General features: G+C 39.0%; 1 protein-coding gene across 1 annotated transcript; it reads right to left on the reverse strand.

Annotated features, from left to right (window-relative positions):
- Positions 1-18,978: 18,978 nt before the first annotated feature.
- On the reverse strand, positions 18,979-20,974 carry FSHB (follicle stimulating hormone subunit beta). The gene is made up of 2 exons (XM_024558701.2): positions 20,816-20,974; positions 18,979-19,209 (listed from the first exon to the last, which is right to left on the reverse strand). The coding sequence occupies exons 1-2, from the start codon at positions 20,972-20,974 to the stop codon at positions 18,979-18,981; spliced, it is 390 nt and encodes a 129-aa protein (XP_024414469.1).
- Between the last annotated feature and the right edge of the window lie 51,115 nt (positions 20,975-72,089).

The following is a 72,089-nucleotide window of genomic DNA, read 5'->3' on the forward strand; positions in this document are numbered from 1 at the left end:
AAGAGAAGAAAGTGATGGGGTAAAGGAGAAAGAGGTCCCTATGCTCTAGGATTGTTAATAAAGAAAGTAGGATGATATGACTAATGGGAGATTTTAAGAAGTGTTTTTCTTTTTTATGTAACAAATATGTAGTGCTCTATAACTCTAGGGATAGTGCTGCTTCATTTGTGTTTATTAATCATGTACTGTCTATTAGGCCCTAGGCTGGGCACAAATAGTTATGTATCTGGTAAATAAAAAAGGTGTGATTTCTGCCTTGGTTCATATGCAGTCTAGTTGGGAAGACAGAGAACAAACATGTTAAGACAGTGATAAGTCCGACAAAGAAAAAGTAGGAGGATTTGGTTATAGGGAATATGAGCAGGTGAATGTATACTTGCATTAATTAGATATAAAAATAGAAGTCATCAGCATACAGATGTCATTTAAAGCTTTAGATATCTAGAAATCAACAAGGGAACGACGTTGCTGAGATAAGAAAAGAGATTATTGGACTACCCCCTGAGGGACTCACTTTTTCGGGGGGGAGGCGTTCTAAATGAGGCTAAATCTAGTCCTACCTTCTAAGATTGCCTGAAAGTTCAGTATCAGGCATTTTATTTCACAGACTCCTTTCCAACTGCTTGGTTTTTATAAGAACCCTGGGGACTTACAAGGTCCTCAAAGGCCAACACAACAGTCTATTCAAGGTTAATCACTCTAGTGTGTGGTTCATTTCCACTGTATCAAATTTAACCAGAGGGACCCTCACTTAGACTTCTAGGAGTGGAACACTTCTTACCTAATTATAGCCTTCTATAGCCCTTTCACTGCAGGCAGTTTAGGCAGGATCAGCCCTGACACCCACGGCAGATTTGCAGTCCTAGAGAATCAGCAACCAAGAGCCTGCCAGGTCACACTCCATAAAGCTCTATTCTTTGCTCTTTTCCAAAGCTTCTTTAATTCTCTAAATGGACCTAGACTTTTGAAGCATAAAGACCTCTTTTAAGGGCTGTCTTCGAGGTAGTGGATTTCTGCCTGGCAACTCCTTCTTCTGGCTCTGAAACCCAATATGATTATTTTCCCTAAGAGCCTATGCAGAGTCCAGGCCTTAGAAATCAAGGCCTGACCATACTTTCTTCCTTATGAGTATAAATATAGAGTGTCCAGAAACAAAACAAATAATTATTTCAACAGATTATTCTGCCACTTTAAACAGCAGAATATACTTAAATTTAAGATAAAAATACACAGTTCACTACTGGTTAGGATGGAAACTGGTGTAGTATTTCTGGAAATTAAACTAAGTGTAAGTATGAACCAGCAATCACATTTCTGGGTATCACACAGAAATTTTCCTACATGTGCATCTATAAGGATATTCACCACTGTTGGAATTCAGAGGCAACCTTGGTGGTCATCACTAAGGGAATGGATACGTAAAAATGTGGAATTTCCTATTTATGTAATCGTGTCATCTGTAACTGACAGTATATTTCTTTTTTTTTTTTTTTTTGCAGTTGTTTTCTTACCTAATTGCACTGGCTAGAACAATTATTTATCATCATGTTGCATAGAAAATGACTCAGAGAAACTGATCTTAGTGGCAGCATGCTTTTTTTCTCCATTCGGAATTATGTAGCAGTAGGGTCTTTTGGTAAAAGTTTTATATCAGGTTGTATTTCTCTCTATTCCTAGTTTTCTGGGAGTCTTTATTATGCACAGATATTAGGTTTTTGTTCAATTCACTTAATGCATTAAGATAGTTGTATGATTGTTCTCTTTTATTATGTTAATATGGTGAATTATATTGATTGTTTAAAAATGTTAAACCGATTTTGCATGCCTGGGATAAACCTCAGTTTAGCTACAATATTTTTTTCTACATTGATGTGTTCCATTTATTAATGTTTTGTTAACTTTTGCATCTATATTCTTAAGGGTTATTGGTCAGCACTGTTCTTGTAATGTGTTTTGGTATCAGGGTTATTTGGCGTCATGAAATGACTTGGGAAGTGTTCTCTCTTCTATTTCCTAGGATAGTTTGTGTAAGATTGATGTTATATAATCCTAAATGTCTGATGGAATTCTCTATCTGGGTGAAACAGAAAATCAGACCACCACTTTCTTTGTAGGAACATTTCTAATTACAATGTAAATTGCCTTAATAGATATCAGTCTGTTCAGATTTCATTTTCTATCTGTTTTGGTTTTGGAATTTGTGGCAACGAATTTATTCACTTTATCTCAGTGTGGTTGAATTACTTTTGATACTAAAAAATAGTGCTTATTTCTCTGGGAGGAAAAACCAAGACATGCCTGCAGTAATTAAGTTGGAAGGCTATTAGAGGAAGCAAAGGAAAATAGACTGAAGTGTGTGGCCTTTCTGGGGTTTCTGTTGAATGTCTCAAGTTTTCATAGGACTGTCTGGCCACAATTCAAACATTTTCAGTAGCTCTTCAGCCTATAGCACCCAGATATTTGCTTTTTTCATTGTAGTTGCTCTTTGACCAGTCATATGGTATCTTAGAATTTAGCTCAGACTTTGAGAGTTGGGTGTAAATTTCTGGCATTCTTTTCCTGGTTAGCTCTGTTCCCTTCTCTCTGGTACTCTGCCTCAAAAATTGCAGCTGCTCAGCCTCCCAAACTCTGACTGCTGTTTCCTTGGCTCTGTAGATAAGCCTTCTCCGCATGGCTTATACCTCCCCACTTTGCAGTCTGGACAGTTCCTTCGGGAAGAAAAGGAGGGGTAACTTTAAGTGATCACAGTTCTGCACTGGTGTTATGTAAAGTCTGAAAACAGTTCTTAGATTAATTTTGTCCAGTTTTCTGTTTGTTTATGGTGAGATGTTCATTCTGTACCAGTTAGTCTGTCAGGACCAAAAGAGGATGGTCATTCTCTACCAGAAGTCTATACTAATCCTCTCCTAGGTCTGAATTAATTAGATTTTTATATTAATTCCTGAACCAATCACTAGCAAGGGATGTGTAATTAGCATCTTTGACACAAGCTAATGAGAGTTCACTATTAAGGTTGGCAAACTTTCTTAAGGCCACATTTAAAAAAGAATGCATATCAAAGGCATAAGAGAAAACTATTGGGTATAAGTTGAATGTTTCATATCTTGATGATAATGCTGGTTACACAATTTTATCCTTTCAAAACTCATCAGATTGTAAACTTAAAATTGGTGAATTTTATGGTAGTGAAATTATCTCAATAAAATCAATTAAAATGATTATTGACATAAATATGTTATCTGCCAATTTTCAAATGGAATGCATAGAGGTGCATTCTGACATTCAACTTAAAGAAAAATTTGATCATGACTGGACTTTTATAGGTCCTATCTTCTCAGGCAAATATCCCTTGCTTCACAATCACACCGTATTCATGTCATCGCTACTTGATAGCATCTACATTTGCAAGCAACTATTTTTAAGAATGAAGTACATTAAGAGTAAAATTAGAACAAAAATATCTGATGGCACCTTGGGAACTCACTGGGAATTGCAACTACTTCTATCAAACCAGATATTGATGCACTAGTTTTTGAAATACAATGTCAACCACCCCACCAGTTTTATGTTGCCCTCTTTTCTTTTACTTTTATAATAAAAACACATAAAAACAATTGATGACATTTTATTACTTAGATATGTACATTTTCTACTTTAGTGATCACAAACTTGGGACCTGCTCCACGATTTTAAAAGATTATTGAAAGGGCCGCTGCATAATTAGGGTTATTATATGAGGACTTTTTTGCTTATCTGTGGTGGCAGATATCACAAAAATTATGCACGGACCTTTTTATTGCTCATCAGATTTTGTTAGTGTTTGTGTATTTAATGCGTGGCCCAAGACAACTCTTCTTCTTCCATTGTGGCCCAGAGATGCCAAAAAGTTGGACACTCCTGGTTTAAGATTTCCCAAATCAATCGCATTTACTTAATAGTTTGTTCAGATAAAAATACAAATAAGATCTCTATACTGCAGTTCTCTGGGTGTATCATTTATCTGTTGCTACAGTGACACTTTTATAACAAAACCCACAATAATTTGGAGGTAGAACAAGCAAACAAGCAGATAAACAACAAAAAAATTATTGCTAATGTACCTGGGGTCAGCTTGGCAGCCCTGTTGATTTTGTTTAGGCTCATTTGCATATCTGACTTTGGCTGGCTATATGTACTGGCTCACCTGGAGTAACTTGGATGATTTGGTCTTAATCCATATGTCTGTCATCGTCCAGTAGGCTGCCCAGGCACGTTCTCATGGTGATGCAAAGGAGCGTGAGGGCAAGCAGTAGTATCTTGAGGTTTAGACTTAGAATCAGCACATCATTGCTTCTGTTTCATTCTTTTGGCCAAAGTAAGTCATAATGCCAAGTCACAGGGTCATATTGGGAAGTACTGCAAAGTTCCGTTGCACAGGGTGGGATGAAGAATGGGCAATTTTTGTAATCTACTGTAGTGGATATATCTTTTAAGTCTCTTTTAATCTATTGGTTTTTCCTTTGTTTTTATTTATTTTTGTCCTTACAATTTACTTGTTGAAAAATACTATTTTGTTTTGTTTTTGCTCTGAAGACTGTCATTTTTTCCTGATTTTTTTTCTTGTAATCTTACTTGTCATGTTTCTATGCCTTCATATTTCCTATGGATTATAGTTAAATCTAATGGGCTGACCAGATTTTTTTTAACCAAAAATATGTTATGGAGTATGCTGTATATTCCTAATGGGAGGCACATTTCTATTTAGTTATTTCTTTTTGTGATGTGAGAGGTCATCATTGATTTTTGCCTAATTCCATTATTTCATTATGAGTAGCAGAATGGTGATACTTTCATTTTTAAGCTGGAATATTTCTATAAAGAAAAACTTTTTCCCTCATTAATAATTAGATTTCTCTGAGATACAATTGAAATAGGAAAGGCTCATTCCTTCTTAGTTCAAGATTCTACCTAAATACCAATTATCAAAGAGGCCTTTCCTTATAATGCTTTTATTATTTCTTTATCCTTCTTTTTTTCTTTCTTGGGCTCTTCATGTTTTATTAGTTGCATATTTATTTATTTTTATCTATCTCTTCTGGTTAGAATGTAAGATCCATGAGGTCAAGACTTAGTCTGTTTAGTCTGGTCACGATGGCAGCATTGGTAAACACAGCTCGCCTCCTCGCACAACCACATCAAAATTACAACTAAAATATAGAACGACCATCAATCAGAACTGTCAGAAATTGAGTTGAATGGAAGTCCAACAACTACAGAATTAAAGAAACTACATCTATCCATACTGGTAGGAGGGACAGAAACACGGAACAGTCTCGTCCTACACCCAATAGGTGGATAAAAGTTTGGGACGGATATCTTGGGAATGAAGAGTCCTAATCCAACACCAGGCCCCACAGCCCAGGGTTCCAATACCAGGAAGATAAGCTCCCATAATTCCTGGTCGCAAAAACCAGAGTTGGTGGAAGAAACTTCTGGAGTCCCAAGCAGATCCTCTTAAAGAACCCACTCATGGACTCACCTACTCCGACTCATTCCCTCTGAGCTGTAGCACCAGAGTAGCAGCTTGAAAGGCACCAGTGGCATACAGGGAGAAAGTGAAGTGTCTTGCATCAGGTGAGAGCTGGGACACAGCTGTCTCCCAGACAGAAAGGCAAGTAGAAGCCAATGTTCCCTTTCTGAACCCTCCCCCTAACAGAGCCACAGAGCTGGCAGGTGGGTGCCATATCTGAGACTCCATCAACCTGGCTAACACTGTTTGACCCACTCTGGAAATCTCCTGTACTCTGTCCCACCCAACTTACTGGCACATCCATATGAATAGCTGGTTTTAGTTCATGCTTCACAACTTCCTAAATCATCTCAAATAAGCAATAGCTGGCCTCAGTGAGCCCCTAGCCCCTCTACGTCTTGCTAAGTGGCCACAGGCCCAGCACTGGAGCAGTGAGCCTAGATTCACAGCTGGACTTCACCTGGGAAACTTCAAGCCCAGCACAAGTAGCAGCCATCTCAGAGCTTTGTAGCTCAGGCAGAGTGGCCCCAGGCAGAACACAAGTAGGGACTGACCTTGGCCTGCACCACTGGGAAACCCCAGAGCTTGTGCACCCAGTGGACAGCTACAGCCCATGTTGGAGCACCACCACCCTGCCCTTGAACAGCTGATGCTCCACAGAGGGCGGAGGTAGGTGGCCAGTGGTCACAGCCAGTCCTTGTAGCTGACTGTCCTGGGTAAATCCCTCCCATTGACCTGCCAATAGCAATCAAGGCTCAACTACAAGAGAGGGGTGTACTTAGTCCACATGAAGGGTGCACCTTGAGGACTCAGCTTAGATGATAATACTTAGAAACAAATATAGGGAGACTGCCGAAATGAGGAGACAAAGAAACATGGCCCAAATGAAAAAGAACTAAACAAAATGGAGATAAACAATCTATCAGTTGCAGAGTTCAAAACACTGGTTATAAGGATGCTCAAGGAACTTAGTGAGGATCTCAACAGCATGAAAAAGATCCAGTCAAAAATGAAGGATACACTAATTGAAATAAAGAACAATTTACAGGGAAACATTAGTACAATGGATAAAGCTGAGATTCAAATCAATGATTTGGGACATAATGAAGCAAAAAACAACCAATCAGAACAACAAGAAAAAAAGAATCTGAAAAAAACGAGGATAATATAAGCAGCCTCTGGGACAACTTCAAATGTTACAACATTCGCATCACAGCAATGTTAGAAGGAGAAGAGATAGAGCGAGAAATTGGAAATCTGCCCTGGCTGGTGTGGCTCAGTGGACTCAGTGCCAGCCTGTGAAGTAAAATGTCACCAGTTCAATTCCCAGTCAGGGCACATGCCTGGGTTGTGGGCCAGATACCGCCAGTTGGCGGCATGTAAGAGGCAACTGATTGATGTATCTCTCACACATTAATGATTCTCTCCTTCTCCTTCTCCCTCCCTTAACCTCTCTCTAAAAAAAAAAAAAAAAGAATAAAATCTTAAAAAAAAAGAAATTGGAAATCTATTTGAAAAAATAATGAAAGAAAATTTCCCTAATTTGGTGAAGGAAATAGACATGCAAGTCCAGGAAACACAGAGAGTCCCAAACAAGATGGTGGCAAAGAGGTCCATTCCAAGACACATCACAACTAAAATGCCAAAGGTTAAAGATAAAGAGAAAATCTTAAAAGCAGCAAGAGAAAAGGAGTTAGTTACCTACAAGGGTGTTTCTAGAAGACTGTCAGCTGATTGCTAAATAGAAACTTTGCAGGCTAGAAGGGATTGGCAAGAAATATTCAAAGTCATGAAAAGCAGAGACCTAAAGCCAAGATTGCTCTGCCCAGCAAAGATAGCATTTAGAATCAAAGGGCAGATAAAGAAATTCTCATAAGAAAAAACTAAAGGAGTTCATCATTACCAAACCATTATTATATAACATGTTAAAGGGACTTATTTAAGAAAAAGAAGATGAAAACCATGAACAACAAAATGGCAACAAATACGTATCTATCAACAAGTGAATCTAAAAAACAAGCTAAGCAAACAAGAAGAACAGAGACAGGATCATGGATACGGAGAGTGTTTTGGTGGTTGCCAGATGGGAGGGGGATGTGGGGGAATGGGTGAGGAGGTGAGGGGATTAAGAAGTACAAATAGATATTTACAATATAGCTATGGGGATGTTGTATATGGTGTAATAAATGGTCTAGTTTTGCAACAGGATAGGTCAGGCCAGAGATTGATGGAAAACAAGGGACCCCAATTTGGGCAAGGGACCCCAGATCTGGTAGAGCTAGCACCACCCCCTCAGAAGGGAGGGAGTTATGTAAGTGCTGGTTAGGAAATGCCCAGGATGGTGGATTAAAATGGCAACCAAGCAGCCTGACCAGTATCTTCCTGAAGGGTGGAACTGAGGAAGGAGGCTGCTCCTGGAGCAAACGGTAAACCAAGACTACTTGATTGTCCGAATGTGCCAGCATTTGAGTCACTTGGCATATAGCTGGGGGAAGCTCATATAGCCCTGCTTGAGCTAAGAGGGCCAGATTCCCCACCCCAGACAAACAGATGCTTGTGCACCTGTGCACAGCTGGGAAACTTTGCCCTTACTAAAAAATGGCAGACGAAAGAGGGTCAAAGATGCGGGGGAGCTGACGAGAATGGCAGACTGACGCACCTTGAGAAAAAGCCTGATGCTCCCTCACGCAGGCATTTCCAAGCGCAATTCAAAACCAGAGGTGCCGGGAAGCACAAAGCTTTTTTTCCCCTTCTGGTTAGCCTGTCTGCCAAAGGAGCCCAGGATTCTGAGACCTGGCAGATTCTTGGAGACTGATGGTTTGGAAACATCCCCGGTGCCCCTGCTGCACAGAGGGCTGTTCTGTGGGAGACCTGCGCGGCCAAGCACACACACACTGGTAAGCTGATCCAGAGAAAAGGCAGCTCCAGGGAGAGAAACTGGTGCTGTGAGAAGGACTCAGGCAGGTTCACACAGACTCATGAGAGATGCTTGGAGCTGAACTGTGACCAGGAATTCTGAGCGGCAGACTTTTGCGTTTCTTGAAGGACGGTACTTTTAAGTGGCATATTCTGAAACTGATCTGGCTTGGTGGAGGGTGGCAAGGTTATTTGTTTCTGGGCATTTTAAAGGGAGTGGGACTTAATGTTAGAAATCTGCCATTATTCTAAAGCTTATGGTCTTTAAGTAAACAACTTCTATCCTTTTTCGCCAAATTCTTGTCTCTAGAGTTATGCTTCTTGGAGGCAAGCAGTGGAACCCCATTGCTGTTCTGGAACAGCTTTGACTGATTCTGTAACAGTTTGTTTTTGCACATATCTGCCCAGTTTTCCCAGCATCATCTATTGAAAAGATGGTCTTTACCCCATTGTGTATTCTTGCTCCCTTTGTCATAGATTAATTGACATGTAGGTGTCGGTTTATTTCTAGGCTCTCTATTCTTTCCCCTTGATATATGTGTCTATTTTTATGCCAATACCATGCTGTTTGATTACTATAGTATTGTAGTATACTTTGATATCATTATAGCATTATTTATAATGGCCATGAAATGGAAGCAACCCAAGTGTCCATCAATGAACAAATGAATGGATAAAGAAGATGTGGTACGTACATACAATGGAATATTACTCAGACAAAAAAGAATGAAATCTTACCATTTGTGACAGTGGGGATGGACCTAGATGGTATTATGTTAAATGAAATAAATGAGACAGAGGAAGACAAATACCCTAAGATTTCACTTATATGCGGAATCTAAAAAATACAGTAAATGAACAAACAAAGCAAAAACAAACTCATAGATAGAATAAATCGGTGGTCCTGAGATGGGAGGGGAGTTGGGGGATGGGTGAAAAAGGTGAAAGGGATTACAAAGTACAAATTACCATTATAAAAATAGTCATGGGGGTGTAAAGTACAGCATAGGAATATGGTCAATAATTTTGTAATAACTACATATGGTGTCAGATAAGTACCAGATTTATCAGGGTGATTACTTGGTAAGGTATATAAATGTCTACTCACTGTGTTGCACACCTGAAACTAATATAATATTGTGTATCAACTGCAACTGCAAAATCAAATTTTTTTAAATTCCCCAGTTTAAAAAAGAAACCTTTGCTTATTCTCACCTGTGTTTCTTTATACATAGTTATAGAAACTATGTGTGTATTTCAACTGGGTACTAGGCCATTTAGGATATAACTGATTTGTATGCTCAGAATGACAGATTGTTGAAATAGCAACAGCAAAATAGCAAAATCCTCAAGGTGAAGTTCTAGAGGCATGGATGTTTTTGTGTAGGTTGTCAAAATTCTTGTGCTTCTTATTTCTACTGTAATAAAACTAACCGATAAATGTGAATAATTAGTGATCCACTAAAAATATTTAAGAACAGTCTCTGATTTATAGACTAGGCATTTTCCTGCCTTCTCCCCCAACTCTCAAAGGTCACTTGGTGTAATCATGTATCATTTTTAATTTTGTATGTTTTTTATTTGACATTTTCCCAATTTTCTTTGGGCTCTTCTATGTTGGTACTAAACTTAGAACAATCTCCTTGGGAATCTGATGCCCTTTCAGTTTACTTCTTAAATGTTCTTAAATATTGACAACCATCAGTTAAACTCCTACAGTCTGTCTTTCTCCATGGATTTTATACTAGATTTGATTTCTTTTCTTATTTGTACTTTCCATGGTAGAGGTAGTCTCAGCTGGCATGTTGCCCTAAATACTTATGCTGTACCCCAATCCTTCCTTTAAAAATATAATTTGATATTTTAGCAGCTGGCTGCTCAGCCCAGAGAGATTTCAGAATCAATGAACATTTCAGAGGAAAAAATAGTTATATTTTTTGTGCATTTATTATGTGCTAAGAGTTTCTAGGTGCTTCGTTCCATCAGATGTGTTTTGTTCACCAATCCATGTTCAGTATCTAGCATGTTGCCTGGGACAGAATGCCCACCGAATGTTATTTTTGAAAGCTTTAATAAACATCTATGCTGTAAGACTAGAAGGAAATAGTTGATGAATAGTGGCCTATTCTCCCTGACTTGGTGAGTGTATTTGTGAAGTAGTCCTGTTGGTATACCTGTAAAAGAAAGCCTGGATTACTTTAAGCTGTTTAATAGATGAGGCCCATCTATTCTCAGTGATTTTGGGAATCCCTGGGAGAATTTTTATTTTTGAACTATTATTTTGGCTAGTGGATAAGCATTGGGCAATACACAGAGAACTACGCTTACTCTAGAAGTAATGTATCTGGAATATAATACCTTTGTCAAATGTTGTTATTCTAACTTCTTTAACGCTGCAAAGCATTGTTTGTTCAAAGATAGTGTTTGGGTTAAATTGTAGACCCACCCCCATGGATAACAGTTCCACAGAAGGAAAATTTCATATCTTAAAATTTTAATTTACATTTTAAGGGACAAACTCAGTCTAGTTTTCATTTGGCATTTAATGATGTCTGTGTCATCCACAACATTTCTTTCCATTAGTAGAATTAATCAAAGGTTGATTACATCTCCTCCACAAGACCATTTTGTTTTTCAGTTGTCCCATCTTCCATGGCTTCATGTGCCTGTGACACAGCTCATGATTAATCACTCACTTTAAATATGAACAACAGAACTGCTGCCTTTCTCAACCCTGAAAAGCCTGAGGAAGGCTACCATCACTTCCAGCATAGAGGAAGAGGTACCTCACAATAGCCTCAGGGTGTCCTGCAGCTGAGAGGTAATTTTTCACAGAAATGATTTTAAAATTTAGACCAGTTGTATGCCTTCTCTTTTAAATTGCTGAGCGGCTTAATGTCTTTTTAATGTGAGAAGCCATTTGCATTGTCCTGAAGTGTTACAGCCTTTAAAATAATCACACGATTGTACTAGGCTCCATTTGCTCCCAGATTTTATGTACTGTAGTAGCAGTGAAGGAAAAATCTTACTCATTTCTCAGGCACTCTCGGCTGTTTTTGTTGCTACTAATGCAAAGGTTTGGTTTTTAATTTGTTGTTGGTTTCTGCAAAGCACAAATCATATTATTGGTTTTAAATGATGATAGATGCTATTATTGTAGCTTTACAAGAGAAAACAAAACAAGATTGTAGTGTGAAAATTCAATTTTAAATTGCTTGATTAATTTATTTTAGTGGCATATAGCAAAGAGTATTCTTTATTATGCTGGAATAAGCCAATTTACTGTAAATCAGCCTAACAAATGAAATGCCTGGAGGTACCTTGTAAATTGAAGCACTGTTTTTGTTGTAGTGAATATAAATGAATTAAATGCAAATTTCTAAGACAGTTTAAAAATGTTTCTAGGAACTTATATATATAAATCTTTGACCCAACTTTCATACTCAATTATATTCAGCTAAGATTTTGTTTATGTATTCTCAGTTCTGACAGAAATCTGAAATTGCCAACCATTTTGAACTATAGATTTCCATTTGGTAGGTCAAGAAGACTGTTCATGTTTCATTCTCACTGGCCATGCTATAGGCTCAATATTTGTGTCCTCCCAAAACTTATATGTTGAAATGTAATCCCCAATGTGATGGCATTTGGAGGTGGGGCCTTTGAGAGGTAATTAGGTCAAGAGGGCAGAGGCCTCATGAATGGAATACATGCTCTTATAAAAGAGCCCCAAGAGGACCCCTTCCCTCCTCTGCCATCATGCAAAGGCGCAGCAAAAAAAAGACCATATCTATGAAACAGGATATGGTCTCTTACCAGGCATCAAATCTGCTGGTGCCTTGATCTTAGACTTGCTAGCCCTTAAGACGGTGAGAAATAAATTTCTGTGATTTATAGGCCCCCCAGTCTGTAGTATTCTATTTTAGCAGTGTGACCTGGCTAAAATAGGCCAGAAGATAGCTTAAATGAGAGGGTGGTAAATCTTCATAAAAATATGAGTTGACAATGAAATATGTAGTGTCAGCATAAGAAACATCCAAACCTGTAGAGAGTTTTTATGAGTTTATTTGAGCCAAACTGATGACTATTACCAGGAAGAAAAATCTCAATGATTGAGAAAATACTCTGAACAATGGTAGTTTTACCGCTTATTTTATACATTAGTAACAAAGGAGGAGACAAAAGGGGGGTTACATGAGATTCATTGGTGGTAGATTAGAAAGGTTGGAGAAAGCAAAGTGGGGGGATATTTGGGATTGCATAAAGAATAAAATGAAGAGATACATACTTCTTTTACATTGGTGGGTATAAATAGTTAACAATCAACATTTACAGCACATAGAGATGGTAGTTGGGGAACAAAGTAACAGTGAGGATTCTGTGATCTGCTCTGGTGCTCTGGTGTGGTGGTTGTGCCCTGAGGGGTCTAGAAAAGGAGATTACTCTGATGTTCCAAAGGCATGTTTTCTATTTTTTTAAAAACTATTTTATTGTTGTTCAATTACAGTTGTCTGCATTTTCTCCCTACCCCTCTACCCGACCCCAGCCAAACCCACCTCCCTTTCCTGCTTCCACCCTCCCCCTTGGTTTCGTCTATGTGTCCTTTATAGTAGTTCCTGAAAACCCTTCTCCCCACTATCCCTTCCCCCCTCCCCTCTGGCTATTGTTAGATTGTTCTTAACTTCAATGTCTCTGGTTATATTTTGTTTCCTTTTTTCTTCTGTTGATTATGTTCCAGTTAAAGGTGAGATCATATAGTATTTGTCCCTCACTGCCTGGCTTATTTCACTTAGGATAATGCTCTCCAGTTCCATCCATGCTGTGGCAAAGGGTATAAGCTCCTTCTTTCTCTCTGCTGCGTAGAATTCCATTGTGTAAATGTACCATAGTTTTTTGATCCACTCATTTGCTGATGGGCACTTAGGTTGCTTCCAGTACTTGGCTATTGTAAATTGTGCTGCTATGAACATTGGGGTGCATAGGTTCTTTTGGATCGGTGTTTCAGGGTTCTTATGATATAATCCCAGCAGTGGGATTGCTGGGTCAAAGGCAGTTCCAATTTTAATTTTCTGAGGAAATTCCATACTGTTTTCCACAGTGGCTGCACCAGGCTGCATGCCCACCAACAATGTACTAGGGTTCCTTTTTCTCCGCATCCTCTCCAACATTTGTTTGTGGATTTGTTTATGTTGGCCACTTTGACCGGTGTTAGATGGTACCACATTGTGGTTTTAATTTGCGTCTCTCTGATGGCTAGTGATGCTGACCATCTTTTTATATGTCTCTGGGCCCTCTGTATGTCTTCCTTGGAGAAGTGTCTGTTCAAGTCCTTTGCCCATTTTTTAATTGGGTTGTTTGTCTTCCTGGAGTGCAGTCGTGTGAGTTCTTTATATATTTTGGAGATCAGACCCTTGTCTGAGGTATCATTGGCAAATATGTTTTCCCATACCATTAGTTCTCTTTTCATTTTAATGCTGTTTTCCTTAGCCATGCATAAGCTTTTTATTTTGATGAGGTCCCATTTGTTTATTTTTTCCTTTATGTCCCTTGCTTTAGGGGATGTGTCTGTGAGGATGTTGCTGCATGGAATGTCTGAGATTTTCCTGCCAATATTTTCCTCTAGGGCTTTTATGGTGTTACTACTTATATTTAAGTCTTTTATCCATCTTGAATTTATTTTTGTGCATAGTGTAAGTTGGTGATCGAGTTTCATTTTTTTGCACGTAGCTGTCCAGATCTCCCAACACCATTTGTTGAAGAGGCTATTTTTTGCTCCATTTTATGCTCCTGTCTCCTTTGTCAAATATTAATGGACCATAGAGACTTGGGTTTGTTTTCTTAGCTGCAAAAAAAAAAATAATAGATGGGATTTCATTTGTATGTGGAATTCACTGAAAAAAATAAAGAGACAAAATAGAAATAGACTCATATACACAGAGAACAGACTGACAGTTGTCAGAAGGGAGTGGGGTTGGGATGCTGAGTGAAACAGATAAAGGGGTTAAGCAAAAAAAGAAAAAATACCTCATTGACACAGACAACAGTATGGTGATTACCAGAGGAAAAGGGGGGTGGGGGCAGATAGAAGAGGGTAAAGGGAGGGTAAATGGTGATGTAGACTAGATTTTGGGTGGTGAACACACAATACAAGATACAGGCGATGTATTACAGAATTGTACACTTGACACCTATATAATTTTATAAACCAATGTCATACCAATAAATTCAATAATTAAAAAAAAGATAAAGATTGACCTTTTTTCAGGGAAGCTTCAGGCCCAGGACATGACTCCTGGTAAAGCCATGGCTCTGCTTTTAGTTGGAAATTTTTATTGTTCAGACCATCGTATATGGTTACTTTCAGTCTCTGAGTTTGTAAGGCCCACCATGCAGGCTTTCCCTGAGCTTGTCAGGTTTGGTGTGTGGTACCTCTTTTGTCCACAGTAGCCAATGCAACATGAATTAGTATTATACTTAGAAGACTTCCCATAGATTCCACTGAGGGAGAAAAGTGTGATGAAGAAAAGCATGTAGAAAGGACTATTGTGTATACATATAAGTGTGCCATATGTGTGTGTACCTACATATCTCAATATTTAGAGAGATAGAGATATATAATTACAGATGCAAATGTACTTGTTGTTAACATGGGTTTCCCAGGGAGTGAAGTGGGTGGAAATAGAACCAATAAAAAATTTAAATTTATTTATTTTAGTTTTCAAAATTTTATTAAATTTACTGGTGTGACATTGATTAACATAATTATATATTTGAAGTGTACAATTCTATAATGCATCATCTGAATACTGCATTGTGTGTTTACCACCCAAAGTCAAATCTCCTTCCATCACCATATATTTGACCCAATAAAAAATTCAAAGAAGTAAATACTACCCTAAATTTCAAGTTTTATATCTGTTGAAAGGAACATGTTCATACCAGGTAACTTTGTTTTCTAGAGGAGAGAGAAGGCACAATGGCAGCTCTTCTCTGTTTACAGAGCAGGAAGTAAATTAGATTTTTCTACACTTAAAAACTTCAATATCGAATGTTAAGTAAGGAAAATTAGAAATCTGATAGTTTTGTTCAAAAAGGGAATATAATTGTTATAACATGAAATAATAAACTGCCCTTAATTATTGGTAAACAAAAGCCCCAAGGTGACTGTTCATTATAGGGTTTGAATTTTCTGTAGTCAGCAAACAATTATTTAGCATCTAATATGGATCAAGTCCTATCTTAGGTGCTGGGCAGGCTAAATTGAAGTAAAATGGTGCAAACTTCAGGGAACACATAGTATAGTTGGGAAGACCAACTATATTTATTTATAGCATGTTTGCCAAGTGAAAAGGGGAAGAAGGGAAAGCTTTCCAGGCAGAGGGAACAGTATGTGCAAAACCTCAGGTGTGAGAAAGAACATGGCATATGTAGGGCCTGTGGGATGGAATGTGCTTGAACAATATAGGATAGGAAAGCTAGTGGAGAAGAGGAAGTTTAGGGATATCAGGAGATAAAGTTAAGGTGAGTTTAGATGAGATTGTATAATCACTTAGTGGGCATGCTGTGAAGACCTTGGGCTCTCTACTAGAAGTAATGAAGAGAGCTCTAGAAAGTATTAGCTTGGAGGTGACATGATTAGATTTCTCCTTTTGGAAAGGTAACTCTAAGCATCATGCTAAGCGAAATAATTCAGATGAAAAAGGATAAGGGCCATATGATTTCACTCATGTGGGATCTAAAACAGAAACCAACCAGCCAACAAACAAAACAAACAAACTCATAGATACAGATAACAGAAAGGTGGTTACCAGAGGGGAGGGGGTTGGGGGAAGGATGAAGAGGGTAAAGGGGACCAAATTCATGGTGATGGAAGGAGGTGAGACTGGGTAGTGAGCACACAATGTATAGGTGATGTATTATAGAATTGTACACTTGAAACTTACATAATGTTATTAACAAATGTCACTCCAATAAACTTAATAAAGAAAAAAGGGAAAAGTAACTCCAGTAGCAACGTAGAAGATATAGTTAAGGCATAAGTGATGGCAGGTAGTGAAACCATTTAGGAAACTTTTGCCAAAGACAAACAGGAGAAAATAGGGTAGTCAGGAGAGGAAGGACATATTGTGGGAGATTAATATAAAGGTAGAATTAATAGAATATAGTGATAGTTGTGAGAGGTTGGCCAACAAAGAGAGGAGTTAAATATACCTCCAAATTTTCTAAGAATAAAGTCAATATAATAACTAATTCTCCCCCATTAACTTGAGAAAGGGGAAGGGCTTAGATTTAGAACATGCTCCTAAACAGACCAGCTCTAAACACAAAACTAATTTTATTGACTGTTTATTACATATCAGGTTAAACACATTACGTGTACTGTCTGTTTACTAACATTTATTCAATGAATACATATTGAGTGTCAGCTATGTGCCTGATAGTGTTTTAGGTATTGTTGTTGTTATTATTTCCACCTTATAAATGAGGAAACTGAAAGTGGAAGAGGATAAGGAACTTGCCCATGGTATCACAGCTATTTGATGGTGGAGTCAGGACTAGAACACGGGTTAATTCAGCTTTCAAATGCTTTTCAACAACTATGCTGTGTTGCCTTTTGGACATTACGTGGAGTGGATAGACTATGTTCTAGTGTGGTAGGAGACACACTACCTACCCAGTTTTACTTTTACTCCAGTGCCCCCTAGTGTCTCTAAATAACATGATTTCACTGATACTTTTTAATTGTTTCAAGCTACTGACTTCTCTCTATGAAATATAAGGATATGTTTTTTTTCTCCCTGCTCCCCCCACACATATATTCAACCTTTTGCCTTCTATATTCCCAATACAACAATGATCTAATTTATTTGATATGTTCACCATTGTATAATTATATAAATGTTATATAATTATTTAATATGTTCACTATGTTTATGATTGTATTCCTTAATCACAGCTAAACGATGATCGAAGTATGATTACTTTTCCTTTACTACACAATTTTCTTTTAATCCTCACCTAATGATGTGTTCACTGATTTTAGAGAGAGAGGAAGGGAGAGAAAGAGAGAAACATTGATGTGACAGAGAAACATTGACCAATTGCTTCCTGGATGCACCCTGACTGGAGATTGAAGATGCAACCTAGGTATGTGCCCTGACCAGAAATCAACCCAGCAACCTTTCGGTGCACAGGACAATGTTCAATATCTTATTAGACTTTGTTATGATATCCCCAAATTCATTATGTCAAAATAGTGTAGAGAATATAGCTATAAGCCACACTCAATACCAGATTTGAATGGACAAAACTGATTATTAATTCCTACAATTTTGCATCAGTTCTTGCCAGTGACTTCTTTTTTATGGTGGCGTAGTCACAGGAGAGTGGGGTAAAGGCTTGGAGCCAGGGTTCTAATTCTGCTGCTGCCATGAACAGTCTTTGTGATATTGGCTGTGATCTTTATATCCTTGGCCTTTAATTTTTCCATTTCAAAAATTTAAGAAATGAACTAGGGAATCTCCAGTGTCCCCACCCACTCTATGATTCTCTCTTAGCTTTGTTTCCCTACTATATCAGAAAATGACTTTTAAAAATGATAAAAGTTAAATAGAGAAGTACTTTTAGAAATGTAACCAAATTAGTTTTAATATTTTCAAAGGCGAGGACAGATAATATTTACAGAACACTAGGAAATATATTTTTTAATTTTTTTCTGCTAATATTATAAACATGCACACATGTTAACAAACAGTGAAAAAATTCAAATCTATGAACAGTGGCTAACATCTTTATTAAAAAAAAAACAAGATTGAAATGAATTAGTTAAACATTAAGTGTGAAACGAGCACATAACTAAGAGAGGTAAAACCTTGAAAAGAAATCAACTTATGAAATAGTTTCAATATGTACCTGGTTGAAAGAAATCATGGATTTGGGAGAACATGGATCGACAGAAGAGAATATTGATTGGCGTTGCTGGTGCAGCCTCATCAGCCATCCTCTTTCAGTGTTTTCCTGCCCCCTACCTTTTTGATCTGACTTTCCTTAAGGAAGCCATTGTTGAGTTTCTTACTAAATTCCAGGCATGGAGCTAGGCATTGAGCCTACAGTCAGGAAGAAGATGCTGGCCCTGCTTTTGAGGGCCCAAGAATCTATCAGAAGAATGCTGCATTAGTACTTTCACCCACTCCCAATTCATATCCTCCTTCCTCCCTCCTGGTGGTAGGTATCCTTATCTCTAAAGAAGAAGGGATTGCCTGAAAGGATTTCTGAGATTATCAGGCAGAAAAGCACTCATGTGCCTGTAAGTAATTAAGACTAAATAAAACTTACAGAGCCAGACCTAGGTTACTGGGTTAAGTGGTGACAGGATCATGACCCCTCCACTCTCAGTCCTTGCACTCTCTAGCTCCAGAAAGCTGTGATCAGTGGGGTCTGATGCTCCCCAATCCCACAGTGCTTGCAGCCTGAGCATGTTGTACACACACAGACTTTTTGGGTATCTTGGTCCTTCAGGACTAGCGTAGGCAGCCTGAAATGTCCATTGCTCTTTATTCTTTTATTTCACTGAAGGAGCAGTAGCTGGGCCCCAGGCTTTTCGTGGTGCAGTCAGTTTTGTCTTTTTCACATGTGCCACAGTGACATTTAGTGGCTACTGGGTATGTATGCATGGAGTCTGCATGGTGAGCACAGCCAGGCATTCTCACTGTCTCATATACCAGCTCCTTGAAGGTACATGTCTTCTGGATATTGTTCTTGAGTCCATTCCTGTACACCAGATCCTGGGGAGTATAGGAAGGGTAGAGTTAGGTTAAAATATTCTGGTGGTTTGACTTAGAGTAATCAAAATGAGACAGAAATTCAGTACTGTTTGCTCTAACATGTACCCATTAAAACTCACTTATGGAATTTCTAACCAAGGAAATATGATCTCATAAATGACCTACTAATATGCTATACCATATTCCTGATTGTTCTGGAAATCTTACAGAAAATATAATTCACTTTTTCCTACTCTTTATATCAAAATATTATTATTTCCTATGATGTAGAGAAACTTTGAATTTCAATATATATAGAAAAATGATGAGCAAGGGAAACATGATATTTTAAGTTGATTTTTTGTACTTAGTTAAAAGCTATATTAATGACAATTTAAACCATAAAACACTGAAGTTTAAGTTCTCAGAAAATGTTTTCAAATATATTGTCCCTGTGTGTTGACAGAAGGTCAAAGAGACATAGTATGAAATGTTAATACTTAACATGACTATGAAGGCTCATGTAAGATTCAAATATTCTGCTGTCTTGTAGACATTTTCCTCCCTTCAATGCTTTTGCAGTCCTTTCAGTTTCAAAGGATACATTGTTTGCATATAAGAACTTTTAATCTAGTCAGAACATTGTGTTCCAACACTTTCTAATAAAACAATTATTTTTCTGAGGAAAGAAATTGGCACTGATGTTTAATTTATTTCAGTATCATGCTAACCAAGTCTATATCCTAAGAAGTTATAATAAATTGTGCAAAAAGTGGAGGTTGATCACACTTACCACACTCATAAAGTACCCAGTAAGGTATATTTCATTAAAAAGCTGCTCTTTTGAATTTCAGTTTATAGAATGGAATTCTGCACAGAAAACCAGGCACTATAGGGTACAAAAATAAAGAAAAAGCAGAAACTGCCTCCTTACTTGGATTGATGCAAAGAAACTGTGTGACTACAAAATATTGGTCTTATGCCTCTGTGCCTCGGTTTTCTGAAGAGTATAAAGAGGTGAGTGGGTTTGCAGATTCATTTTGGTTCTAACAGTCTGCAAGGATTGATTGTGTTCTCAGGCTGGTTTTTGGCATTTGTACTCAGGAGAGTCAATATGATAATTTGTATAATATGGCTTTTGGTGTTTTTATGTGGCTTAGAAACATACTTTGGTATGTTTTGCAATCTCTATTGCAAAGATGTGGATTCAATTACATAGAAATAGAAATGTATAATATACAAAAATACATCTACATAGAAACTAGCTTTTGGGGAATATTGTAGATCTTCTATTACTAAATGTATTTATGCTCACATGTTTATCTCTCTATATGTAAAATCTAGCATAGAATTCTTTTTTTAAAAAAAAATACAGAGTTGGCAAATTACCAAATCGATCAGATTAAATATGAGGCTTCCCTAAATTTACCCTAATCAAATCCAAACCCAAATATCTAACTGATATAATTAACTTTAATTATAACACAGACACCATTAGCTAAGGGACCCATGGCTACTACTTGGAAAACTTAAAATACTGATAAAGTGGGAAGTAATGAAAATTGCCTTCTGCAGAAGGCAAAAGAGGCAAAATTGCCTTTTGCCTCCAGCAAAGTAAAGTTCCTACCCTGTTGTAGCAGTAGCCTGCACACCCAGTGGTGTTGATACTGAGGCAGAAGTGACATTCTTCCTTCTCCAATGTGATGGTGATATTGGTCAGCACACAGCTATTGCAGCAAATTGCTTTCCAGCAACAGAAGAGAAAGAAAAACTGGACTGACTTCATCCTAGACTAGGAAGCAAACAATTAAGGTCCATGACAAACCACAAAACCAAAGAATTATAACCTTTCCATAAGTTGACCAAACCAAAGTGAGTCGGTCTGCTCATCTGCCCCAGTCACATTTTCTCCAGCAATTATTTTCCTTCCTAGTCTTCCTTTCCTTTCTCTTTTCTTTCTAGTTTCTTAAACAGTAGTTCTTTTCACCCTCTTCCTCCTTCACTTTTCTTGTCAAAGTAGAAACAGATTATAGGTCAGAACTCCAATATAATACTTTAAATAGAGTAGTATATAAAGATTAGAGTGTTACTGCTGACTGTCTTAAAGTCATACTCTGAAGCAAGTAATTGTGATCATCATATTTGTCTCTTTATTATCATTTTAAATACTATTTTTCTTTTAAAAAGGAAATTCTATATTACAAAATTAGTTCATTGTTTTTAACATCTCATAAAGATTTTCATTCGCTATTGCCCATCTTTGTTTAAGATAAGACTATTTCAGAGACCATGCAATTGGTTTGTAAAGTCAATTGCTTGCTAACAGAGATAACACTGTGTTAACCATATTTAAGAAGTCAGGTTAACAAGCACTGATTTCCTACATAACAGTAGTTCAAAAGCTCTAGATTTGTTCTTCAGATCCTGAAAAATCTGTAATTTCAAAATTTAACTGTCACCACTCGATAACTATAGATGCTGAGACTCACCTGTGTTTGAGTGCCTTTGTCTGGGGAAAGCTTTAGACTGATTTCAGTCTCACTTCGCCTTTTATACAAAATCGTGTGCACCTAACACCTTGTGGATTTGTCAGGTATTAGTAAGAACAATGTTCGCCTGAAGCTTGCTGTAAGTGAATCAGTGTTTAGATAGACAGGGAGATCAAGCATTACTAAAGTAGTCTAAGCGATGTAGATCATGAAAAATAATGTTACCAGAGATGATGATTTTGCACAAGTTAAATTTGATATAGTACACACCTACACCTTTACCTTGTCAAATTAAATGTGACTCTAAGTTTTTCTTTTGGATCTTTAACTAGGAGAATTCATAATCCTTTCCAAATATTGCTCTGGCCCTGTTGAGGGGGTGCATCAAAAAGACATGGTTAACGTTGAGCAGGCCCATGCCTTTCCCCACCCTCTTCTCAGGCGCACTGTCTCTGGAGTATATCTGTGCTTTTTCCCTCTCCTTTTCCCAGGGACAGTACCTTTGCCTTTCTGTCTCCTAAGCTCCAGTGATCCTTCCTTTACTTGTTTCCTGAGCTCATGCAGCAGAGCTGGCTTACTTCTACCTCTGTGACTTTTTAAAACAAACTTTTCCTTGCACTTGAGTTTTGGATCTGAATTTTCTTAGCCAGAACTCAAGTACCAAAGCAACAACAACAAAAAAAGACATTATTTAATAAATTGCTCTGCGATCATATTGAAACTGTAGGGGAAGAAACAGAGCCTTTCTCATGACTGATTCCTATCTAAAGTATAAATTGTATTTACTTTTACCTCCCATGTCCAGACTCTCTTATTTCAAATGTTATTTTTTTAAAAGACTTTATAAGAGTTTTTTTTTTAAGATTTTATGTATTTATTTTTAGAGAGGGGAAGGGAGGGAGAAAGAGAGGGAGAGAAACATCAATGTGTGATTGACTCTCATGTGGCTCCCACTGGGGACCTGGCCGGCAACCCAGGCATGTTCCTGGGAATCGAACCAGCGACCCTTTGGTTTGTAGCCCATGCTCAATCCACTGCGCTACACCAGCCAGGACTCAAATGTTATTTTTTGATGCTTGTAATTCTCTAAATATTCTAGTGATTCATTTCTGTAGATCTTTGCATGTGCAATGTTTGTCCCATTTGTAAAGTTCTTCCTTCCTTCCTGTGTTCTCAACACCACTCCCACCTTTGGCAAATTGCTCAACCTTTAACATTCACCTGCCAGAATTTCGAATGGGTGACAGAAGAGAATTTTAATCATCACCTTCTGTTTGTAATCATTTGTCTGCCTCTGTTTCTCCCAGTAGAGTATGAGCTCCTTGGAGACTGGGATTGATTTGTTTAACAAATATTTATTAATTAAGCAGTGTGTTTAGTACAAAGGAACAATGGTAGAAATACCAGGATATGATGTCAGAGATATAACACGAGTCAAATCATTTAGGGCCTTTTAGGCCAATGAAAAGACTTTGGTTTTGACTGTAAAAGGGGACCAATTGTTGGATTTTGAGGAGAGGAGTGACATTATCTGATTTAGGTCTAAGAGTGTCCCTCTGGCTGCTGTATTGCTAATGTAAGGGAACAAAACTAGAAACAGGAGACCCATTAGATGCTACTGCAGCAACCCAGGTGAGAAATCATATTTGTTTAGACTAGTGTGATAGCAATGGAGGTAGTGAAACATAATCTGACTATGGATATGTTCTGAAATTATAGGAAAAAATAAGGAGTTCAGTATGGAGATGTTGAGCTTGAGGTGTTTTTAAGACACAAGGAGGATGCTGAATCTAAATATTGGGAGAAATAGTATATTGGCCAAAGGTATAAATTTGAGAGACATTGACATGAGCCTAGAAGAGTAGACATAATAGAGAAGATAAAATGGCCAAGAGTTAAGTCCACTCTATTCCAACATCAAGGGAGAAAGAGAGGAAGAGAAACATTGATATGAAAGAGAGATATCAGTTGCCTCTTGCATGCCCTCCATGGGAGACCTGGCCTGGCAACCCAGGCATGTGTTCTGACAAAGAATTGAACCAACCACCTTTTGGTTCACAAGCCAATGCTCAATCCACTGAGCCATACCAGCTAGGGCTTGCATGCATTTTATTTCTTATCTGATCACTGAGGCTAGGATATCCAGTAGTATGTTGAATAAGAATGGTGAAAGTGGACACCCATGTCTTGTTCCTGATCTTAAGGGTAACGCTTTTAATTTTTGCCCATTGAGTATGATGTTGGCAGTAGGTCTTTTGTATATATGGCCTTTATTACGTTGAGGTGTGGTCCCTCTGTTCCCACTTGCTGAGTGTTTTTATCAGATGCTTTTCCTCCATTTATTGATATAATCATGTGATTTTTGTTTCATTTTGTTTATGTGATGTATCACATTTATTGATTTATGAATATTGTATCATCTTTTCATCCCTAGAATAAATCCCACTTGATCATGGTATATGATCTTTTTAATATATTGCAGGATCCAGTTTGCTAGTATTTTTTTGAGTATTTTAGCATCTATGTTCATCAGAGATATTGGCCTATAATTTTCTTTCTTTGTTGTGTCTTTACCTGGTTTTGGGGTTAGGATAATACAGGCCTCATAAAAAGAGTTTGGGAGTCTTCCCTCTTCTTGAACTTTTTGGAATGGTTTGAGAAGGATGGATGTTAGTTCTTTGACTATTTGGTAAAATTTGCCTATAAAGCCATCTGGTCCATGGCTTTTAAGTACTGGGAGTTTTCTGATTACTGTTTCAATTCCACTAGTTATTATCAGTCTATCCAGGTTTACTGCTTCTTCATGATTCTGTTTTAGAAGATTGTATATTTATAGAAATGTACCCATTTTACCTGGGTTGTCCAATTTCTTAGCATATAGTTTTTCATAGTAATTTCTTATAATCCTTTGCATTTCTGTGGTATCAGTTGCTACATTTCCTCTTCCATTTCTGATTTTATCTATTTGGGTCCTCTCTCTTTTTTTCTTGATGATTTTGGTTAATAGTTTGTCAATTTTGTTTATTTACAGACCATTTCACCCCAAAGAATAAAAATATACAGTCTTTCCAAATGCACGTGGATCATTTTCAAAGATAGACCACAAAATAAGCCTTAATGAATTCCAGAAAATGAAATCATATCAAGTATTTTCTCAGGTCACAGTGACTTGAAACTAGAAATCAACCTCAAGAAAAAAACTCAAAAACATTCAAATACATGAAGGCTGAAAAACATGTTATTAAATGACAAATGGGTTAACAATGAAATCAAGGAAGAAATAAAAAATTATCTGGAAACAAATAAAAATGAACACCCAGCATACCAAAAACCTATGGAACACAGCAAGAGAATTCCTGAGAGGGAAGTTCATAGCATTACAGGCCTACCTAAAGAAGATAGAAAAATCTCAAATCACCAACCTAACCCTATGCCTAAAAGAACTAGAGGAACAACAACAAACAAAGCCCATAATGTTCCTTGTGTGGGTTATGTGGACTCTCCTGTTGTATTTGTGTGCCGATTGTTGTTGGCGCATTCATTGGTGGGAACTCCCCTCCAGCTGGCCGACTAAGAAGCTCAACCCCCGTACACTGTTGTATAGGTGCTGGCAGAACAAAGCAAAACAACAAAAAAAACACCAAAATAAGTAACCCCCCGACCATATGAGAAGATCAGAGGGAAGAAAATTGATTGTGGGAGGAGAAAGGGGATGAGAACTAATACTAGTGATGAATTGAAAGAGAAAAATGGGGAAAAAGAACACAGAAAAGTAACAAAAATAATAAAAGGAGAGAAGAATGGAACAAGAGTAATCAAAGATAAAAGTAAAATAGGAGATACGAAAGAAAAATAAGAGCACAAAAAATTAAAAGAAAAAAGATTAAAAAAATAATAAAAAGACTATGAAAAAGAAAAAAATAGTGAAAATAATGAAGAAAGAACCAAGTGGATTTATCTCAGTAGAATTTAGGGCTTACCTGCTGGTTTCTCCTTTGGGATACTGCTCTGATGTCTGAGTCTGGTGTCAGGTGCTATCCTCTTCTGGCCCTTGTCAGCCTTTTTGAAGCTACAAGCAATCCACTGTGACTGGTTCCCCTGCACTTCGCTGCTCCTAGGATGGGCCAAGCTGTTCTGCACAGCTGGCTTTTATCAGCACTGGATCCAGGGATGTGTTAGCAAGTGTTTCATGTCCCTGCAGGATCTGCTTCTGCCTGTTTAACTGCTGGTCTGCTGTCAATCTTAGACTAGTAACACACCCCTGACCATTTCTGAGAGGGCTTCTGTCAGAAACAAGGGGCTGTGATTCCTGGACCTCCCATGGGAGGTGCCTTTTAGATTTCAGGGAAGATGGTGAGTGTGTTTCTTCTCCCCCGAGCCAGTAGTCTGAGTCTGTTCAGGATTATTTCCTTGTATTTGTTTGGGCTGGGCCCCTTGTAGGCCTCCAGAGACAAGATTTGGGGTCTGCTGGATGCTGGGAGGGTGTTTCTGTGGCTCTCCCATGAGGGGGAAGCACTGATCTATTTCCCAGGAAAATGTATGGATTAGCTGTGCCATATAGCCAGTCTCTCTCTGATAACCCCTCAGTCTGTTTATGCTGCTGTCTCCTCAGCAAGCGTTAAGATGCAGGATGGGAGAAAAGAAAGAAAAAAAAAACACCCTAAAACAAAAAAACCAAGACAGGGCAAAACTGAAAAAAACAAAACAAAACAAATCAAAAAGCTATAGGATTGAGTGAACAAGTTTGACATGTGGAATTCCAGAGGGTGGGGGGAGCAGTATCCCACTGGATAAGGTCATTGATTTTCCCCTGGAAGGGGCTAGCTCTTCTCAAAAAAGATGGCTGCTGTGGAGCCCAGGTTTGTCTTGGCCCCCAACATCCCAGAGCCGCTCCCCCAAGTCTCTCTGCAGTGCTTCCCACTTCAGCCTCCTAGCATGACTCCAGTCTGTGCTGCCCTCCCTTCACTGGGGCCCTAGGTGAGTAGCTGCCAACACAAAACCTGTGCTTTGCCCTTTTAAGGAAAAAAAATGGTGGGGTTGTCCCCAGAGGTTTTTGTCTCTCCTAGCAGGCTGGATGTTACCTGGTGGGCTGATCTTGGGACTGCCTGTCTGTGCTTGAGGGCCTGGTCTGTGGTCCTGGCTTCACTCCTCCCACAAACACACTGCCCTGGTATGTGGGCTAGGCCCCTGCCCTACCTATGGGTCTGGGGGTGGATTTTTGGCTGTCTTTGGTTAAAAGTCTCTTTTTCAGGTAGTGTTTGGTTTAACTCAGATGATTGTCCGTCTCCATTAATTTTATTTCCAGTCTGGTGTTGCAGGCAGTGCACAATATATTCTCCTACTCTGCTACCATTTGCCAGTCCTCCCTGATTAATTTTATTTTCTCAGTAAAGTAAAATATAAGGTCATTATCTGAAAATAAGGATGGTGGATGAATTGCCAAGTTTTTAAGGAGAGAGGAAAAGATTTGAATAGTTGTGTGAGAATGGTAGAGGGATTGAGTTAGCCGTGAGTTAGGTGTAATATAATAGCCTGCCAGCATTAAGGGTCCACTGAGGTTTATGGTAAAACATTTAACACAAGACCCACTCAATGTGGATGTACATTTTTCTTTTGCCCAATTTGACTGCAGAACTTAAGGCAAATGGGTGACAAATAGTTGGATTTATCCAGGATTATGATTTTTTTCAAATGTGTGTGACAAAGACAAAACTTAGTAAAGTATCTGACACTGAAGGTGCTAATTAAACATTTATGTAAGTGATATTGGAATTAAGAAATATTTTGAATACTGTTATTAATATGTAAGGAAGCATATTATGGAAGTTATAGAGTGAAGAATTAAATTTCATATCATCTGTATTAAATGAAATATAATCATGATTCCTAGAAAATTATAAATCATTTCAATTTTTCTAAAAGTATACCAACAATGTTATGATTATTAACTACATCTCATATTATCAAATTAACTTTTTATGTTACCTATGTTGTTCCCAAAGTAAATATATGTGAATATGTGAACGTGCATGTTTTATTTATTTATTTATTTATTTATTTTTAGAGAGAGGGGAGGAGGGAAGAAAAAGAGGGAGAGAAACATCAATGTGTGGTTGCCTCTTGCACGCTCCCTACTGGGGACCTGTCTCACAACCCAGGCATGTGTCCTGACTAGGAATCAAACCGGTGACCCTTTGGTTCACAGGCCAGCACTCAATCCACTGAGCCAACCAGCCCGTGCAAACCTGCATGTTTTTATGACTAATCTTTATACAGTTGTATTAGTTTCTTCTATATTCACTTAAAAATGTTAACAGCCTCTTTTTATTGAGTACCCACTATGCCCCAGGCACTTAATGAAATACTTTAAATCTATAATCACATATAATCTTTATAACAACTTTTTAAAGAACTTACTATTAATGATCTTATATGCCCAAGACTATCGAACCTATAGGTAGCGAGGCTGAAATTGTAGTCAGGATTGTTTGACTCCCCAATCAGAGGGCTGCTCATTGAGCCATGTTGACCTCATGGGTTATAATTCTCATCAGTCCCGTTAGTTGGAGAAAGACCAATACAGAAGCTGTTGAAAATTTAGGCAGATATTGCAAATGTTCATGTTTATACTTCCATTTACATTTCAGTCAGAGCCCTGTCCCCTCTGTCCCAATCATCTTATTTTCCTTGGCCTGTCCAGAGGTCCCCAGGCATCTCTCCCAATTTCAAGCCTCTAGTTTATCTGATTATCTTATTTTCTGATAAGGTGTCATTGTTTACACAGAGGCTGTTGAAATCTTTCATGTATGGAAATTTAGAGATCTTTCTTATTCACCTTTGTATCCCCAGTAGGAATAGAGTTATTAATACACACTAGGCACGGGGAGAACCAAGATGGAGGCGTAGGTAGACACACTGTGCCTCCTCGCACAACCAAAACTGACAGAAAATCCAATGGCAAGGAAGTCCTACATGAAGGAGATAAAAAAGAAACATTCATCCAGACCGGTAGGTGGGGCGGAGACGGGCACCGGGGTGGAGAGGACTGGCGTGGCTGTGGCGGGACTGAGACTGGTGGAATGTGGGACGAACGGGGCAGGCAGTCTGACCACTAGCAGACCCTGCGGCCCTACATTCGCACACAGATAAACCCAGAGGGCCGGACTCAGAGTGGCGGAGAACAGGGCAGGCAGAGCGGCGGGTAGCACCCTGTGGCCCCACATTCACGCACAGATAAACTGGGACAAACAGCAGGGAGCGAAGCAGACCATGTAACCCAGGGCCCCAGCGCGAGGAAATAAAGCCTCAAACCTCTGATTGAAAACACCCGTGGGGGTTGGGGCGGCAGCAGGAGAAACTCCCAGCCTCACGGAGAGGTCGTTGGAGAGACCCACAGGGGCCTAGAGCCTGCACAAGCCCACCCACTCGGGAACCAGCACCAGAGGGGCCCAATTTGACCCTGGGTAGCAGAGGGAGTGCCTGAAATCCGCTGGAGAGTGGAGCAAGCACCATTGCTCCCTTCGGCCCCTCCCCCACATACAGCATTACAGCGCAGCGATCAGCATTACCCCGCCCTGGTGAACACCTAAGGCTCCACTCCTTTAAGTAACTGACACCAAGACAAAAAAAATGGCCCAAATACACACTAGGCACTAACTCACTCTTGCTGAAAAGATTAAAAAACAAATCACTTACGGTTTCCCATTGTATTTGCTGGACCATACCCTGTTTACTGTTTTATGCACTCCTCACTCCTGCTCTGTTCTGCTCTCTGCTTTGTGGTGGACTTCTGCAGGTTGCTCTTCCCAAGCTGCAGTGTCAGCAGGCTTTTGCCTCTGTGGAGGGAAATTGGAGAGTGAAAGAAAGGAATAAATCAGAATATTTCCTTTACATTCTTCTTTTCGTGGAAGTGTTTCTCTTGGACACCAGACAGCTGTCCCTCACTGTTCCCAGATTTTGTGAGGAAATCCCTATTGTGGCTTAAGCTTCTGCTAGTGGTCTCAGCTTTTGGCTCTGGAAACACCAGTTGCATCCCTCCAGTCCTGAGAGTAAATGGAACTCGGCTGTTGCTGATCTTTGGCTTGCCTTATTTCCCCTCTCTGGCTTCTCAGCAATTCTAACATTTGGGTAATCAGTGTCCTGGATTAAATTCTTCCTGTTTTACATTTTGGGAGTGGTTTCTGTTTTCCTGGTTGGGAACGGACTGATAATACCCACTTTCATTTCTATCTCTCTATCATTGGATTTTAGTACAGGAATATTAATTAACTTAATATTTAACAAAATCTTGAACATTATTCAGCGAGACCCTATGTCAAATTTTTACTTTACTGGCTTGAAATACCTCCTCACTTTCTAAAATCTCATGTATTTTTTTCCTTTTCTTTGGTTAGAAAAAGATGCTATTCCTTAGATCTGAAATATGTTCCTCATGTTCTTTACATCTAAATTACTCCTATAAGCATTTCTGCAAGACTCCATTTGCATGTGGCTTCTTCTAGGAGGCATTCACTCACTCTGCCTTACACAGTATTCAGTGTTCACTCTCAGTCTAGTACTTTTATTTTGTATTTCCTTACTTCCCAGTACCTACCTCAGTGTGATAACTCATCACATTATATTTTAAATGCACAGCACAGTGAACTGGTCCAGATGGTGAATGGTAGATCCTGCAATCATGTCCTCCCATCACCCAGTCAAAATTACAACTAAATTATATAATGATCAACCTGGATAACCATCTGAAGATGAGGTGAGCAGAAATTCTGTAACTAAGGACATAATGAAGAAGCCATGTTGAGGCTGATAGGAAGGGCAGAGACACTAAATAGGCTGGCCCTTTACCCACTGTGGCAATTGAGAATCCAGAGGACTATCTCAGCAGCAGAGGTCTTCCCTGGGGAGGGAGGGGTCTGAGCCCCATACAAGGCTCCCCAGCTTGGAATACCAGTTCCAGGAAGAAGAGCCCCCTTAACATCTGGCTTTGAAAATGAGTAGAGATTCCATCTATCCAGGTGAGACTGAGGGCTGCTGGAGACCTAGGCATCCTCTTAAAGGGCCAATTCACAAACTCTGATTCATAGGCGCTCACCTTGGGCTGTGGCAGTGGAACAGCTACCTGTTCAGGAGGCATCAGAGACATACAGGGAAAAACTGAGTTTTGTGCCTTCAGGCTGAGGGCTCCCTGAGGACTCTCTGACACCATGCCCTGCTTGACCTGCACACTGCCAAGACTCTCAGCATAGTCCTTCCACTCACCCCTCCCACCCTGCCCACAGTTAAAACTCATACTGAGTTAGCCTGGAGAACTCCACTAGCTCAGTTTTCTGAGACCATGCCCCACTGCAAAGGTCTACATGCCCCAGGCAGTTTGCAGCTGGCCTTTGTATATCCTGTGGCTTTTGCTGAGTGGCCTTAGGCCCAGGACTAGAGCCAAATCTGAATGTAAATCTGAATGTAAATCCCACCATGGTGACTCCCTGAGAATCTGCCTTATCCAGTTTGCATATTGCCTGAGGCTCTTTCAACAGCTGAGCCTTGGTGGCAGCTGGCAGGTAGCATTAAGTCTCAGAGTGAGGTGGAACTCCACAGGTTTAGTAGTGGTAGCAGCTGCCCTCAGTTTGTAGGATGGCCCCTGCCATGCACATCCAGGCCCAGCAAAGGCAGCTACCAATAGCAGATTGCTTTGTAGCTCCTAACAGTTAAATCCAGGCCAGATACAGGCTGTGTCTGACATTAACTTGCACCACAGTCCCTCTGAAGATGTCCCAGAACCAATTCATCTGGTGGCTGGCTTTAGATCACCATTCCAATAGATCCATAAGCAGCATACCCAAAGGGAGGTCTTGGTAGGCACCAGACCCTGCTTGGGTGAGTCCCGCTTTGTGGGGTTAGCCCCCACCACAGTAGCTCATATACTGTTTTCATATGAATCCTCACTGCCAGCCAGCATGAGGGTCAGTCTCATCCATAGATGTACCAACAGCAATCAAGGCTCAACTACAACAGGAGAGTTGATAAAACTCACCCAAGAGGTACTCCTGGAGCACCCAGCTTAGAGTATCAGGGAGACTGTGTGATTGGGCCCCACAAGACACCTACAAAGGCCACCCTGCCAAAACTGGGTAAGAAGTAGCAGATCTACCTAATACATAGAAACAAACACAGAGAAGCAGCCAAAATGAGAACACAAAGAAACATGTCCCAAATGAAAAAACAGGAGAAGTCTTCAGAAAAATAACTAAATGAAGTGGAGGCAACCAATATACCAGATACGGAGCTCAAAACACTGGTTATATGAATTCTAAAGGAACTTAGGGAAAGAATGAATGAACTCAGAACTTCAACAGAGGGATAATAAGCATAAAAAAAGGACATAAAAACCATAAAAAAGAACCAGTTAGAAATGAATATAATAACTGAAATGAAGAACATACTAGAAGGAATTAACAGCAGATTACATGAACTAGAGTATTGAAACAGAGATTTGGAAGACAAGGTAGTAGAAAACACCCAATTAGAACAGCAAAAATAAAAAAAAAATAAAAGTGGAGATGGTTTCGGGATCTCTGGGACAACATCTAGCATAATATTTGCATTATAGGGGTACTAGAAGGAGAAGAGAGAGAGAGCAAGGGATTGAGTACCTGTTAGAAGAAATAATGACTGAAAACTTCCCTAATCTGGCAAAGGAAAAAGATATACAAGTCTAGGAAGCACAGAGAGCCCCAAACAAGATGAACCCAAAGAGGTCATCATAATTAAACACATCATAATTAAAATGGCAAAGGTTAAAGACAAACAGAGAATCTTAAAGGCACCAAGATAAGATGGTTAGTTACCTACAATGGAACTAACTCCCATAAGACTCAGCTGATTTCTCAACCAAAACTTTTAAGGCCAGAAGAGATTGTCACAAATATTCAAAATAAGGACTTAAAACCAAGAATACTCCACCCAGCAAGGCTATCAGTTAAAATGAAAAAAAGAGATAAATAGGTTTCCAGACAGGAAAAAGCTAAAGGAGTTCATTAATACCAAACCAGTATTACAAGAAATATAAAGGGATTTTTTTAAGAAGAAGAAAGAGAAAAAGGAACATAAGTATGGATTATAAAATGGCAATAACAGCACACCTATCCATAATCACTTTCAATGTAAATGGATTACATACTCGAAAGACACAAGGTATGGTTCTTCGTTTCTCTTTCTGATAGTTCATTATTGGTGTATAAAAATGCTGTCAATTTCTGGGTATTGACTTTGTATCTTGCTACTTTGTCGAATTCATTTATTAGGTCTAGTAATTTTTTGGTGGAGTTTTTAGGGTTTTCTATGTACAATATCACATTGTCTGCAAATAATGACAGCTTTATTTCCTCCTTTCCAATTTGGATGTCATTTCTTTCTTTCTTTTTTTTTTTGTCTGACTGCAGTGGCTAGGACTTCCAGAACTATGTTGAATAAGAGTGGTGAAAGCAGACATCCCTGTCTTGTTCCTGATCTTAAGGGGAACACTTTTAATTTTAGCCCATTGTGAATGACATTAGCTGCATTTTTTATATATGGCATTTATTATGTTGAGGTATGATCACTGTAGTCCCACTTTGCTGAGAGTTTTTATCACAAATGGGTGCTGGATTTTATCAAATGCTTTTTATGCATCTATCAATGGGATCATATGATTTTTGTCTTTCATTTTGTTTATGTGATGTATCACATTTATTGATTTGCGAATATTTTACTAACCTTGTATCCCTGGAATAAATCCCACTTCATCATGTTATGATCATCTTGATGTACTGCTGGGTCCAATTTGCTAATATTTTGTTGAGGATTTTAGCATCTATGTTCATTGGAAATATTGATGCCTATAATTTTCTTTCTTTGGTGTGTCTTTACCTGGTTTTGGGCTTAAGATAATACTAGCCTCATAAAAAGAAAATGGAAATCTTCCCTTCTCTTGAAATTTTTTGAGTGGTCTGAGAAGGATCAGTGTTAGTTCTTCTTTGAATGATTGGTAAAATTCTCCTGTGAAGCTACCTGGCCAGGAACTTTTGTATGGTAGGAATTTTTGATTACTGCTTCAATTTCATTTGTTATTATTGGTCTATTCAAGTTTTCTGCTTCTTCCTGATTCAGTTTAGGGAGATTGTATGTTTCCAGAAATTTATCCATTTCACCCAGGTTTACCAATTTCTTGGCATATAATTAATTGCTCATAGTAATTTCTCACAATCCCTTATAATTCTCTGATATCAGTTGTTATTTCACCTCTTTCATTTCTGATTTCATTTACTTGGGCCCTTTCTTTCTCTCTTTTTTTGATGAACCTGGTTAAAGGTTCATCAGTCTTATATATCTTTTTAAAGAACCAGCTCCTGGTTTCATTGATCTTCTGTATTGGTTTTTTTTTTTTTTTTTAGTTTCTATTTTGTTGATTTCTGCTCTGACCTTGATTATCTCCTTCCTTCTACTTGTTCAGGGATTTGTTTGTTGTTGTTTTTCTAGTTCTTTTAAGTGCAGTGTTAGGTTGTATATCTGAGATTTTTCTTGCTTCTTGAGGTAGGCCTATAGTACTGTGAACTTCCCTCTCAGGATTGCTTTTGCTGTGTCCCATAGATTTTGGGTTGTTGTATGTTCATTTTCATTCATTTCCCAGTAATTTTTGTTCCCCACCTTGATTCCATTGGTTACCCATTTGTTATTTAATAACATGCTATTTAGCCTCTAACTATTTGAATGTTTTTTAGTCTTTTTACTGAGATTGATTTCCAATTTCATTGTGATCTGAGAAAATACCTGCTATGAATTTGATTTAGTTGGATTTGTTAAGGCTTGCTTTGTGACCTAACGTGGTCTATCTTTGAGAATGATCTGTGTGCACTTGAGAAGAGTGTATATTCTGCTGTTTTGTGAAATGTTCTATAAATATCAATTAATACATTTGATCTAGTGTGTCATTTAATATCAGCATATCCTTGTTGATTTTTTTCTGGAAGATCTGTCTTTTGTTGACAGTGGGGTGATAAAATCCCTTATTATGACAGTGTTATTGTTAAAATCTTCCTTAAAGTCCACCAAGTTTTTTTTTATATATATATTTAGGTGCTCTTGTATTGGGTACATATATATTTACAAGGGTTACGTCCTCTTGTTGGATTGATTCCTATAGTATTATGTAGTGACCTTCTTTGTCTCTTCTTATGGACTTTGTTTTGAAGTCTGTTTTGTAAGATATAGGTATTGCTGCCTGAGCTTTTTTTCCATTTCCATTTGCATGGAGTATTTTTCTCCATCCCTTTACTCTCAACTTGTGGAAATCTTTTGTTCTGAGGTGGGTCTCTTGTAGATAGAATATATATGGGTCATGTTTTCTTATCCATTCAGCTACTCTGTGTATTTTGTTGGACCATTTAATCCATTTACATTTAAGGTTATTATAGATAGGTAATTATTTATTGCCATTTTTTATTGTACCTGTCTTTTTCTCTCTCCCTATTTCTTCTTCTTCTTAAAGAAGATCCTTTAAAATTTCTTGCAATGCTTGTTTGGTGCAATCCTTTAACCTTTCTTTTTCTGGGAGGCTCTTTATTTGTCCTTCAATTTTGAATGATAGCCTAGCTGGGAAGAGCAATCTGGGCTGCGTGTTCTTAGCTTTCATCACTCTGAATATTTTTTATCATTCTCTTCTGGCCTATAGTGTTTCTGTTGAGAAATCAGCTGAGATTCTTATAGGGACTCCCTTGTACATAACTGACTTTCTCTCTTTTGCTGCCTTTGAAGTTCTATCTTTGTCTTTAAACTTTGCCATTTTAATTATGATGTGTCTTGGCATGGGTCTCTTTAGGTTCATCTTGATTGGGATTCTCTGTGCTTCCTGAACTTGTGTACTCTTTTCCTTCACCAGGTTAGGAAAGTTTTCTGCCATTATCTGTTCAAATAGGTTCTCTATCCCTCTCTCACACTCATTTCCGTGTGGTAGTCCTATGATATGGGTGTTATTATGCTTGGTATTGTCCCAAATGTTCCTTAGATTTTCTTCATTTCTCTTAAGTCTCTTTTCTTTTTCATTTTCTCTTTGTGTGGATACTGTTATCTTGTCCTCTAATTTGCTGTTTACAGGAGACCCACTTTAGATCATAAAAAACACAGAGATGAAAGTAAATAGATGGAAAAAGATATGCAAATAGAAATGCAAAATAGCTGGGGTTGCAATACTTTTATATCAGACAAAATAACCTTTATAGCCTAAAACAAAGGCTATAATAAGAGACAAAGAAGGACATTACATAATGATAATGAGATCAATCAAACAAGAGGATATAACCCTTGAAACCTTGATGCACCCAAGATAGGAGCACCTAAATATAAAGAGCAAATATTGCTGGACATAAAGGGAAAGATTGACAGTAATACAATTATAGTAGGGGACTTTGACACTCCACTGACATCAGTGGATAGATTTTCCAGAAAGAAAATCAACAAGGAAATAGCAGCTTTGATTGACACATTAGTCCAGATGATTGTAATAGATATTTTTAGGGTATTTCACCTCAAAAAAGCAGAATAAACATCTTTTCATATGCAAATGGATTTCCCAAGATAGATCACATGTTAAGCCACAAGTCTCAGTAAATTTAAGAAGATTGAAATTATATCTAACATCCTCTCTGACCACAGTGGAATGAAACTAGAAATCAATTAAGAGAAAAAATTGAAAAATACACAAACACATGGAGGCTAAATAACATGTTGCCAAGCAATGGGTTAACTAGGAGATCAAGGAGGAAATCAAAAGATACCTTGAGACAAATTAAAATAAAAACACAATGACCCTAAATCTATGGATCAGGGCAAAAGAAGTTCTAATAGGGAAATTTATAGCAATACAGGCCTACCTCAAGAAAAAAGAAAAATATCAAATAAATAATCTAATATTATACCTAAAGAACTTGAAAAAGAACAACAAAAAAAGCCCAGAGTGGGTAGAAGGAGAAAAAATAATAAAGATCAGAGCAGAAATAAATGCAATAGAGTCTCAAAAAATACAAAAGATCAATGAAAACATGAGCTTGTTTTATGAAAAGATAAACAAGTTAATAAATGCTTAACTAGACTCAGAGAGAAAAAGAGAGAGGACCCAAATAAAATAAGAAATGGAGGGGAGCAGTGACAAATGACAACACAGAAATACAGCTGACACTATAAGCTACCATATTCCAGCAAATTACCCAGTCTGGAAGAAATGGATAAATTCCTAACCACATACAGTCTTCTAAGACTTAATAAAAAACAAACAGAAGACCAGAATAGACTAATTACTACCAACAAAACCAAATCAGTAATCAAAATACTCCTAACAAACAAAAGTCCTTGACTGTATGGCTTAACAGGTGAGTTTTCCTAAACATTCAAAGGACAACTAACACCTATCATTCTCAAACTATTCCAGAAATAGTTAAAAAGAGGAAATGCTCCTGAGTTCATTTTATGAGGCCACCATTATTTCGATTCCTAAAGCAAAGACGCTACAAAGAAAAAAATTATAGGCCAAATCCTGATGAACATAGATGCAGAAATCCTCAACAAAACATTAGCATACTGAATTCAAAAATACTTAAAAAAGATCATACACCGTGATCAAGTGGCATTTATTTGTGGGATGAACGGATGGTGCAATATCCACAAATCAGTTAATGTGATCCAACACAAATAAAAGGAAGGATAAAAATCGTATGAGCCTATCAATAGATGCAGGAAAAAAGCATTTGATAAAATATAGCACTCATTTATGATAAAAACTCTCAGAGCACAAAGTGGGAATAGAGTGAACATACCTCAACAGAGTAAAGGCTATTTATGACAAACCTACTGATAATATCATACTCAGTGGAGAAAAACAAAGCATTTCACTTAAGATCAGGAACAAGCCAGGGATGTCCACTTTCACCACTCTTACTCAACATAGTACTGAAAATCCTAGCCTCAACAATCAGACAAAAAACAAAAACAAAAATGAAGAAGTAAAAGGCTTCAGTATTGGAAAGGAAGAGGAAGAACGTCATTATTTGCAGGTGATATGATACTGTATGTAGAGAACCTGAAAGATCTTGTGAAAAAGTATTATACTAGAACTGATAAATCCAGAAAAGCAGCAGGATAGAAAACTAATATTCAGATATTGGCTGCATTTTTATACACCAATAATAAACTATCAAAAAGAGGAATGAAGAAAACAATCTTATTTACAATTGCACAAAGTATAACTAGGAATACACTTAACCAAAAGGTAAATATCCGGGACTTGGAAAATTTTAAGTCATTGAAAAAACAAATTAAGAAGATACAAAAAATGGAAGTTTACACTGTGCTATAGATGGGAAGAATTAACATCTTTTTAAATGTCCATACAACTCAGAGGAATGTATAGTTAGATTCAGTGTAGTTCATATCAAAATCCCAATGGCATTTTTCACAGAACTAGAACAAATAATCCTAAAATTTATATGGAACTACAAAAGACCCTGAATAGCCACAACAATCTTGGTTAAAAAAGTAAAGTTGGAAGTATTATACTACCTGGTATTGAACTATATTACAAGGCTATAGTAATCAAAATAGCATGTTACTGGCATAAAAATAGAGACATAGAAGTCCATGGAACAAAACAGAGACCCCAGAAATAAACCCATGAGTATATGGTCAGTTAATATTTGACAAAGGAGGCAAAAACATATATTGAGGTAAATACAGTCTATTCAATAAATGGTGTTGGGAAAGTTGGACAGATATGTGCAAAAAAAGGAAAGTAGGCCACATTCTTATACCATATACAAGAATAAACTCATAATGGATTAAAGATCTGAATGTAAGAACCCAAACCATAAAGCTCCAAGAAGAAAACAGAAGCCGTAAACTCTCTGACATTTCTCTTAGGAATATTTTTTTTTCTGACACATCTCCTCAGTCAAGGAAAAGAAATGAAAAAATAAATAGTACTACATGAAACTAAGAAGTTTTTGCACAGTGAAGGAAAGCATCAACAAAATGAAAAGGCAATGTACTAAATGGGAGAAGATATCACCAGTGACATCCAATAAGCAGTTAATATACAAAATTTATAGAGAACTCATATGACTCAACAACAAATAAACAGAGAATCCAATTAAAAAATGGGCAGAGGACCTGAATAGACAGTTCTCTAAAGAGGACATACAGATGGCCAATAGACACATGAAAAGATGCTCAACATGACTAATCAGAGAAATGCAAATTAAAACCACAATGAGATATCACCTCACACCTATCAGAATGGCTATGATCAATAAGTCAACAAACAGCAAGTGTTGGTGAGGATATAGAGAAAAGTGAACCCTCATGCACTGTTGGTAAGATTACATTTGGTGCAGCTGCTGTGGAAAACAGTATGGAGGTTCGTCAAAAACTTAAAAATAAAATTACTTTATGACCCAGCAGTTCTTGTTCTGGATATATATCTGAAAAAATCCAAAACACTAATTCAAAATGATATATGCACCCTTATGGTTTTTTGCAGCATTATTTACAATGGCCAAGATATTGAAGCAATTCAAAGAGTCATTGATAGGAATGGGTGAAAAAGCTGTGGTACATATATACAATGGAATATTACTTGGCCATAAAAAGAGTGAAATCTTATCATTTTCTACAACATGGATGGACTTATAGTATATGCTACTTGGTGAAATACGTCAGACAGTGCTGACTGGTATGGCTCAGTGATTAGGCATCCTCCTGAAAACGGAAAGGTCTCTGGTACAATTCCTGGTCAGGACACATGCCTGGGTTGCAGGCCATGTCCCTGGTCGGGGGCATGTGAGAGGCAACTGATTGTGTCTCTCTCCCTCTTTCTCCCTCCCTTCTCCTCTCTCGAAAAATAAATAAATAAAATCTTTTTAAAAAGGAAATAAGTCAGACAGAGACAAATACCATATGACTTCACTTATATGTGGAATCTAAAGAACAAAATAAGTGAAAAAACAAAACAGACATGGACTCATATATAGAGAACAAACTGAGGGGTTGCCAGATGGGAGGGGGTTTGGGAGATGGGTGAAAAAGGTGAAGGGATTAAGAAGTACAAATTGGTAGGTATAAAATAGTCACAGAGTTACAAAGTACATCATAGGGACCTGGCTGGTGTGGCTCAGTGGATTGAATACTGGCCTGTGAACCAAAAGATCACTGGTTTGGTTCCCAGTCAGGGCACATGCCTGGGCTGCAGGCCAGGTCCCCATTGGGGGGTGTGTGAGAGGCAACCACACATTGATGTTTCTCTTCCTCTCTCCCTCCCTTCCCATCTCTCTAAAAATAAATAAATAAAATCTCAAAAAAAAAGAATGTCTGCCAAAACTGTAAACCTATTTTGCTGACCCCTGTATGTTTTGTAATATAAATGTAAAACAAGTTCGTCAGCTTCCTGTGGTAGGGTCAGTGGGAGGGGCAGCAGGTGCAATGTCCAAGAGGCAACAAGCCCCTGAAGCAGCCCAAGAAGCAGACCAAGGAGATGGGTGAGATAAGGTATTCAAGCAGAGGCAAAAAGAGGAGAAGAAACCTGAGAGGCTAAAAGCAAAGGCTTGAGGAAGGGCCCCCGGGCCACCAGTGGAATTAAGATATCTGGCAAGAAGTGAGCTGTTGGCTGTGCTTGGGGCAATGGTGATCCTTAATTCCACCTATGTTTTAGCCTCTGGATTCCCTTTTGTAATGTCTGTTTCCATGTATAGCTAGAATGAAGTGTTGTCTTGGAGCCATTTATGCATTTAAGAATAAACTTTTCCAAAAAATTGTAATAATCATTCAGTGGCTCATCTCTTTAGTTCAGCCATTTTAACCTTAGTTAGCTGTGAAATCAGAGTGAACTCAGTGCAGAATCCTGTCAGGGTGTGTTCTTCAGTCTTTGTTCTTTCCTAAATTCTGTACCACCTGGAATTAAACAAACTCATTTGAAAAAAAAAGTTCAGTATATTTAATTTTTCTAATTTAAATTTATCCATTTTAGTCATTTAAATTCATCTCCTTTATTTAAATTACAAAGTAACCTATAACATGTATAATATTTCCATAGAAAGTGCCAAATTTTTATTGTTTTTACCCTACCAACTTATCTAACAATAGTATAGAGCTAACTTGGTAGCTACCAGCCACTTGTGGCTATTAACAATTGAAATGCAGGTAAGTCCAAGTTAAGATTTACTGTAAATATAAAGTATCCACTAGATTTCAAAGACAAAATAAGAAAACATGTAAACCGTCCCAAAGATATGTGTATTGATTACTTTGAATTGATGTTATTTGGGTATATTAGGTTAAAAGTATGTTTAGTCAATCTCACCTATTCCTTTTACTTTTTAAGTACTTTACTTTAAAATGTGGTTACTAGAAAAATTTAAATCACACAAGTGGCTTACATTATATTTCTATTGCCCTGCACAGAACTTGCTGGCTAATGGGGAAATTTGCAGAGGTCACAAGACCTGCTTACTTTCCTAATATCTGGCCCTTGCCCATTGTACATTGCCAGAGTAGATCAGCCAATATAACCATGAAAAATAATAAAGTAAAAAGCCACCGGTTGCCAATGTTTATTAATAGGAAGATACAGTAATGTACTGTATAGTTTTCAGTGAAGGGATCAGGAGGGTTAGTCTTCATATTAGCAGGTAAACTGCTTGTTCTCATCTACTGGAGCAGTCAGAAGGAACTTTATTTCATCAGATGATACAGTAACACACTGTGAACAATGAAATGAAATGTAATGTTCATCTCTGTTGCATTTTCCTTTCCTCAGAGAATGATGGAGCAAAGTGGCATGGATTTCTCCTGATAGGAACTTTGTTAAAAGCATCAATGGCACTCAAAATATTCTAGTAAGAAGTCAGTACATTTAGTATCAGTCAACTGATAATGCATGAAGCTAAAAATATTTCCTAGGCTTTATAGCAATTGTATCTTACATAGAGTAAGCATTCAGTAAATACATATGGATTTGATTTTTGTTTTGATGCTGGTTGGCAAGTTTCTGGAAACTAAAGCAAAAAGCACTGGTAATGGGATGTACATCTAAGTAATGATATGTTGATACTTGATGTGGGCTATGCTGAAAAGATAATAATCTACCTATGGGCCAGGAGTTAGCCACAGCAAAAAATGCACATTCCATTTGTTTTAGGAAAGAGCATCTTATATGCAGGATGGGGCAACAATAGGTTTGCAGTTGTTTGTATGGAAAATAACACAATAATAAATAATAATGCAAGAATAAACTCTGTGTTTTGCGTACTCACAACTATAAACCTCCTTTTGCCCCACCTTGTACGTGTACTCACCCATACACAGTCATACACATATACATATAAACATACATAGAAAACACTGATATGTAATAATAGTTTATGGTACTGTCACAGCTTCCTTAAGCTCATGCATATCTTTGAGGAAAGTATTGATCACATTTTACAGAATACAGACATTTACTGAACATTTCCACTAGACCAGTCACTGTACTAAATTCTTACATGCATGACACCATTGAGTGTTCTCAACAGCCTTGTGAAGTACAGATTTCTATTATGTATAAATTATAAATAAAGAAACGAGGGTCAGAGCAGTGCATTAAGATGCCCAGTGTCATAGTAACTGGCAGAGCTTCAATTCCAGACCATGCAAAGGGACTCCAGAGTCCCTGGTACTCTTCCTTTAGTCACCTAACTATTTGCTAGACAGGCCAGACCAGTGGAAGAGAAGCAGAATCTTAAGAAGAGAGAGAGAAGAGGTAAGAAAACTATACAATGAATCATGAATTCAAGGAAGCTTGTTAGAAAGCTGGAGTCTGAAATCGAGTCACTGGGAAAAAGGGCCAGTACATTCAAAGAATGAGTTAACTTTTAATGAACATGTAAGTGCTAAGCTTAGTGCCAAGTATTTTATATGAACCATTTTAACTGACTTAATTTTCACAGGAACAATAAAACAAGTACTGTAATCATCTCCATTTTAGACATGAGGAAGCTGGCATGGAGAGTTCAAATATCTTTACCAAGTTCATGTAGCTGGTAAACGGAGAATCTGATACTCCAATCCAAGCTTTATGGTTCTTGGGCCTGTGCTTTCATCTACTATGCTATTCTAATAGCCACTCTCATCAGAACATATCTCAGCCTATTTTTAGAATAAATACATGTGTACCTCTGTGGCCTTTAGAATGAATTTTTGTTCGTTCACTGTGTGTGTAAAGTGGTTTGTGCTGGAAGACCAAGATACTGTCTTATCTTCTACAAAAAAAGAAAGTTCCTCCCAATAAAACCTGTCATTCTCAGAAAGCATTAAGAAAAAATGAGGCAAGAAGCATTTCATAGATAATTCAACCATCATTATGCTATAGACAAATCATCAAGTTATATACTGTCCACATTATCTAGCTTCCTTGTATTTGGATTAAGGCCGTGTGAATAGTTCTTGCCAGTGGGCTCTAAGGATAAGTGTAGTGTATTTATTACAATATGTGTGGGCTGAGGTGGTAAAAATTTCAAGCGTGACTCTTCAAGGGAGCTTTCTCCTTTCTGTGGTTACTGCGTAGGCTTCATCTTCCTGGTGGTGTGGCTAGAAATGGCTAGAAATCGGTACTCTGACAACTTAGTTCTTGGGCAAATGTGTGGAGTATAGTCTCCTCATATTAGATATGTAACATGGAAAGAAATGAACCTTTATTGTGATAAATCATTGAGAATTTGAGTTTCTTTTCAAACTGTACCATAACCCAGCCTATTCTCCCTAATAAGTCTCTACCATTCTGCCAGGTTACCTTGAGGGCATGTCAGCAGTCTGCTTGACTTCGTATGATGTCAAATCACAGAGAGATTAAAAATAGATGCAAAGCGTGGAATCTGCTCTTACATGATTTTCAGACTCCCTTTGCCTGGATTTCTTCTCTCCCTTGAAGCAGTTTAGAATCACCAGGGCTTTGCAGGCATTCTCTGTTTCTACCGTTTTTCAACCAACAACAGAAGCAAAAACAATGGCAGCAAAACGGAACATTCCATCACCCTGGCTGGTGTGGCTCAGTGGTTCAGTGCTGGCCTGTGAATCAAAGGATCGCAAGTTTGATTCCCAATCAAGGCACATGCCTGGGTTGTGGGCCAGGTCCCCAGTGGGGGGGGTGTGAGAGGCAACCACACACTGATGTTTCTCTCCCTCTCTTTCTCCTTCCCTTCCCTTCTCTCTGAAAATAAATAAATAAAATATTTAAAAGAATAAACATTCCAGAAAATTACAAAAAAAACCCATCGCCAGCTGATTTCATAGCTGCTCTGCTTGTCCTCAATGGCTAGGGTAACAATTGCTGGGACCTAGAATTTTGCCTGAGAAACAGTAACTTAAGTTATGAAGATCTAATCCTATGTCTAACAATAACAAAGATAGGGAGATGGTTGAGAGACCAGGTTGATGGTGTGAGTCTTCATAAATATTGGTAATTTCTAGAGAATTTCCTTTTCTTTCTCTGATTGGCCATTGACCCTGTTTGAGTCACCTAATATTAGACCACATACCTTTGTTTCTGGTTCTTCACTCTCTTGACATCTACCTGCCACGTTTTATTACGAAACCTAAACAGAGATTGGAGATAATTCGAATGAGAGTCATGTAAATTTAAAGGAGGCAAAAGATTGATTTAATTCTACTTTGTGTTGAGAGTTATTTATATCACATTTCAAAAATTAGTTTAACCTTTATTATCTGAGTTTATTTTCAATCAATGCCTAGCACAGTTTTTTTTAAAGTAGCAGGACAGATATCACTATCACAATAAGGCAGAGAGTTAAATCACAGTTACCTACAGTTATAATGAGTGGCAGAATTTTGACTCATACCTTGACTTTACAAAAACATGGAATTTAAAGCATTCTATTTTAGGTGACTCCAGAGTTCACTTTTAGCACAGAAAAAAGGTAGTGATTTCTGGAGCACAATGTGACAGAGACTGCCAGTTGTCCCCTGATACCTATTCTTTTTTTCTCCCATAGGAATAGAATTCTTAGATGGCCATATGTCTACCCAAAACAAAGAGTAAAATGTCCCCACCTCCCCTTTTACCCAGGAATGGCCATGATTTGAACAAAAAGATGTAACTAAAATCTGTTGCAGCTTTTCGGCACTTCAGGAGACAGGGAGCAAGCAACTTTTACCCTTTTCTTCTTTATCCTTCCACCATTCCGCTCCTTGTTATGTGGCTTTTTGGGGCGAAGGTGGGATGGCTGTGCTCTCTCGAGTTGGTGATGCAGTGACGTGGGAAACACGTGAGTTGCTGAGGGATTTGTAGATCAGAGCTGCCAGTCCAGCCCCATACTGTGTAACTTTAGAATATCACTTGAAAGGGAAAACAATCTCTATGTTGTTTAAGCCACTGATATTTTGGGTCCTCATTACTTGTAGCTGAATGAATTTAACCAGTAAATGTGGCCAAAGAGTTATCTCAGGGCAGAACTGAGATCCTTAGGTCAGATGCTTAGGAGAACTAGCTTTTATAGAGTCCGTGGAAGGCAGAGGATGCCTATAGTAACTTAAGATGAACCTGAGGTTAAAGCTTTGCACTAGATCATGGAAATATCAAAACTGGGGAAATTGCCATTTTATAACTGCATGTTTTGATCTTCTAAAATATGGAGACTTTAACCATCTTTTGTGCAGAAACTTTGGTTAGACACACACATATGTGACATGAAGAATTTTCTGTCTTCATTCTTTTCCTTCTTGGTGCTTGTGGGAAAGGGGTCTTTTGGTATAATGTATCCATGTGATGTTATTAAAGACAAAAAGGAATGTTTGACTTATAGATGCTCAGCTATGAAGAATTTGAAAATTTTATTTCATTCTACAACTATGGAGGAGCCAGAAATAAAGGTATTTATGGCCTTGTTTCTGGAGAGAGCATGAAAACCAGCAGCCAGGAGCAGAAGTGAGGAAACAAGAGAATCTAGAGGGACATCTAGGAGAGAGAAGATTCCCAAATACTCATTTGAGGCTGGCTCAGTATGGATCAAAAGGGATCAGGGTAAGAGAGAGATATTTAGATACCTCTCTGTGGTTATTCCTCAGGGACTAATAAGATGTTTATTTCTAATAATATGTTTATTCTCCTTTAAATCTGTCCAATGCTGTGGACCATAGAAGAAGGGGTTAGTTAAAGCCAAACATTTCTTATCAAATGGACATGTTTGTTGAAGGGGAACTGATTGGAAGGAATATGCCATGTTTGCAGTGAGACTTTGGGGAAATATATTTTTAGTGACTAGTTTTAGATTATTCTGAGGAGGAAGAACTTGCGTATTTTTGTTGCATAGTTGACAACTTTGGAGAAAGGTATGTGGGTTCTTGTTTGGGGGCCTGCTCCAGGAAAACGAAAGAAATGTTTTCTTTGGGGTTCAAGTAACAAAATGTGGCACAGAGTTGGAACAAGAGGAATATTTTCCTACCTCAGCAGGAAAGCCAGCGTCCCTCTCCTTCCCATCTGAGCAGTTTCCAGCAGCAGTATCCTTGGCAGAAACTTTGGCATGCATGTGTCTGGCCTCATCTGCAGTGGGCACTGCCCCCAAGTCCTGGACAGGGAGAGCCGGGGTGTGAGAGAAGACATGGCAGAATGAAACCGGGTAAAGAATGAAATGGAATGGCTGGTTTGTGGGCTTACGTGGAAGCTCTTTGTGGACATCCTAAATGTTGGGGACACTGGGGGTAGCAGGATTCTCCCTGAGATGGTGGGAAAGGGAGGGTGCTAAAGGTCATCATTATCTGGACATATGGTGAATCATAAGGTAACAGAATGGGGATTCGTGAAAACAATGGGCTGAAGATTTTTCAATGAGAAAGAGTCAGTGCACAGCCCAGAGAAAAGTGAGGACACAATGTCTAGTAAGACCTCTGGTGTGAGTAACTCAAAGGGACACATGGGGGATTGATATAGTTGACAACTGTGCAGTAGAGACTGTGATTTCATATAGCATTCTGTAGTCTCAGGATTACATTAGTAAAACTTAAGTCTATTGTGGCCTATGTTAGTGGTTAGCCAACTTTTCTGAAAAGGGACAGACAGTGCCAGCTAACCAACCTAACGGATTAACCCTAAGCTTTCTTCACAAATCAGAATGCTGGAGATACTCTGAAAGGGTTATTATTTTTTAAAACAAAAAGAAACCACTATAGTCAATAGAGAATCTTCTTATTGAGATTTTAAAATGTGAGATGGGATTTTTACAGCCAAAAAAAATCTCCCTTTTGGCATTTCCAGCATTTTTATTCAGTACCAATCCTTTTTCCATTCTCAAACCAGCAAATTTCCTCCAATGTACTAATAAAAGCAGTTTCACTTAAGTACTCCTACCTCTGAGCAATTTCTCTTGATGTGACATTTCTGCAGATATTACTATTTTAAAAGGTACAAGCCTGAAAGAACAGTTTTAAAAAAAAGTGCATTTGTGTGGGTTGGCACACTAAAGGATTTTTTTTTTTTTCAAATTGGTCATAGGGTTTTTGAAGTGGATGGAAAGAGTATATATTACAGTTTTGTGTACCCTTTTAGAAGATGACAGGCAGCTTAATTTTAATAAACTAAGTTGACCCTAGAATTGTGAAAGACATAAAAGTCCATTTTGATTGTAACTTTAGCAGATAGGATATGAGGATATGAGTGTTCAAAGCACTGCAAACTTCCGGTTTTCATTTGTGCAAACTTCTGTCTCAGCACTCTTCAGGAATACTGAAATAGCCCCAACTTTCAGACAAGCAGTTCTTTTAAAATCCTTATTGTTCCCAGGAACCTTTCCAGTTCCATATTGGGGAGACTCCTAATTGATAACAAAAGGCTCTTACTAGGGACATAGTAGTAATAGTAAATACCAGTTTGCAAACGATTTTCTTGTTGCTACCGTGGAAAAAGGCATAGTAGAGGTTGAAAACGATCAATGAATGTACTCAAGTAAATCAGTATTCTGTAGTCTTAGTCTTAGTAAAACTTAACTTTCTTGTGGTCTATATCAAGGTTAGCAAACTTTTCTGAAAAGGGACAAATAGTAAATATTTTAGGTTTTGTGGGTTTCTTAGTCCATTTGGGCTGCTATAACAAAACATGACAGAGTGAGTAGCTTATAAACAACAAACTTACTTCTCACAGTTCTGGGAGGCTAGAAGTCCAAGACCAAGGCATTGGCACATTGTCTGGTGAGAACCCGCTTCCTGATTCATAGATGGCCACCTTCTTATTGTGTCCTCACATGGGACATAGGGTAGGGGAGCTCTGTGGGGTCGCTTTTATGAAAGCACTAATCCCGATAAAAGCACTAAACACCCATTCATAAGGGTTCCACCCTCATCATCTAAGCTCCTCCCAAGGGCTCCACCTCCTTATACCATAGCATTGGGGATTAGGTTTTAGCATAGGAATTTTTGCAGGGACTAGTATAAGTGCCAGATAACCAATTTAGTGGATTAGCCCTAAACTAATCCACAAATGTTCATTCTATAGCAGTGAGCCATATTGTCCCTATTGAAGTGATGCAACCTATCCCTGTAGTGAGGATGAAACCATAGATGATACGTAAATGAGTAGGTGTGTCTATGTTCCAAAGTTCTAGTGAAACTTTATTTGTGAAAATGGGAAGTAGGTCAGATTTGGCCTGTGGGCTGCAGTTTGCAGATTCCTGGTCTCCATTGTCTGAGTTGAACTATATAGTAACGAAGAGCAACTGACAGTGAATAGCTCTCAAATGTGGTCTCAGGGCCACAGTATCTGGGGACTCGTTAGAAATGCACAGCATTATGCCTCACCCTTGATGTATAAATCAGAAACTCTAGGGCATGGGGCCCAGCAGCATGTGATTTAAGAAGCCCTTCATTAAATTCCTTCTTTCTGTGATTACCTCCCCAACTAAGATACTATGGGGAGGAATCTGCCTATGCTCTTTTAATGAGCTTCTGGAGGAGGAGATATTATATATTATTTGTTAAAATTTATTGAAATACTCTGGTTTCTCTTCAGATCATATAAATCTTTCGCCTTTTAAAATTTATTGAAATAAAGAGTCATTACATTAAAAAAGAATCCCTTCAGGTGATTCTGATGCATGCTTGTTTGAGAACCACTGTTGTGGGCAAAGCTTTTGTAGTTGACAGGAACAGAAATCTACCCAAGCTAGTTCAAATGAATGTCTTACTGAAGCTGCTGCATCAGGCATTCTCCAATATCTTGGTGCCCTACATCAGAAGTTTATTTTTTGCTTCTGTTGCAGTTCCTTGTGGGTAGGTGGCCTCTGTGTTGTGGCTTTGCTGCCTGGAACTCTTGGCTCTAAAGTTGTTGCCACAGAGGAAGAGATAGCTGGAGGATTGGGTTCTGCATAGTGTTTTTAAGTGCCAGGGTTGGAAGTGGCCAGTATCAGTGCTTCTTCAACTTTAATGTGCGTCAGAATCACCTGGCATCTTGATACAATGAGGATTTTGGCTCAGGAGGTCACAGGTGGAGCCTGGGATTCTGCATTTCTAACAAACTCCAATGTGATGATGATGCCACTATCCTGCAGATCACATGTAGAGAAGATAGGGCTCACCTCCCTCCTAGGCACATCACATTCATCAGAATCCTTCACTTGACCCCAACCTAACTACAAAGGGGTTGAGGAACAGTCTTCCTGTGTGCTCAGGAAGAGGTATTATTTCTGCTACATGAGCCTGCAATAAGCAACCATTCCCCTCCCCCCTCCACACACAAATGTCTACCTCTTAATTCCCTTAGCTTGCTGTATTACCTTGCATGACAAAAGGGACACTGAAGCTTTGATTAAGGATCTTGAGATAGGGGGATTATCCTGAATTACTTGGATGGGTCCAATATAAATACCAGGGTCCTAATAAATGGAGGAAAGGGTTTTATAATAGGGACATAAAAGGGAAGGCTACGTAACAACAGAAGTAGAAGGAGAGAAAATATATTGCAAGATAAAGTCTCAGAAGTGAATAGCATATCGATTTGACAACTTAGGAGGTGTGAAAATGTTTTATATAATTCTTTATCTGCATCCCTGATTCTTAGCTCAGATTCCTAGAGGTAGAATTATGGGTAGATTATATATACATGTTTGGTGAGGGAGGCTTCATGTAGACTGGCTCAGATTGACTGGAGGTTTTAAGTTCTATTGGTGTAGGCTCCCAGCCATCTTGGTGGCTGCTCTTGGCTGGGGGCCATCTCACACCTAAGGCAGGAAGATTGTGGCCACAAAGAAGATGAAAAAGTTGCTGGAGTTGAAGACTACTTCAACTCCATGTACTTTCCACTCTTCAGCTGGTTATGAAGAGTGGAAAGTACATGCTGGGGTATAAGCAGACTCTAAAGATGATCAGATAAGGCAAAGCGAAACTGGTCATCCTCACCAACAACTGTCCAGCCTTGAGGGAATCTGCATTGAGCACTATGCCATGTTGGTCAAGACGGGTGTCCATCACTACAGTAGCAATAATATTGTATTGGGCATGGTGTGTGGAAAATACTACAGGGTATGCACACTAGCTATCATTGATCCAGATGATTCTTTTTTTAAAATATATATTTATTGATTATGCTATTACGGTTGTCCCATTTACCCCCCTCACTCCACTCCATCCTGCCCTCCCCTTCCATCCCACATTACCCACCTATGGTTCATGCCCATGGGTCATACTTATAAGTTCTTTGGCTCCTACATTTCCTATACTATTCTTACCCTCCCCTGTCTATTTTCTACCTACCATTTATGCTACTTATTCTCTGTACCTTTACCCCCTGTCTCCCCCTCCCACTCTCCTGTTGATAACCCTTCATGTGATCTCCATTTCTGTGGTTCTGTTCCTATTCTAGTTGTTTGCTTAGTTTGCTTTTGTTTTTGTTTTAGGTGCGGTTGTTAATAACTGTGAGTTTGCTGTCACTTTTACTGTTCGTATTTTTTATCTTTTCTGATATCATTGGAGGCATGCCAGAACAGACTGGTGAAAAGTAAATCATGAAAAATTTATCTTTAATAAAACTGGTGGGACCTTGGTTTAAAAAAAACATTCTATTGGTATAAGCAGCACGTGGCCTGAAGAAACAGTTCTGTTCCTTTCTGCGTTATGGGTTTTAGGGAGCAGGGCCTTGGTTCTTCCTCTGCTGAAAACAGGTCTGAGGGAGGATGGACCAAGGGGAAGCCAGCCCTAAGTCGTTAGCATACAGTGGGGAAATGGCTGATGTCACCTCTGAGGTACTGCCCATTAGTCTAGATACATCACTGGGACGTGGTTACATGCACACATCTTGTCGTCGTGAAAGCTACTGGGCTTTATCCCTTTGCATCTAATTGCACCTATACATTAGGCTGCTGACACTTTGAGACTTGGGCCATTGATTTAGTGCAGAGTTGTAACGTAGGAGCTGCATTAAAGTGGGGAGCTGCTTAAGTGTTTGTGATATTCCAAAAAAACCCAAAAAACAAAAAAACACCCAGAAGACTAGTGGATGTGGACATGGCATTTATTACTCAGGTTATAGTGCACCAGTGGTGGTGGGTGGGCTCCAGGATGAGGCTCCTTATAAGGGGTCCCAGACAAAGGAGGCACATGTCCTATGCATGACTCTAAACTCCATTACCTCAATGTGAGCATACAGACAGAAAAGGTTAAGAACAATCACAGGACCAGAAGCTGCTCCCAAAAAGAGATAAGGAGGAAGTTACAATGCATTCCCAAAATAATACACATTCCCTCTGGCCAGAGGCCTGCTGACTAGCCCTCAGTCATGGGAGAAGGGAAGGCTGTGTATATTGACCCCAGAAGTATTCATTTGTATCAAAGCAAATCAGTTATAGTTCAACTAGCCTGTTCTGTGCAAGGATAAGATGGGTAATACTAGGTCCCTGTGCTTGGGGATCTTACAGTCTATCAAGTTGGACAAATACGTGGGTAACAGGCAATAATACAATATGATTTGGGCTACACTACGTTCCAGTAAGATCACAGAAAAGGTAGCAACTAGTTCCAATAAGGCTCACAGCAGCTTTCTCAGGTGTTCAGAGAGATTTTCTAAATACGGGAGAATATATGTTATGGGAGACCAGAAAGTGGAAATGAAGTGTGGTAATCAGGAATATAATAGAGCAACAAGACTGTCAAAAATGAAGTTGGAAGGCCTTAAAAGCCCAATTTCTGATATCAAAATTTGCCCAAGGTCAACTCTGTTTCTTTAGGAGCTTCTTAAGATCTATAACTGTAATTTTCATTTCTTCTGACACTTGGCTATGCAAACAACTCTGTCAAACAAATGAGAGAAGACAGACCACCTGTTCAGCCTGCAGAGCTCAGGTGCCCTCGAAGCAGCTGCTAGGATGAGTCATGGAGTATTCCCTGGTGCTTTGTTGCCTGGAAATAGGAAAGGCACCCCTGGCCGTGACTATGGTTTTTTGGAGTAATCTCATTAGCAGTCTAGTTGGAACTTTCGCAAGGTTCACCTCTTGGTTATTTACATTTTCAACCTTTAAAATGAGTTTCAGTCTTAATTCCAAGGTGAGTTGAGGGTAAGAAGCTCAAACCAGGGGCTCTGATGGGTGTCTCTGTTGAGCCCTGCTGTTATTGCAGTCTGTTGAGAACAAGGATCAGCCACAGGCATCCTAAAGGGCCCAAGAGACAATGAGAAGTTGATATTTGGGGAAGTAGGGGTAACAGGTCAGTGAGAGAAGAGTGATGATTTCATCATTTGGAATCGTAGAGAAGATATTGTGACTGACATACAGGGTGTGAGGGATCTCGCTGTTAAACTTAATCTGCGTCATGACTTAGAGGATGGAGGACAGCTTTGTCTTGTTGGTTCTTGAACAGTCAGCACACATTTATGGAACCGAGAAACCGGCACCTTCTTGGATTGTTCATGATCATCAGTTGTGCTTCACAAAGAAATATTTAAAAAAATTTAAACACATGTTGAAATCTACGTCAGGTATCAACATTAGAGGTTGTTTTAGTTCCTTTGGGCATTTGGGGGTTGGAGGTTTTAGTCTTTAAAATTGCAATTGAGACTTTTAGTTTCTTCCTAGGAAGAAACCTGGTCGCACAGGGCTGCCACCAGGTGAGAGATGGAACTAGATATTTGCATCAGCTGTTCAGCCTGCCTGCTCTCTGCCAGGTGCAGCTGAACACATACCACCTCAGCCCAGAGCCTCACTGTGCTTACCCATAAAATGAAAACACAATGGATAGTTCCTACATCACAGATCCCCTTCTTGAAAGCACAGTTGCAAAACAATAAAATACTTAAGTGTAAATGATCCATTACCTGTTTGAGCTGATAACTGATTTTGTTCTCTGATGGCATTTTACTCTTATTCAGGCCTATTTTCTACAGAAACTTTCCCCACAGTTGTACTCTGTCTATATTTTGTTAGTTCCCTCACTAGCACATTATTACTTCAGATAAAAGCCTTTTTTAGAAGTAGCCTAGATATATTGATTTTGAAGATTCTTTAAATCCATTTTGGAAGATGGTGGAGTGAAAATAATTAGTGGTGCTTTAAGTCAAGCTGTCTTTCTTCCAGACCTGGACTGACAGCCAGAATGCACTGAGATACTCTGGACCTTGGAGGAGGTTCTGGGGAGGATTCACAGAGCCAAAGCTGAGGGTGGGGCCTTGAGCAATGCACCCTGATTCTGTACATCTGGAGCTGTTGAACAGTTGGCAGCCACCCTCCACCCCCACCAAAAGCACGGTATATACAATGCTGTGTTTAGGAAACAGCAAGGTCTTGGGGGCAGTGCCCTCCTGCCAGTCTTGGGGTGTAAGAGAAACCACTGAAGAAGGAATAAAGAACTGAGTTTGTCAGAGAAAGAGGAGCCTTTTGATACAATCTATTTGAGTAGGGCAAGTTCCTGGAAGGTAGGCCTCGGTTTCTTGCTCAAGACCCATGGCTGGTATCTTAATTAATCATGATGTCTCCACTTGCATTTGCTTATTGAATTCCAACACTTCCTCAAAATCCTTCTGAGCCAGCACCCCAGACAATGTCTGCTTTGGCCAACACATAGATGACTATTCAGCTCTCATTCTCATAAAGGACTTGCTGCCCACCTGTCAAGAGTATAGTTAGTTAAGTCCTTCAGTAGTCAGATCCTTCAAGGTCTGTCTCAGCTTTTGAGCTGAGGTTGAACTCTTCTCTGGGTGCTCCCTTTCATTTTCTGAGCAGGGCTATGGTATAAGGGCTCTGCCATTCCTTCTCAATCTGGGACGCCTATAGGTGGCAATCTGTGCTCTAGAGCTGCTAGATGGGCTGGCAGAGATAGCTCCCTCTGTCTAGCCCACTTCTCCATTTCCTTTTATAGATATTGCTCCCAACCCGATATCATGTCTGCATCTAGATAACCCTACCCAGTATATAACTTAATCGGCTGAGCAAGAAAGACACACCAGTGTTTACTGAGCACTTATCATGTGTCAGAAATTGTTCTAGATAATCAATATGTATTTTATTTTAAAATCCTCTCACAACCTTATATGCTAGGAACTATCATTATTTTGAAGATGGAGAAACTGGCGCAGAGTACATAAATTATATGCTCAAGGAGAAAAAACTGAGTGGGTTCAAGATTTGAGTGTTGAGGGACTGACTCTATTGCCCTAATTGTTTTTCCAGGCTAGTTTATTTGTCATTGCTGGACTGGTTCAACACCTTAGCCATCATTTAAGCAGGCAGATTTGCCCAAGTGCTAGGCTGTTAATATGTATGTGGGAAAAGATGGGTCCCTCCATTCTCTTTCTGGTATTTCCAGCCTGTAGCAGGTTGCCTGCGCATAATAGGAGCCTGATAAAGTTTTGATGATGAATGAACAAAGGAGAGTTGAACATGCTAGACTCCCAACTGAGATAAAGGGACGAGGCACAAAGGATAGTGATTCCCGTGGGGAGGAGATAATGACTATGCATGGGGTGGGTGTGACATGGAGAGAGAATTTATAGACTGTGAAAATTAGGTGTGAGCTTTTGTAATTTTGCGCTCCCTCTAGTTTCAACATAGCTGATGTGCTGATGTGAAAGAGAGTATAAAGCAGTTAACTCTAATAGGTTTTACCTTGTTGTATCTATAGTCTTCTTTACCCAAAACAGAACAGTGTTCCTTAAAATTCAACTGGGATATTGAAAGTTAACAATGATCTCTGAGCGGGAAGTTGATTTTGTGTTTTAAGATGTAGTTTGAAGTCATTCAATTACTTTATTTCTCATTCTTCTTCTCATTCTCATGACGAAATCCATACTGGGTTGGGAACTCTGGAGGTAGTGGTTAAGATTAGAAATATCCCTAGAGATCAACCCTGGATGTCTGTTTAGGGATTGGATTGCTGGGGCCATGCTAGTGAAATTAAACCATGATGTGCTCACAGTTTGCATGCTTATAAATCTACATAGTGTCATAAGTACGTCTTTGTAAGTGCAACCCCCTTTGAGAACTGTAATGAGAGATTTGAGTTAGTGGCCTCTCTTACATGCTCCCCCCGCCCCACTACGTCTTAGTACATTTGTTTGTCTCTTTTTCAGGACTATAAGTTCCCAGTGAATGAGAACTATGTCTCGTTCACTACTGTTTCTCCAGCTGATTCCTAATCAGCTTAAAATAATATACTTCTATAAACTTTTGTTGAATAAATAAAAAAGAACAGCTTGAAATAGCTGAGGGGCTTGGGCTCTGGGTCTTGAATCCACTTGTGTATTTCACTGGCTATGTGAGCACAGGCCACACACATTTCTGAATCTCTGCACCATTTTAGATTAATAAGGAATAATGTTCTTTTCTTATAAGGTTCTGTGAAGAGTAATTGATAGGCTATATGTATATTTGCCTCATAACAGAGACTTAATATTCATCTCTTCCATCTTTGATAGAAGTATCGTCATAAAGCTTTACTTTAATTGTATTCTTAATAACCAAATAAATGGTTTTCCCTTTTTGAGATCACAAAGGAAATCTACTCTTCAGTGGTTATGTTTTGCTTTCTACTGGTTTGTCAGTTTCCATCACTGATATTGAAGCTTTTGTACTAAAGCTCTTCTCCCAACTATGCAAATAACAGAAAATGCTGCAGCTAAATCCAGTGAGAGCTAACCAAAAAAGGAGACTTTCTAATTTGAGATTTGACACCCATTTCAGCTAAGAGTAAGGTTTGGCAAATATTTAAATGTATTACACTTCTTGAAAGGACTTCTATTGAGTTTTATAAAGAAAGATTTAAGCTGGCTGGGGTGGTGGGAGGTGGGGAATGGTGTGGGAAAATGCAGTCAACTGTACTTGAACAATAAAATCAAATAAAAAGAAAGATTAAAGCCTTAAGGTTTAAGTTTCAATTCTTTATATTTTCTACTTTTAATATAGTGAAATCCTCTGAATCTTTTTCTCCTATAGGGAAGTGTAACCGGTGTGCCACAAGAATTTTTAAAACATGCAATACTTGACTATTTAGTTGGGGGTACTTACCTACATCCTTTCATTTAGATTACCACATAAAAAACAACAACAGTCAACACAACAATAGCCATCTGGTGTGAATGCCCTGTCTTGAACCATAAATATATAGGTCATGTAATAGAGTTGCATTTTATTGGTCATGTTGCAAAATAAGGTTGCATCTGATTGGTTACTTCTTAGTACCAGAAATCCTTATATACAAGCATAGGCACCTGACTTTTTATTATTTATTAAGCACTACATTTTTTAAAAGTCACTTTGGAGCAAAAAAGGTAGGTAATTACTATTATTATTTTTTGTAAATGAATCAAAATCATACCTTTTTTGGGTAAAATTGGCAAAAGTATATTTTTTGTTGTGCGACAGAATTTTAGTAATTAGTTTGTGTGTGCCAGAGATGAAAAAAGTTGAAAATTGCTGTCCTAGAGAATTTATCTTTATTACAGTGAGGAGCCTTGCATTTTAATTCATGGTTGAATTCCATGTTTTTCTAGAACATGAATGATCAATCAGGCAACTTTTTTTTAGAGTATTTAATGTTTAGAGTATTTAATGTTTATTGAGTGCTTAATATGTCCTTGGTATTTTGCTAAGGGCTTTAATATATATATAAAATACGATAATATATTATTTAAAAATATAATATATTTTATTTTATATATATATAAAATTTCATTTAAACTTCATAACAATTTTGGAATGTAGGCACTATTATTATCCCCAAATTACAGATGAGAAAACTAAAATTCAGAAAAATTAATATAACTTGCCTAGAACATTTTATAACTGGTCTTGCTGGAATATTATGATTCTGATTCACTTCAGATCACAAGCTTATAAACCATTAAGCAGGACAGTTTAAAAAATAGAGGTTGATATGAAGATCTGTTTTCATATATTTCATGTAAGTCTGTGGACTCATAGAGTCGTAGAATTAGAAGAGAGCTTAAGGGTCATCTAATCCAATCACTAATTGATGGGATGAGGTTTATTAGTCAGGATCTTCGGCAAGCACCTGCAGTTGAGGAAAGGAGACCTATTCTAATCGTGCATCTCACACTTGCTATATCTTCTTAAATAATCTTTTTGTGTCTAAGAGTTTTTTATGCATAAAATATTGATGATAACATTAGCCAACATATCCCAAAGCACTATCACTTAAGCTGATGTGTATGGAAAGATTTTGAAAAGCGTCATATATAAAGTGTCATAGTAGTGAGTGCCTTTACGTCTTTACTCCACAATTAAATTCTAATTAGACTTTGACGCAGGTTGAAGAGAGCAGTACCCTACCTTATCTACACATACAATTACAGTAAAATGTTGTAGAAAAATTTTGTATACAAGCCCACAACCTAACATATACATTATCTTCAATATTTAGAGACTAACAACATGTTAAGAAGAATGTTAACATGTTAGGAAGATTAAAATATTAAGGAATACTTATTACATATTAATACATTTGGACAATATTTATAGTGTCAAAATGTTCTAGAAAGTCATTCCTAAAGCTTAAAAGACCAGTTTGTGCTGGGTCTAATATTTCTGCTAAGTGATTAGATTGAACAGGGATAGAGAGTGAGGATGGTTACATTTCTACTGACCCTGAAGTAAATATCAAAGGACAGAGCACTATTAAATTCCAGACACCATAATCCAACTGTATGAAAATACCTGAATCCTGAGTAACTGTCTCTCCTTGTAATAAGTGACCATTTTAAAGAGGATTCGACATGTGAAGGCTGTGAAAGTCACTAAGGCTTCACCAAAAGCTCATCCCTTCCCCCAAACAGGTGTGTCAGTAGCACCAACATTTTCAAATGTCAGCTGTTGGATTCTTATTTAATTCTGCGTGGTATGAAACAGAATTAGTTCATTCATTCAAAAAGCCATTTTCTGAGCACCTGTTATGTACCAGGCACCATGGCAGGCTTCAAGGGGTACCAGAGGTAAATAACAGATCCTGAAGGGTCCACAGCACGGTGCAACAGAGAGGTACACACAGACATCAACTTCATGTAGAAAGTTGGTTAAGGGTGGCATTGTCCTTGAAGGATGGTAGGATAAAGATGAGCAGGACAAATACAAAGGGCATTCTTGTGTGAGGAGGTTAGATGCACAAGGGACAGAGACCACAGAATTTGGCGCAAGGATATGAGAACAATTCTGTCACTACTGAAGGGTTTTGAAGGGCACCAAAGGGAGTTAAAGTTTAAAGGGGATTTTAATCATACTGTGGAGGGCCTTGGATGATGAATGAATTGTTCTATTGCCAACAGGAGCCATGTTGGTGGCCTTGAGCCGAGGGTAGAGGTGTAGTAGTAGTAATTCAGGAGGGGCCCAAGAAGGATTGTTTATAGGATTTATTTCAGGACCTGTGGTTTGATACTGTGTTATCCACTTTCCTTGAAACTTTATGTCCTCATTCTCTTAGTCTTCCTCGTACTTCATGGGTCACAACTTCTCTGTCTCTTTCACAGGCTTCTCTCCCTCTGCCCGCCTCTATCACTGACTCTCCTCCTGCTCCAGGCTCTCCTAAGGTCAGCTCATTCATCCTTAGACACGAAAGACTCCCAGGGCTTTACCTCCAGGCCAGTGCACTGTGCTCAGCTGCAGAGCTCTGTTTCTAACATCCTCTAAAAATCTCCCCCTGAATGGACATCGCTAAGAGCTGATCTCCCCTGACCGTCTTCCAATGCATGTGTTGCAATTTTAATCCCCCAGTACCTCTGAATGTGACTATATTTGAAGATAGGTTCTTTAAAGAGGTAATTAAATTATGGGCCCTAATCCAACGTCTGGTGTCTTTATAAGGAGAGGAGATTAGGGCACAGACACACACAGTGGGAGAATGTGAAGACAGCCATTTACAAGCCAAGGAGAGAGGCCTCAGAAGAAATCAACCCTGCAGACACCTTGATATTGGACTTTTAACCTCCAATATTGTGAGGAAATTAATTTGTGTTGTTCACGCCACTCAGTCTGTGGTACTGTACTTTGTTATGAGAGTCCTAACTAATATAGACATCACACTAAAATGAAACCATACCATTGCCTCCCTTCCTGGCACTGAAAATCAGACTCTTGTAGGGGACGAAGTTCAGAATTGACCTTAGGCCACTAGAACTCTCTCTCAAACATTTATCAGGACAACCAGATGTGGGAAGGGTATTATGATTCACTGGAAATAGTATTGTACTGGAAGTTGGAATTAATGTCTGGGCAATGAAAGAAAAGTAAGAACATTTTTAAAAAAGATTTTACTTGTTTTATTTTTAGAGGGAGGGAGGGAAAGAAACATTGATGTGTGAGAGATACATCAATCATTTGCCTCTTGCACATCCCCACCTGGGGACCTGGCCCACAACCCAGGCATGTGCCCTGACTGAGAATTGAACCGGCAACCTTTGGGTTCGCAGGCCAGTGCTCAATCCACTGAGCCACACCAGCCAGGGCAAAAGTAAGAACATTTAGATAAGCAACTACAAAAAATAATAAAGTCACCTGAAATCCCACCACATTCATATATACAGGGTCTGGCAGAAGTAATGCCTGCATGAGTGTGGTTAGTAGGGTAATAATATGGGTATAATAATTTATAGTTTTAATTTGAACATTTCACCTAAAATGTCATATGGTGTGCTTGAGTGTGATATTGTTATGTTATAGAATTACACGTTTATGATTTTGTAATAGATTTTATAATAAAAAAGGGTGTTATTTCTGCGGGACCCTGTATGTTTCCCAACTTTCTGCCATCCACGCAATATATGTTTTTATGGTAAACATGGTATGTAACTATCATACTGTCCTTTATCTGCTTTTTTCACTTGTCAATGCACTGTGAATATCACATGTATGTAATGTTAGATATACAAGATTTGTCTCTAAGCCAATATCATCTCTGGGTTCTCAGAGCTTAGAACAATAAATAGCTGTACCAACACCCAGTGCATTGTAAGATGCATAGAGTCAAAGGTGATTTGCCTCTCCAATACCATCTTCCCTATACCCTTGCTGCTTTGTTTCAGGGCAGCAATATGCCCAGCCCCAAGCAGTATAATACTTTGTGACTGGGTGGAGATAGTCTTGGACAGTGCTGTTACTCTTTGCCAGAGATTTAGTAGTTTTCACACCTTCCCTAGCAGCTGCATATAGCTAATGTAACTCAGTGTTGACCAGTAAAACATACAGTAAAGTCTGGTTACCGGGGCAGGGAGCGGGGGAAGCATCTGAGAAGAGAGAACTCGAACACTGTCCTTTGTGGCCTCAATGAGCAAGTGGACCACCCTGCCATTGCTAACTCCAGTCTCATTGTAGCTGAGAACTCTAAGTCTATATTTATTGAACCCATATTTTAAAAAACTTGCAGCTAAAAATATTCCTACCTGCAATAAAGGCTGAGCAGAGATTCTCCCCCCCGTATCTGTATTATTTTTCTACTGTGACTGTAACAAAATACTACAAACTTAGAGGCTTCAACAACACAAACATATTATTTTACTGTTCTGGAGGTCAGAAGTCTGAAATGGATCTCTCTGGGATAAAATCAAGGTGTTGATGGGCTGTGTTCATTTCTGGAGGCTCTAGAGAAGAATGTTTCCTTGCTTTCTCCAGCTTCTCTAGAAGATACTCACGTGACTTGACTCATGCCTGCACGCTTTTCCTCTGTCGGCCAACAACCTTTCTTCTCTTTATGCCTTTCTTTCATGGTTATGTGTTCCTCTGACTGACTTTCTTTGTCTTTCTTCTTCTTTAAGACCCTTGTGATTACATTGGACTCTAGAACAATCTCCCCATTTTAAGGTCAACTGATGTGCAATCTTAATTTCAACTGCAGCCTTGATTTCCCTTTGACATGTGACATCATTTATTCACAGGTTCCAGAGATGAAAATGTGGACTTTTGGGTGGTGGAGCTTCATTGTGCCTACCACAGTGCCCAACATGGTACTCTTACTAAACAACAGCAATAACAACAACATAAGGAGCAGCAGCAACAATGAAATTGCTGCCTTCTGTGGGGTTGCAGTGTAGTAGAAGGAGAGGCAGTCTGGGTTGAGTCTTGTTTGTGGGTTTGCCACTAAACTGGGCTGTCTACATCCCATCTCTGGTTTTCATTTTGCTAATCTCTTAAAAGGAACTGTTGTTCTAGACCAATAATTTTTAATTTTTAGTAGCAAATCTCTTTTAAATAAAATAGAAATATATAAAGCCTTTATGGCTACAGTGATAGATACAGTTTATGCAAGAAAAGCATTCTTCCCTGTATCCTCACACTTAGCCATTTTGCTGGGTTGAATAGCATCCCCTCCATGTTAATCCATAAGCTCAAATGTGACCTAACTTGGAAATAGGTCTTTCCAAATGTAGCTAGTTCAAACAGAGTGATACTGGATTAGAATGGACGATAAGGCAATGACTGGTGTCCTTATATGAAGAGAAAACAGAGACACAGGCACACAGGGAGAATACCATGTAGCAGTGGAGGCAGGGGTTGGAGGAGTATTTTCCACAAGCTGAGGAACCTCAAGGGTTGTCAGAAGCCACCATAAGCTAGGAGACAGGCATGGAACAGATTCTCTTTCAGAGTACCCGGAAGGGACCAACCCTGCCGTCACCTTGATATCGGACTTCTAGCCTCCAGAGCTGTGCCATAATAAATTTCAGTTGTTTTAAGTTTGTGGTATTTGTTACAGCTGCCCTAGGAATCTATGACAGCATTTCTCGTGTGTGATTGGACTTGCCTTCGTTTTTTTGTCCCTTCCCTTGCTTAAAAGGTGTTAAGGCTAGACCGCTGGAGGATAAGGAAACATAATGCAGAGGCAGGTTGCCTGGTCTTCTTAGATAAGCCAACAGCCATCCCTGTCAGCCGTGTGGATGAGCCCAGACAAGACCCGTAGAACTACCCAGCCAAAGCCAGTTGAGTCCAGACATCTGATCAACAAATGCTGCGGGGTTTTTTGATTTGTTTGTTTCTTGTTTTTTTTTTTGTTTTGCCATTGGGCTTTGTCATTATTTGTTGCTCAGCATTATTGGCAGTAAATAATTGCTACAGAGAATGGTAAGAGTGAGGTGATTGGAACAACTGAGCCACCTCTCTGGAACCCAGATTGCAAACCTGTACACTAAGTAGGCTTTGAGATCTCACCAGCTTTGACCATCTTTCACTGCCTAGGACGCTCTAATGCAGTTTATATCACATATGCTTCTGAAGGTCATGCTTTTAGGAGGCCACCTGTGGAAGCAGACAAATTTAGCCTAGAATCATGGTTTTAGCATTTACTGACTATAAACTGTGCACAAGTGATTCAGCCTTACTGAGCCTCAATTTTCTCATCTCTGAAATGGGGGAAAATAATATCTAAGTCACAGATCTATTTAGGCAACTAAATAGAATGGTGAACCATTGCTTAGCCCAGTTCCTCTTGAACCACTCCCCACACTATACACTGAAGAGCATGTATTTCTCTTAGCAAGCTAATTCCCCGAAAGTGGCTTTCCTCTGTCCTTCCCGTATCACAGACATGCTGCAAACCTCCTTTTACTGACTTGCAAAGTGCCAAACATTCACATATGTGTATACTTACCAATTTTTACAATATCCTGTAGTAAACAGTATTTCCTTAGTTTTAAATGAAGAAATACAGCCTCTGAGCAGTGTAGTGATTTGTTCATAATCCCACATCTTTAAACTGCCAGTTCGTCTCTGTTTAGACAAAGTCCAGGAGCTTTCTTTCCACCTCATGGTTTGTCTCTTCTCGACTTTTAGATGAGAGATACTCTAGAGGTGCTAATCAGTGGATGTCTTTGAAATGACACTGAAATAAGATACTTTATTTTGTCTTTAATGTGCCAGAGAACTTCATTCCCTTAAAGTCTCAGCAGTTAGGACTCTGCTGAAACAGTCTAAGGAGTGAGAGGCAGGTGACCACTAGGTGGGAGTGGTGCACACCCACAGCTCAAGTAACCCTTTCTGTGAACCTTGTGTACCACTACCCTGCCTCATCAGCATCAAATCATGGAGAAAGAGCAAGGTTCTGGTGTTTTGATGCAGACCATCAATAACATAGGTGAATGGGAAACCCGAGAACTGGAAATGCCACCTTAGTCACAAGCCCCAGATGTGAGACAGACTCCCTGATACCAAGGCTCCTATCACCACATAAACGACCAAGGTTAACTGTTCTGGATGATCTGAGGATCATGTTCCCACTCATGCTTGTGAATCCTTTTTATTTTGAAATAAAAAAAGAGCCATGAAGGAAAACAGAGTTTCTTTTCTTTTCCCATTTGGAAACATAGTCTCCTTTTGAGTTGGTGTCTCCTGGTTTTCCTGTCCTTCCCTTCCTTGAGTTCATTCAGACCTGTCATTCTTTGCCAGGGACAGCTGCGTTCCTGTCAGGACAGCTGAAGCTGGGTCCTGAACACTCCATGCAGGTTATACGTGTGTGAGGTCTTGACACATGCCTTCCCTTCCCCACTTTTATCACCTCAGAGGGGCTAGTTTACTATAAGAGCCGTCCAACCACAACCCGACTGCTTTATGCCTGTCATTTAAGGCCTTCCTGCCTGAGCATGAGGCCTCAGCAACAAAATAAAATTCTCTTCCAGTTGGCCAGTATTTAGGCTCGTTTGGTTTTAATGAGTTTACGTTAATGTAACCCAGTGTTTTAGACTATTCTACAAACAGTAGTTTTGGGTGTGATGACAGAAAGAGTCCATTGGCAAATATGTTTGGGGAATGCTACGTGAACAGTTGTAGGTGTTGTGTTGTTGCTTCTGGATGTTTCACAACCATCAATTCGGTTTTATGCAATGGGAATCTTTAAGAAGGACATTTGTGCCCTGGCTGGTGTGGCTCGATGGACTGAGCACTGGCCTGCAAACCAAAGGTCGCGGGTTCAGTTCCCAGTCAGGGTGCATGCTGGGTTGCAGGCCAATGTTTCTCTCCTTCTCTTTCCTCCTCCCTCCCTTCCCTTCCCCTCTCTCTAAAAATAAATAAATACATAAAAACTTCTTTTAAAAAAGAAGATTTGGTATGAGTGTCCACAACTATTATCCCAACTCCACTTTTGTTTGTTGTTTCTCATAAAATTTAATATCTCCCAGGACAGCAGGGTTTCTCTTAGAGGGTATAAGAAATGTTCCCTTATCTCATTCCTTATTGTATCATTTACCTACTGCTACAAAATAAAACACCCCAAACTTAGTGGCATAAAAGAACAACCATTATATTACACTCCAGATCCCGTGGATAAGGAATTTCTAAAAGGCACATTAGGAATAGGTTGTATCTCTTCCATGATGTCTGGCTGCTCATCTGAAAAGACCAAAAGGATTGGGGTGACTTGAAGGCTGGAATCGTCTGCAGCTTCTTTTGCATGTCCAGAGAGTCAGGGACGTCTGCTGGGGCTGTTAGTGGGAACACTCACACACAGCAGCTCTTTGTGGCAGTCGGGCTTCCTCGCAGCATGGTGGCTGTGTTTTGAGAATAAGCCTCTCGAAGTCCCAGCCACACCTGGGAAAGTGCTTCCAGTGCTTTCCATGTCAAGAGCCACCGTTTGCCACTCTACTGAAACCAAAGTGATAACAGCATCCCATATGATGGGGCAGAAATACTCCATGGAGAATGAGGACACACCCGTGGCAAAAACACACCTATAGTTAGCCTTAAGTTCAATATGAAGTTGCAGTGAGAAAGGCTCTAAGAATCAATAAAAGAACAGCTATTTGCCACGCTGTTTAAAGGAACACTAAAAATATTACTGGGGTGTGACTAAAAAAGAGCAGTGACTTCCAAGAGACATGCTCCCGTGACTGCAGTCAACAAACACCCAGGAACCCTCGGCATGTTAACTAACAGCTAACGGTTTGGACTTTTTGTTTTTCATACAGCTTTCTGTCGAGGAGGAAAGTCTTCCTGACTTATACTCCATTTCTTTCAGACAAGGAAGAGAGCTGGATGTGTGTTACAAGCCAGGGTACTCTTTCTAACTGACAGAACCTCTCCGAAGTGTTAAAAGTGTGTGTGCCCTTTGACCCTGTCAGTCATACTAAGAATTTAAGACAGTTTGAAGATATTCAAGAATATTCAGTGTAGTACTACTGGCTGTAATGAAAATGTTTGGAAAAAATTCTGTGTCTAACATCTGGTTACAGAAATTATAATAAAGAAATAGATATAGAAAACTACTTTGCAGCCACCAAAAATGATATTATGGAAGGATGGATATGTAAGATGTTCATGACATTAAGAAAAATCTGAGGTTTCAAATATGTGAGCTATTGATCCTATTTTTGTTTATAGGTATATATGTATATATATGTAACATGGGGAGGCCATATTAAATCCAGAATTTTCTCTAGAGCAGTCTATTCAATTTCTTGTGATGATAGAAATGTTACATAACTTTATGTCCTGACACAGTAACACTATCCATGTACAGCTATCGAGCACTTGAAATGTGGTTGGTGTAATGTGAAATTGGATTTTAATTTAATTACAATTAATTTAAATTTAAATATCCATGTAGGGCAAGTGTTTATGTTATCATGATGCACAATTCTAGAGGGGGTAAGAATAAGTAATGCTAATATTTTTCCTTTTGTGTATTTCTATGCTTATAATTTGTGTAATAATTTTTAAAAGTAAAAATAATGGCTGTCTATGAAAATGATTTCTCTGTCTGGTGGAGTAGGAAGAGAGAAGCAAAGATTTACTAGGTCACCGGGGTAGAGTTAGGAAACCCACAGGATAGGAGTTCAGGGGATAATTGAGGGTGTTCCAGTAAACGACAGCCTTTTTTCCCACCTGAGGTCTGAACCAAATGAGAAACCAGGGAAAAGATTAAGCAAATAGAGGCTAAATGTTATCTTTATTATGGATAAGCTGATATCGCAGGATGTGGCTTCTATCCTTGTGCTAGTGGACCTCCTAATAATAACCTCTTGTGTAGGGAGACTTACCTCTCAGTCACAGGCAGCGCTGGACGCCTGCAGCCCCGTTTCCAGGGGAGGGGCCTTTAGCCATGTTCACTCCATGGTAGAAGGCAGCCAGGAACATATTCTCTGCATATGGACCACCTACCAAGTAAAGGAGGAGACCAGGGGCAGCACTACAAATATACAAATAGATACCTGTCTCTTCCTCCCTGGGAGACAAGTGACCGGGCAAAAGGTAAAGAACAAGTATCCAGAATTAATAGTTCTCATAACTTAATAAAAAAAAGATGGGCAAAAGATTTGAACAGCCATTTTTCCAAAGAAGCACATTAAAGTTAATAAGGATCTACGTCATTACTTAATAGGGAAATGCAATGTATAGCCACAGTGAAATACCATGGCATGCCTACTTGGAATGTCTACAATGAAAAAGACAATACTAAGCATTGATGAGAATGTGAAGAAGCTGGAGCTCTCATTCACTGCTGCTAAGAACATAAAATGGTAGTCATTTTGAAAGATAGTTTGCCAGTTTCTTAAACAGTTCAACATACCCTTACTAGTTATCTAGATATTTACCCCCCAAATGAAAATATATGTCCATACCATGGCTTATATGCAGATATTCATAGTAGAATTATCTGTATTAGCCAAACACTGGAAACACTCTACATGCCCCTCAACCGGTGAATGGATAACTAAAATGTGATATGTACATGCAGTGGAATACTCTCTGGGCACTGAAGAAATAAACCTGTGATCCACACGGCAATATACATGAATCTCAGAAACATGCTCAGTAAAGGAAGGCAGACACAAAAGACTACATTTTGTATGATCGCATTTATATGAAATTTATAGGCAAGGCAAAGCTATAATTACACAAATTTTCACAGGAAGTAATAGTGACTGCGGTTGCTTTGGGCTGGGGGTCCAAGTGGGGTTTGACTGAAAAGGGGCATTAGATAACGAACTTTTTATGTTGATGCGAGTCTGTCAGAATTCTGTTGTGGTGAGGGTTGCACGACTGTATAAATTTACGGAAACTTACTGAACTGTTCATTTAAAATGGGTGGATTTCATGGTACTGAGACTGGAAAGCTGGTGTTCGTGCTGCCCGTCACCTACCAGACCCACTAAGCAGAGACAGGGATTGAATCTTTATGGGCACTTTATTCGGATGGTTGGTGGGTTCTTACCCTAACAGACAGTCTTAAATTACATTTTAAAAGGAGAAGAAAAGGGTAGGTAAGGGGTTTGGAATTCAGGGAAAAAGTTAATCAGATAAAACCTGCAGCATTCTTTCATATGTGCCCTGGGCAGTGGGCATCTCGCCCTGGAGCACAAAGGCTCAGATACCACCTTGATTGCCTGCAGTCCTGAGGCACAAAGGTGGATTTGCTTATGGTCTCCTGGAATAAAGGTGGGTCATACGTTCCGTTCCTGAACCAATAGATTTTTACATACATTGATTAGTAAGCTTATTAGCTATTACCTAAAACTAAAATTTTCCCAAAATTTGAGTCACCCATCAGTACTCTGAATAATGCTATTTTTTGAAAGCTACCACAAGCCTTGGTTGTTCCCTCCACACAATGCTAGGACTGGTTCCCCCAATAGTACGTCCTCACTACTCCAGTATGTTCTTGTCAGTGTAAGAAATGTCCAAACTTGTACGAATTTTTTATAAGTTTATTTGAGCCAAACTGACGACATTGCCAGGAAAGACCTCAACAGGCTGAGAAAATGCTCTGGAAAATGGCAGTTCTGCACCTTGTTTTATACATTACAATCAAAAGAGGAGGCATAGGGGGTTTCATGAAATCCATTGGTGACAGATTAGGGAGGTGGGGAAAAAGCAAAGAGGGGAAACATCTGGGATTGGATAAAGAATAAAATGAGAAACACATACTTCTCATAGGCTCACTTAAGGTAAAGATTGACTTTTGTCAAGGCAGATTCTAGCCTAGGATATTGAATTGCCCACCATGGCCTACTTTTAGTTAGTAGGTTTTATATATATATTTTTTGTTCTTTTTATATGTTGTTGCATTTTATTTAACATTTCATTGAATATATTTTCCACCTTCCATAATTTTTAATTATATTTTATTGATTATGCTACTACAGTTGTCCTGATTTTTCTCCCTTTGCCCCCCTCCACCCAGCATCCCCCACTCCCTCAGGCAATCCCCACATCATTGTTCATGTCCATGGGTTGTACATGTAACTTCTTTGGCTTCTACATTTCCTATACTATTCTTAACCTCCCCCTATTTTCTACCTACCATTTATGCTACTTATTCCCTGCACCTTTTCCCCCATTCTCTCCCTGCCCCTCCCCTGCTGAAAACCCTCCATGTGATCTCCATTTCTGTGATTCTGCTCCTGTTCTAGTTGTTTGCTTAGTTTGCTTTTGTTTTTGTTTTAGGTGCAGTTGTTATTAACTGTGAGTTTGCTGTCATTTTACTGTTCATATTTTTTAATCTTCTTTTTCTTAGATAACTCCCTTTAACATTTTATACAATAATGGCATGGTGATGATTAACTCCTTTAACTTGACCTTATCTGGGAAGCACTTTATCTACCCTTCCATTCTGAATGATAGATTTGCTGGATAGAGTAATCTTGGATGTAGGTCCTTGCCTTTCATGACTTTGACTACTTCTTTCCAGCCTCTTCTTGCCTGCAAGGTTTCTTTTGAGAAATCAGCTGATAGCCTTATGGGAACTCCTTTGTAGGTAGTTGTCTTCTTTTCTCTTGCTGCTTTTAAGATTTTCTCCTTATCTTTAATCTTGGCTGATGTGATTATGATGTGCCTTGGTGTGTGCTTCCTTGGGTCCAACTTCTTTGGGACTCTCTGAGCTTCCTGGACTTCCCGAAAGTCTATTTCCTTTGGCAGATTGGGGAAGTTCTCCTTCATTATGTTTTCAAATAAGTTTTCATTTTCTTGCTCTTCCTGTTCTCCTTCTGGCACCCCTATGATTCAGATGTTGGAATGTTTAAAGATGTCCTGGAGGTTCCTAAGCCTCTTCTCATTTTTTTGAATTCTTGTTTCTTCATTCTGTTCTGGTCGAATGTTTCTTTCTTCCTTCTGCTCCAAACTGTTGATTTGAGTCTCAGTTTCCTTGCCATCACTGTTGGTTCCCTATACATTTTCCTTTATTTCACTTAGCATAGCCTTCATTTTTTCCTCTAATTTACAACCATATTCAACCAATTATGTGAACATCCTGATTACCAGTGTTTTGAACTGTGCATCTGATTGGTTGGCTATCTCTTTGTCTCTTAGTTGTATTTTTTCTGGAGCTTTGATCTGTTCTTTCATTTGGGCCATATATTTTTTTTGTCTCAGCTGTATGTGGGAGAGGGGTCTGAGAGGGAACAGTGCTGCTTGCTCCACTCTCTGCCTGTTTTCAGTCACTTCCCTAGCTACCCACAATCAAATTAGGCCTTTCTGGTGCTGATTCCTAGGTGGGTGGGTTTGTGTGCTGTCTAGGACCCTATGGGTTTTTCCACCGAACTCTCCTGAGAGGCTGAGAGTTTCTCCTGCTGCCGTCTCAACCCCACAGGTGTTTTCAGTCAGAGGCTTTGAGGCTTTATTTCCCTGTGCTGGAACCCTGGGTTGTGTAGTCTGTCTCACTCCCCGGTTGTTCCTCTTGGTTTATCCGCACGTGAATGTGGGACCACCCAGTCTGCCAGCTGCTGCCTCACTGCGAGTCCTCTCCACCCAGCTGCCTGTCTCCGCTCCTCTTACTGGTCTGGATGAATGATTCTTTGTTAACTCTTTGGTTGTTGGACTTCCATACAGTTCAATTTTCTGGAAGTTCTGGTTGTTTTTGTTTTTAAATTTGTTGTTGTCCTTCTTTTGGTTGTGTGAAGAGAAGAGGCACAGTGCGTCTACCTATGCCGTCATCTTGGGCGAAAGTCTCTAGTTAATAGGTTTTATTTTCAGACCATCCTTTGTGGTTACCTTAGGTTTCTGAGTTTGTAAGGCTGCCACCTAGGCCTCCCCTGAGCTCGTCAGGTTTTGTGTGTGGCTCCTTTTCATCTACACACCTTTCCATCCTCATTCTCAACCTGACATACACAGCAACCAGAATTTTTAAAATGTAAATCAGCTAGAAATTCTTTGCCTAAAACCTTCCAATGGTTTCCCACTGGCTTAGAAGTAAATCTTAAATTCTCTCTATGATTTACAAGACTCTCCATGACCTAGCCCCTCCTCCTCCCTCTCTGACTCAACTTGTCTCATTATTGCCACTTTGCAGTGCCAGGCTTCTAGTTGTTTCTCAAGCACACCATGTTTATTCCTGCCTCAGGGCTGTGCACTTCCTATTTTGTCTGCCTGGAATGCTCTGCCACCAGAGTCTCAGGGCTGGTTCCCTCTTCTCAGGTCAAACAGCACTCTCAGAAGATCTTCCCTGACCACCAATCTAAATGATCTTCCCCATGACATCTGTCTCTGTTTTAGCTGACTACCCGTGTGTGTCCAAAATGTGGTGTCTTAAGATAACACTTTATTTTTGTGGGCTTACTGGGTCAGTTGGGTGGTTCTTCTGTTCTTTGTATAGGTAGCTGCATTCAGGGGGAGTGCCTGCAGCAGGAATGCCCAGGATGGCTTCTGGTTTGCCAGGGCCTCCCTCCCTATGGCATCTCTCACTCTGGAGTTAGGCCTGAGCTTCTTCAGAGGAGGACTGCTGAATTGCAAGACAGACATGGTTCTATTAAGACCTTGTTGGAAAAATCTCAGAATGTTTCTTCTGGTTTATACTGTTGGTGAAAGTAAGTCACAAGGCCTGCCCAGATTCAAGGGGGAAGAAAGTAGATCTGCTTGTTCAGAGGACTGATATGTTTGTCCTTGGGTATGAGGAATTATTAGCCGCCATACTTCCAAGCAATCCAGTATGGTCTTTATCACAATATTTCCCCTATAATATCTGATATATAGGTTGAATTGTCTATCATTTCCTGCCACTGCAGTTGACGATTCCATATAAATTACCTCACTCCTCATAACTATTTAGTGAACACCAATATGAGTGTTGCATTGTATAGTATGGTGTCCACAATCTGTTGGAGAAAGAGAAAACAAACTCAATACATTTTATTTCTTTGTATTCCTTGGCCTAACTACTATGATGCTGCATAAAACCTAAAAGTTAAAAAGATAAACCAATACTATTTTCCTGTGTGTTCGAGACTTGGGTTGTTTGGCTCATTAATGCTAGTTAACTTAATACATCTCACAAATATCTAACCCCTTTTACATAACTTTAAGGCTTTAGTGTTGTAATTATGAAATCAGTTACTTTTAATATGAGTGGATATACTGAAAATTGATTCTCTCATCAATTTTATCAACTAATCTTTGTACAGAATTTCTCCCCAAAAAGGAAAATCAAAGTTCTCTTTCTCTGGTTTGTTCAATCCTGTGTGAATGAGAGTTTATGTAGGTTTTAATTCTGTTGTTACCATTTTATGTTGTACTTTTGTTTACCCTTCAATTAATTAATTACCTCAAGCACATGTATTGAAGTCCATAATTCACATCAGAGTGGCTTCTTTCCTACATAACAGTTCATGAATGGCCCAATAAGCAATACATACTTGACTTCTTTATCTCAGAACGCTTAGCGATGACAAAGTACATTTTAATCGGATCACCAAAGCACAAAGCTGGGTGACTGTAATGTAGGAGCTCCACAGTGGGGAGCTGCTTCAGTGTTCATGATATTCCAGGAAAAAATATAACCAATACCTAGTGGACTAGCAGATGTGGACATGCCGTTTATTACATTACAGGGCTGTGCACTAATGGAGGCAGGTTGGTGTGTGCACACACTTGGGGGACAGAGAGAGAGAGAGAGAGAGAGAGAGAGAGAGAGAGAGAGAGACCACATCTCCTTCAGTGTGAAGGTTATTATGAGGAGTCC

The sequence above is a fragment of the Desmodus rotundus genome, chromosome 5 (genome assembly GCF_022682495.2).
Source record: "Desmodus rotundus isolate HL8 chromosome 5, HLdesRot8A.1, whole genome shotgun sequence".
NCBI classification, from domain to species: Eukaryota; Metazoa; Chordata; class Mammalia; order Chiroptera; family Phyllostomidae; genus Desmodus; species Desmodus rotundus.

Bases quoted from the DNA above. Each gene is read 5' to 3' on its own strand.
- FSHB (XM_024558701.2), bottom strand. From the start codon at position 20,974: ATGAAGTCAGTCCAGTTTTTCTTTCTCTTCTGTTGCTGGAAAGCAATT. The intron at 19,210-20,815 runs GTAGGAACTTTA...TATACTCCCCAG, and splicing joins CAGGCTACTGCTACAACAGG to GATCTGGTGTACAGGAATGG.